Genomic DNA, 72,089 nt, shown 5'->3' on the forward strand with positions numbered 1-72,089 from the left:
TACTGGAGGACATCAGGGCCTATTTTTCTCACTCTACTGATTTCTACTGTTCTCCAGTCTACTGTTCTCCAGATTTGCATTGTCCGCCTGTCCGTCCGTCCGTCTTCTTCCGCTTATCCGGGGTCAGGTCGCGGGGGTAGCAGCTTCAGTAGGGAGGCCCAGATGTTCCTCTCCCCGGCCACTTGGGCCAGCTCCTCCGGAGGAATCCCAAGGCGTTCCCAGGCCAGCCGGGAGACATACTCCCTCCAGCGTGTCCTGGGTCTTTCCCTGGGCCTCCTCCCGGTGGGACGGGCCCAGAACACCTCACCTGGGAGGCGTCCAGGAGGCCTCCTAACCAGATGCCCCAGCCACCTCAACTGGCTCCTCTTGATGTGGAGGAGCAGCGGCTCTACTCTGAGTCCTCCCCGGATGACTGAGCTCCTCACCCTATCTCTAAGGGAGAGCCCAGACACACTACAGAGAAAACTCATTTCAGCCGCTTGTATCTGGGATCTCGTTCTTTCGGTCACGACCCAAAGCTCGTGACCATAGATGAGGGTAGGAACGTAGATCGACCAGTAAATCGAGAGCTTCGCCTTTTGGCTCAGCTCTCTCTTCACCACAACGGATCGGTACAGCGCCCGCTTCATAGCAGACGCTGCACCAATCCGCCTGTCGATCTCCCGCTCCATCTTCCCCTCATTCATGAACAAGACCCAAAGATTCTTGAACTCCTCCACTAGGGGCTGCACATCCTCCCCAACCCGAAGAAGGCACTCTACCCTTTTCCGGTTCAAGACCATGGTGTCGGATTTAGAGGCACTGATTTTCATCCCGGCCGCTTAGCACTCGGCTGCGAACCGCTCCAGTGAGAGCTGTAGATCACGCCCTGATGAAGCCAATAGGACCACGTCATCCGCGAATAGCAGAGACGCAATCCTAAGGCCACCAAAACGGATCCCCTCAACACCTTGGCTGTGCCTAGAAATTCTGTCCATAAAAATTTATGAACAGAATCGGTGACAAAGGCCAACCTTGGCGGAGTCCAACTCTCACTGGAAACGAGTCCGACTTACTGCTGGCAATGCGGACCAGACTCTGACACCGGTCGTACAGAGACCTGACAGCCCTTATTAAAGGGTCCGGTACTCCATACTCCCGGAGTACCCCCCACAGGATCCCTCGGGGACACGGTCGAATGCCTCCTCCAGATCCACAAAGCACATGTAGACTGGTTGGGCAAACTCCCATGCCCCCTCCAGAATCCTGCTGAAGTTTCAGAGCTGGTCCAGTGTTCCACGGCCAGGACAAAAACCACACTGCTCTTCCTGAATCCAAGATTCAACTATCCGACGGACCCTCCTTTCCAAAACCCCTGAATAGACCTTACCAGGAAGGCTTAAGAGTATGATTCCTCTGTAGTTGGAACACACCCTCCGGTCCCCCTTTTTAAATAGGGGACCACCACCCCAGTCTGCCAATCCAGGGGAACTGCCCCCGATGTCCACGCAATGCTGCAGAGCCGCGTAAACCAACACAGCCCCACAACATCCAGAGCCGTAAGGTACTCAGGGCGAATCTCATCCACCCCCGGAGCCTTGCCACCGAGGAGCCTTTTTAACAACCTCGGCAACCTCAGCACCAGAGATGGGAGAACCCGACCCAGAGTCCTGAGGCTCTGCTTCCGCAATGGAAGACGTGTTGGTGGGATTAAGGAGGTCTTCGAAGTATTCCGCCCACCGAAACACGACGTCCAGAATCGAGGTCAGCAGCACACCACCCCCACTGTAAACAATGTTGGTACTGCACTGCTTCCCCCTCCTGAGACGCCGGATAGTGGACCAGAATCGCTTCGAAGCCGTACGGAAGTCTTTCTCCATGGCCTCTCCGAACTCTTCCCACACCCGAGTTTTTGCCTCGGCGACCAGCCGAGCCACTTGCCGCTTCGACTGCCAGTACACATCAGCTGCTTCCAATTTGCTTTGTATTACATTGAAATGATTGTTCTCATTTCAGCTTTTAACCTTTTGTTCTCTCTCTTTTTTCTTCATAGTAGGTACACCTGGTCTGACATTCTGTTAACTGTGACTTCATCTAGAGAAGACGGCTCACCCGCTATTACCATCTAATATAGAACAGATTACTGGATCAATGTGTGCTTCTGTGCTTTTTTGTCTCTCTTGTTGTGTCTCTGCTCTGTCTTCTGTAATCCCCAGTCGGTCGAGGCAGATGACCGTTCATACAGAGCCCGGTTCTGCTGGAGGTTTTTCCTTCCCGCTAATGGGTGGTTTTTCTTTCCACTGTCGCTTTATGCTTGCTCAGTATGAGGGATTGCTGCAAAGCCATGGACAATGCAGACGACTCTCCCTGTAGCTCTAAGCTTCTCCAGGAGTGAATGCTGCTTGTCGGGACTTTGAAGCAATCAGCTGGTTCCCTTATATAGGAAATCATTGACCATTCTGTATAATATCATTGATTTGACTTTGTAAAGTGCCTCGAGATGACATGTTTCATGAATTGGCGCTGTATAAATAAAATTGAATTGAATTGAATTAAAAGTATTTGTGAAAGCCAATCAAATTGCCCCGGAGGTCTCTTTCTAGCTATTCTTGACAGAACCATAACCCCCGACCCTGGTTATTTTCGTCATAGCTTTACCTATGACGTCCAGGGCGATGTTTGTGGCAGCCTTTTTCGGATGCGGTTTTACAATAGCGAAGCCGGATTCAACTAGGGGTGATACGAAACAAAATAATTTTGAAAATATGGATCCTATCCCCCGACTGTGCATAACAGGTGCACCATAGAAACCGGATAAAGCGCCCCCTACCTGACCCTGGTAATAGAACACAAAACGGTGTGGGTCCTCTCAGATTCATCTGAACCATGTTTTGTTGATTCTCGTTACTTTTTTCTTCTCACGTTTTAAAACGGTGCAACGTTGTTGGTGTGACTGGTTGCACAGCTATGAATGATTCCAGCCACAATTGTGTGTTTGCACAATCTGTTTCACCTGAACGCTCTGTGTGAGGCCGCAGGTCTGAAATGCAGTTTCATGATGCACTTTCCATATGTAAATTTCACCGGGCTGTTCTGATCCGTTTTTATTTCAACTTGTATATTTTCATTATGTTTCTTGGCTACCGGGAGATAGTAGGGGTTATGAAAGGTTTCCTTGATAATATCTCCAAACACACCTTCGACCTGAACCATTCGCAATAGTGGTGTGTGAGCATCGCCCATCATCTGTGAGGCAACAACGTTGCTGTAGAAATAGAGGTGTTAGAGACCTGCCTTAAAATCTATAGGATGAGGGGCATGCCAGTGGTCAAATTTAACCCATTTTCCGGGTTTCATACCAAGCATGTAGGCCATTGGAGCATAAAAACATAGATGGTACTGAGCTCTGGCCTGGTAGGTGAGTATGTTTGTGATGGGGTTAACTTTGAAATAAATATCCGAGTATATCTTTCTCAGATGGGCTTCAATCTCTGTTCTAAGATGATTCAAATTACTGTAGTATCCGCTTCCAATCTGTATGTGCTGGACTTTTTCCTCGCCCGCTTTCCGCCATTCAAAATAAGCATTTTCTGAGGGGACATTATGCCGTGTGTGTATAAGAAACCTCTATCAAAGCCACTTGCCACTAACCTTGTAAATTAATAGGCTCGGCTAAATCCACACGGAAACTTAATATGTTGTTATCCTTAAAAACGTTGAGGCTAGCGTTGGACGGTAGCGTCAGATAAAATCCCTGGTCCTCAGTTATGCGGTCCATGTTGCAATGTCAGCTGCTGGTGAGCAACGCTTTCTTTTATACATCTCGCAGGTCGTTGGCTCTCACCTAGCTGTTGAATTTCTCCAGCCAATTTTTTCAATGTTCTAAGACCTGTCTGACTCCCCGTATGATGCTTTGTCTAATATTTCACCCACTTGATACATTTTGTTTTTTGACATTTTCACCTTTTGTAGCTCCTATGCGTAAAAAGAACCTTTAGCTGGCTCTCCGTCTAAATCTTTCAGTTTGAATATGGGAGGAGATCGTTGTATCACTTCTGTAACTGTAAAGATTTCATCCATGAAACTCTGTTCATATTTCTTGTCAAACACTCCACGCACCTTGGAGATTCTGACATGGTCGGTGACTTTGATAGGCGCCATTTTAATACTTGAATGATAGCTGTAGTTGTAGCTTTTGACCAGATCCTAAAGCACATTTAGATATCGGAGAGTGTTGTTTGCGGTAAAATATCTCCACCTTCTTGATTTTAACGTACAGTTAAACCTCTCAACCACTGACACTTTTATTTCACTATCCGTGAAAAAATGTTCAATACCATTTTTATCCATTAATGCATTGAATGTTTTGTTGAAAAATTCTTTACCGTCATCAGTTTGAAGTTTCTGTGGAATCTGACTCTCTTTTAAAATAGACTCGAAAGCTTTTATGACATCAGATGCAGTTTTCCTTTTTAAAACCCTGACGTAGGCTCTTTTTGATAACACATCGATAACGGTTAATAAATAATTGTAACCATTATTTTCTTTGGACAAGCTCTGCATATCACAAAGATCTGCTTGGAACTGTTTCAGAGGCCTGGTGACAAACATTCTATTTCTAGGAAATCTTATTCATGTGGGTTTATGCAAAAAATAAGTATCTTGTTCTGCTAAAAAATCTTGGACCTTTTCAACCGGTACCCTCTTATCGGTTTCACTTTTCAGAACCGGGGTGCGAAGGCGTGTAATATACCCGTTTTATTAATTTTTCTTCAGCCATACCTTCCCGTACACATAGTAATGCTAAATGAAAGAAAAGATGCATGTAATAGGGTTTTTATATTTTTTATTAACATAATCAGGACAAAATAAAACACTCAATTATTATATCACAAGCTAATTCTAAAAACAACCTTTTAATATATAAAAAGAAAGATGTGAAAATAAACAACAACCCCGCCAGAACTGCGTCGCGGCTACACTCTAAAAAGAGTATTTGGGCTGTAGTTCATGTTATGGACTTATTTACATTAACCTCACTTAATTGTTTTGCTTTAGTTATGACAACTTACTTTCATGAGTTCAATTAACTTAACAGTCACGCATTTTATCTCAAACGAACTTTTTACTTTGAGTCTAAGTAAAACAATTAAGTTTAATGCAGCTTTACGTCTGACGTCATTACGTAAGCTTTGCCCAGGACGGATCCTGCATCTCCAGTACCGACCACCATTTCTTCTCGACTGCCAACGAGATTCGGATAAAACAGTAAGTATGCTGCCTCACCTTAACCAAACATTAAATAAACGGTGTAAAAATATTTAAAACTTTTTCTACCTTAAATTTGAAACAGTGAACTGTGTTTAACATTGAAGTGTCATCGGTTATTTGCTCTTAACACATTTGCTAGTTATAATTTGCCGCGCTTTTCGGCGGGGTTAAAATCTCACCATGTTTTAGCATAACTACTTTGAGTTAGACTGAATGTTTATTTTGTGTGTGTACTTTTACGCTAAAAAACTTAACTTGAAATTACAGAGGTTGGGGTGTTCTATGCAAAACTCATTTAATGTGATGCAACTCCATTGTGCTAATGGTGCTAATTACTGTGAGCTGCAGCCGGTGAAGCCATTTTTTTCCAGTTTTCTCATGCTGCTTACTGGCGACCTCATATAAAACGCATAATAAATGTGCAGTTTTTTAGCTAGTGGTTGATCGCCAGGCACTGGGCTGGGCTGAGGATTTCACAGCTTAACTTTCGGAGCTCTGCTACAAGCTAAAAGCTACTGCATTTAGTAGCCTGTCCCACAGACTCCGCCCCGGCTAGATCGCTTCTTGCCCTGTATTATTTCTCTGCAATTTGCAATCTACCACAGCGCACGGACAGTTCACAATGTGCAAGTTTGATCTCCCTATGGTCGTCCGCGCCCTTGATTTCATCGGCTACAGAAATCGAAATGACAACCGGCATGAACGCGGAATGAAAATTTCAGGCATAATTTAACAGGAGTGGATCATCACTGATAAGTTTTTCCACGCCTCCACTGTTCTGTGCTGTGAGTGTGCGACTGCGCGTTTACATTTTGTTCGCTGTGCAGAGAATGTTAGCTGTTATTTTTTTCTTTGCGTCAGCTGTATCCACCAGAACCATCATTATAAACGCAGTTTGCTAGTGGGGGTCTGTCATTAGCATTAGCGGTCGTTCTGCGTCGGGCCCACGTACATTACCGAAAATCCTCGCTAAAGCTACCCTTCACCCCGAAAATGTAACTACATGTTCACAAGGACTGTGATTACTGCCTAGGCTTCAGAGGTGCTTTCTGGTTACTTATGTAGGCACTACTGCCACTCAATTAACAAGTGGGAGCAGCTTTTAGCGGTTAGCATTCGTTTGCTAATTAGCATTAGCATTTCTGTCTAGAACCCTGTTGTGTTAACTTCTCTTACCCACTTCTCTTTCCAGGCCTACAACCAAGTATCATCAAACCACAAAAGGTGAGCCATATTTTCTGATTATAGTCAAATAAGCATTTTTTTCCTCCAATATTTAAAGTAACTGTAATTTTTAACACTGAAGAGTGGACAGACATAAAATAAGAATAGAAATGTCATTTATTGTCCTTCAGTGGGAAATTTCCAGTGCAACAGCAGAAAGCGACAGGCAATTAATAACACACACACATATATATATGCACACAAAAAAAATAAAAATTACAACCTAAAAATACGGTGGAGTAATTAAAAAAAAAGCTTACTCCCTTCCTAAGGAATGTGCAACTGTGGAGGACAATTTAAGAAATGTGTATTTGTGCATTTAAAAAAATTACTTGCAATATTAACAATATGACATTGATTAATATAGAGCGGTTTCAGTAGGGTATTAAACACAGTGAAATAGTTATGGTAAAAAATCCATTCTTAATCTATATTTTACCAAGCAGTAAAACAAACATCTAAAGTATTGCATGGGGCTAGGGTTGTCACAGTATTCAAAATTGACTCATGCCTCCATACTTGCTTCATCTTCCTTGCCTTCAGATTTGGCAACATATAGGTAACAAAGTTCCTCTCTTCTCCTTCTAGTGTTGCACTTAATGTGGAGATGCAAAGACTGCAAGAGGGTGTTTTCCAAAAGATCTGAATTGCTCAAGCACTACAAACTAGACCACAGGCATTATGGACGGGGTTATTCGTATCCATGCTCATATTTAAGTTGTGCATGTAGATTCAAGACCTGGAATGCTTTACTGAGCCATTTATCAAGACATCATCCAGTCAAACAAACAGTTACCAAAGTCTTAACCAGATTCAAATGCCCCATTTGTGATTATAATCAACTTTCCACTGAGAAAGATTTTTTTCAACATATATTTCAACATCTCAAGAACAAGGAAACTGTCACGTGTGTGTTTCAGGACTGTGTTTATCAAACAAATATTTACGAGAACTACAAAAGTCATAAATACAGAAAACATTCTGACATTAGCAATACATTTAAGACAGGGATTACTGAGAAAAAACAATTAGACGGTGGTGAAGAATTGTGTGTTAGTTTTGATACTGATATTTCTGATCAGGACAATACTGCACAAGCTAATCAATATCAAACATTTAATGAGACTGATTCTGAAAACTTACAGAGAGATATTGAACTTAAACTTGCATCAGTTCTTCTAAAGTTAGAAAGCAGTTTTCTTGTGTCAAATGCAGCTATTGATGAACTATTGCAGGAGTTAAACTATTTAATTGGTTCTTTGTCCCTGCCAGTTACATGCAGAACTGTATCCCAAATATTACATGATCATCTTTGCCAGTTTGACCAGTCAGTTGTTGAAAAACTTGCCAGGGCCCTCTGTGAAACAAACCCTGTAAAAAAAGCGATAGGAGATAAAGGCTCCCTTTCTAGTGCTTGGAGACGAAAACAATTCTATAAAAGACATTTTAAAGTGGTAGAACCTGAAGAATATATTCTTGATAAAAAAAATAACAAGTCATTCCAGTATGTATCAATCCTAAAGTCTTTGCAGCAAGTTCTTGACTGTGAGGTTATCTTGGATCAGACTGATAATTTAAATTGTGTGAATAAACTACTACAAAGAAGTAGTGTTCATACATATAAGTCTTTCTATGACGGCTCATTTTTTAGTGAAAATGAGCTTTTGTGTAAGGAGGAGAGCATTTCATTAATATTGTATATTGATGATTTTGAAATATGCAACCCTCTAGGTACATCTAAACGGAAACATAAAATTTGTGGCTTATACTGGATTCTTGGTAATTTGCCACAGGGGTGTAATTCTAACTTGTCTTCCATTTACCTGGCTGCTTTAATCAAAACAAATGATTTGAAGTGCTATGGTTACGAGAAGGTTTTAGAACCTTTACTTAATGAGCTTGTGATTTTGGAACAAGAAGGGGTCTTTGTATCAAAGTTGGGTAGAGCTATAAAAGGCACAGTTCAGTGCGTGGTTGCAGATAATCTTGCTGCCCACAGTATTGGTGGCTTTGTAGAGAACTTCACAGGGTCATACATATGTAGGTTTTGTTTGGCAGTTAAAACAGACATTCAAACTACAGAGGTTAGAAGTGGTGCATTTACCCTGAGAACCAAAAGCATTCATGCAGATCACTTAAAAATTCTTGAGGAACGTGAATTGCCAAGTTATCAGGGTGTGAAATCAGCTTCCATTTTATTACATTTATTGTATTTTGACTAGGGCTGGGCAAGTTAACGCGTTAATTTCGCGTTAACTCATTAGACTATTAACGGCGATATTTTCTTTAACGCGCGTTAACGCATGTTGGTCACATGCTTTTATTTTGTGAAGGTCTGTTGCTGCGGTGTAGGGGTTTGAATCAGAACAGTAAGTGGCGATAATGCGCCAATAACCTCAGCCAAGCCTCGGATTCAAAGAGGAAGAAAGGTGCTGGCCGGAAAAAAACACAGCTGACATGCGGAAGGCGGTGTTTCCCGCAGGTACCGCGAGCGAGCTTAGGCGAGGCGAGGCGGTGAGTTGGCGGCCGGAACAAGTTTTGTGCGGAGCGGAGCGGGGGGGGGGGGGGGGTCTGCATCGACGCCGTCGGTGAAGTCGCTTCTCGTTTCAAAGTATCCATGTATTTTTGCCTGTTTTCCCCCTGCCATTCACTATATGCGCGCGAGAAAGCAACAACAAAAAACCGCGTGTCAACGTCAAATAAACGCAAGCATATCGAGTTAGCAAGCATTTCAGTTTAAAGTTCTTCCAGCATGGAATATGACAGAAACAAGTTAGTTGGAACCACTGCCAAGTTAAACTTTGGTATTGAACATAAAATGGTAATGCTGCTCCCTATTGTTACCTCAGAAATTGCCTGTTTTTGGTAGATTTTTTCCCCATAAAGAGAATTCCCTGTCAGTGGCAATAAGCTTTAATTTATTATTATTGCTATTTTTTGTTTTACATGTTTAAGTTGAGCTTTACACTAAATATGTGTTACTGATAAGTGCTACAAATGTTACAACACTTTTGTTCATATGGCAGCAGAACATTAAAATAAAAGTGCTCTTTACACTACTTTTGAATTCATTCTTGGAGTTTGTAAATACAATGCGATTAATCGCGATTAATCGCGATTAATCAGTGCGATTAATCGCGATTAAATATTTTAATCGTTGCCCAGCCCTAATTTTGACATTACCAGAGGTCTTCCTCCAGACATTGTGCATGACCTTTTTGAAGGAGTTGTTCCGTTTGAACTAGCTTTGTGTCTGGGTGTTTTGATTAAGAAAAAATATTTCACATTGGTATCACTGAATGACTCAATAGCATCTTTCAATTTTAAGGGGACTGATAAAACTAATCGACCTCATCCAATTGCTCTCAATTTTGAAGCCAAAAAAAGTGTTGGGGGTAATGCACATGAGAATTGGAGTTTGATCAGATTTTTACCTTTGTTGATTGGACACAGAGTGCAACATGAGGAGCCAGCTTGGCAGATCTTAACAGACTTAAGGGACATTGTTGATCTTGTGGTCAGTCCCATTCACACAGAGGACTCTATTGCCTACCTTGACTTTAAGATCTCAGAGCACAGAACACAATTCCAGGAGGTTTTTCCTAATTGTGACCTTAAACCAAAACACCATTTCTTGGAACATTACCCGCACTTGATCCGCCAATTTGGTCCTTTAGTAACCCTATGGTCCATGCGCTTTGAAGCTAAGCATAGCTTTTTTAAAAGAGTTGCACGAAATATCAAGTGCTTTAAAAATGTCCTCTGTTCCCTTGCAGAGAGACACCAGTATCAGATGGCACATCATTTGCATTTATCTGGTTTTCCTAAACCTCTTTTGGAAGTTACAAATGTTTCCACAGTAACAACTGATGTTCTTGACAAGGGAATTGTAAATGCTCTAAAACAGAAGTTTTCAAATCTGGCCACAGTGTGCATGACTAAAAGTGCAACATTTAATGGACTGAAGTACAGATGCGGGATGATCTTGATCCATGGCTCATTGGGTGGATTACCAGAGTTCATTGAAATAATCCAAATGGTGGTCCTGGCAAACCAGTTAGTCTTTCTGGTCAGAAAACTTGAGGGGTGGTATGTTGAGCATTACAGATCTTACGATCTGAAAACATCAACAGACAAAGAACTGAAACTGGTTGAGCTACAAGACCTAACAGATGTATACCCACTGGAAGACTACAGAATTAGAGGAATGCGTCTTGTTACTGTGAAAAGATATGTCCACGTTTAAGGGTGAGGTAATACAAGATTGTACAAAAAATTAAATGCGTGGTACAAAAGATTTTTGTGTTTGTATGGCTGAACTTAAAATACAGTAATATTTTAATAACTACCTTAATATATTTTTTTGGCCCTCTACAAGCAAATGTCCAAACATTTGACTAATAATGTATATAATATATTTTGTAATGACTTTAAATAGCGACCAGCATTGCTTAACTCTGTATGTGCCCTTTTCTCAGATTGTCATGGCAAGTTCAAAACCTGCAAGACTGAGGGTGATTCTAAAAGAGAGCAACACTGAAAAACTGACTCTTCCAAATGGCATCCCAGACTCTCTGGATGAGCTTCTCAGAAAGGTGAAAGATACCTTTGGTTTAAAGACCAATGTCAGATTGCAATATATGGACAAAGACTTTGGGAACGACTTCTTCAACCTCACCTCAACTTCTGACCTTGAGGACTTGGGAACAGTCAAGGTGCTTCAAGAAAAACCCATTCAAACTTTTGTTGACGTCGTTGAAACAGCTCCATCTTCTTCTACAGTTCACTCTGACGACAGCAGTTCTTTATCCTCAAATGACACTATAATCCTCTCCTCTCCTGAATCCTTGTCATCGCGAACACAACAATGGCCAGCCAACTTTCCCATTCCCATATTTTCATATGACACTGAACGTCAGCTAGAGAAGGGGAATTCTGAGTATCAAGCAAACAAGAAAATGTTGACAGTCACGTCCCGAATGAAGACTGACATCCTAAATAGATTAATAGAAGAGATCTACCAATACAGAGCCTACCCAGAGGATGCACATTTCTGTGTAGTTGCAGAGGCCTTGGTTAAAAAACATCCGTGTTTAAAAGAGCCTGGTTCATTCAATGGTTGCTACGGTTGGAAGCAAAGGCTGAAGTACAAAATGGGAAACTACAGGACTCTACTCAAATCACAAGGATGTCCAGAGTTGTCTGTGAACTCACTTAAATCCAAAGCTAGTATTTCTGTTTTTCCCGCTGAAAAAATAAAGAAGCCAAGACGAGCTGAAGCCAACTTTTATCCATCCTTTCCATTGGGAGAAACACAAGAAAGCATGGACAAAGAGAGAATTGAACTCTTGACAGCAATCAAAAGGAGGAACAATGACAGGGTCATTGCAGACAAAATGGCTCGTACTTTTGCCTACAGGCGTCAGGAGGTGGTGAATGAAGAACCTGGTATAGAGGATTTCAAGGATAGATGGCCTGCTCTGTTCCAACAGAAAGAGGTAGTAATGCATATTGAAATTAAATGTCCAGGGTTTTGAACTTAAAGTAAATACTCAATGATCCCCACAGTCCAAGTAATTTTTTTGAACATAGTTTTATTTTGTGTTTCACAGATTAATGCGGAGTTCCAGAGGCTCATGGCTCTTCCCCTTGAGCAGACTTTCTTGGCCCAGTTGGACAGGCACTCAAGTCAGCTGATTAAAGTCATCCAGGCCAAAGGAGGAGCAACACGTGCAAAAATGGCTGCCATCATGAGAACCTATGATGAGGTATGGATATCATCAATAGGGACACTGATTGAACTAAGCTATGGCCATTTACTTTTTTCCATTTAAAAGAACAAAGAACTTAAAGTGATTAGTTACTTTTAGCCTTTGTTTTAATTATAACACTTGATACACTTTCTGTGCAAAGCTGTTATCATTTGAAGAAAAGAAAGTTTGCCTGTCATGTATTTCTGCTGCATTTAGTTGTTATAGTACGGAGCCCCTAAGGGGACATGGAGAAAAAAATAAAAGGAAAGAAATCCCGACTTATTATCGCGAGATCCCGAGAAACTAAGTCGAGATCTCGAGATCCCGACTTATTATCGCGAGATCCCGACTTATTATCGCGAGATCCCGACTTATTATCGCGAGATCCCGACTTATTATCGCGAGATCCCGACATCAGTACATAACGACCTAATCACAGTGATGGAGGACACCCACCCATGGGGTAGATATATAGATTTTTATTTCGAGCTTGGGCTTGAGTATAAACACATTAAATCAGTGCTTGACAGCAGACATGGATTTAGTATTAGTGAGAGACATCTGAAGAGAGTTTTCAGAGCGCGGGGACTCATTCGGCGCAAGTCCTTTTCCGACTTGGCAGTTTTGGTAGAATTCATTAATAACCAGCTACAGTCCTCTGGACAGCTTCACGGTTACCGATGGATGTACGCTAAATGCAGAGAGCATGGACTTCGTGTGAGAAAAGAAGATGTGCGCTTTGTGTTGAAGGAATTGGATCCCCAAGGGGTGGCACTGAGGCAGGCAAGACGTCTCAGACGGAGAAATTACTTTTCAAAGGGACCAAACTTCATCTGGCACATGGACTCCTACGACAAACTTAAACCATATGGAATATGCATCAACGCAAGTATTGATGGGTTTTCAAGAAAAATAATCTGGCTTAATGCTTACACAACAAGTAGTAATCCAAAGGTGATCGGGGGGTATTACATCGAAGCGGTGCAGCGTTTAAATGGCTGCCCTAGAGTTGTACGTGGTGATCTTGGAACCGAAAATGGCCATGTGAGAAGTTTCCAGCGTTTCCTTGTACCAACGGAACCAAACGAGACCCTTGACAGTTACCTGGAAGGAGCAAGTACAGCTAATCAAAGAATTGAATATTGGTGGCGTTTCCTTCGTAACCAGTGTGTGGAGTTCTGGTTGTCCCTTTTTGGAGACATCAGAGACAACGGTTACTTTGATGGTGGATTTTTAGACAAAAACCTTCTTCAGTTTTGCTGCATGGGGATCATACAGGTGAGTTAATCTTAATAATTTATTTATGTTTGGATAATAATAGCAAACTGAGATCCTAGAGGGATTACTTGTTTTTAAACACAGCGGATGCTGCGCAACTTAACTGCAGCAAGAGCCGGTGGCCGGTGCTCGCACACGCATCCGCTGTGTTTCCAAACAAATAGTCCCAACGTAGTTCATTTGACATTCAGATCAAATAATAAAGTCATACCAGAACTCTGGAGAACTCAACAGAATAGCGAGATCAGTCTACTTTGGACCGAGGACACATTATGGGTTCCAAAGTGTGGTTATATTCTACAAAAAAAGACTAGGACCCAAACAAAGCTTGAATCACAATAAAGGGAACAAATCCTTCCAACGTCCCAAAAAATTAACACACATCATGCAAATGACTATTGAATGTAAAGTGTTTGACATGTTGCTTAGCCGTGATCCTCAGGGAGGTCTGAGGGTCCCTGGGGGAGGAATGGACTCTGGCTCTTCTGCCAGGCAAGTTTAGATGCTTCCATATCAAGGTTATTGTTTTAATATCAGCTCTGTACTGTATGAATAGTCTCAATCTCAGTTATATGTACAGTCATATTCAATAAATTAGAATTTGGGATGAGTACTGTCAAATTAAAAGCACTTTAAAATAACCTTAAAGCAGGAGTTTAGTGTTTTTATTGGTGTGATGTAATATTCTAATCTAAAATGTTATATTTTCCTTAGCTGTAAGCAAGACATCATTTTCATTAACACATAAATGCTATGTGTTAAGTCCACTAGTTTAAGCAGTGGACTAAATAAATCAGTATGACCATGATTTGATCTTGCATACTTGAATTTGCTTAGCTTTCTCAGATGTTTAAATAACAATACACATATAATAATGTGTTTAACCATAGCTGGAGACACTGTAAGTCTTGAAAGATTTTTCCTGAGATGTGAAACATGCAAAATTGTGTTCGCAAACATTGTTGATGTGCAAAAAGTTGAATTTCATGTTAAAATTGTAGTCTAACTGCAGGATTCTTCTTTTTTAAGCCACTTTCAGTTTTGTTTGAATTGAATACAACATGGTGCAAATTTTAAATTAAGGACTTTATTCTCTAACTCATTGAGAATTGATGAAAATAAAATCAATAATTAATAATCATAATGAAATTGGTATTGCAAAGTTTTTAGGAATTCCTATCCCTATTTATGACTCTTATAATTTACTAATTTTAAAACAGATGAGTGTGTATGATTCTCATATTCATGTGTTCTTTGTGACAGGATGAGCTGGATGATACTGCCCAGGTTTGGAATGCACACTCCATCAGGCCATCAAACAACAGAAATGTCCCCAGTGGTCGACCCAATGTGATGTATGCATTACCTGAGCTCTACAGGACAAGAGACTTTCTTTGCCTTGTTGAAGAGGAACATGTTGAAGTATGCAAAAATGAGTGCATTTCTCGACTGACCAAACCATGTGATCCAGATGTCTTTGACCTCTGCAACATCCTTATGGCAGAGTCCCATCTGACCTTACCCACAGACGCTTACCAGGCTTTGAACTTGTATATGCATCTAAGAGAGGCAATCATTGCATCACTTTAAAATGTGCTGACTGCAAGCAAGAACATTTTTCAGCACCTTTACAAGCCCACTTAGAATGGCATGCAGATGTAAACAAACTGTGTTTCTTTTCTTTCAAAAGTATTTCATTATGTTCTCTAGAAGGGACAATGAAGAAATGTATTGTTCATTTGAGTTTCATGAACTGCCAGTTTATTCAACTGCTTCTAACCATTTTGTAAATATGCAATATCTGTTTCAGATCAAAATAAACTCTGTGAAAGCAAATACTTACTTGTCAAACAAAGATAAACATAAAAGGAAAATAAGGGTATTTAGTATAAATAATATTTATCTGAAAATGTAATTCTGTGATCAAAACAAAATGCTTCTTTTAAGTGATAAACTCTGTCCTGCCATTCTATTTTTAAAATAAATGTTGCATTAATTAACTTTTTAAAATTTGAAATGCTATAAAGAAAGGAAAAGTATTTGAAACAATCAACATGATACAAAGCAAAATGCATATTTCTTGCCTCTGAAGTTAATAAGGGTTGTAAACACAATTATGAACTTTTTAAAAAATCTGTAAAAACATCTAAAAGCTTAAACAGTAAACCTTACTGAAAGAACAAACTCTGCTTAAAGCAACATTGCACAGAGGCTACATCAACAGATCTGTCTTGTAGTACAGCATCTTGAAAGAAAATGAGAACACATTTCTGTTTAATTACAAAAAAAGGGGTTAGAATATGATAAAATCAAAGGAGCACTTCTTCATACATTGAAAAACAAAATCTTAACAAGTAATTCTGGTCTAGTTTCTAGTGAAAATATCCTATTACACTTAAAATAACACAAATTAACTTAAAAGTAACTTTTCAGCAACACATAGCGTTTTAATTAAGTAATTCTTTAATATTGATGAGAAAGTACTTGCTTTATTGGCAGATAAATTAACTTATAGGAAAAATATCTTGTTATAAGTTAAATAATCTTCCAATATAAACAGTACTTTTTGATCAATATTAAGGAATTATTTACTTAAAACAAGATCTTAAAATCTTGCGGAAAAGTAATTTTTACATTAATTTGTATTATTCACAAGGTATCTTTGAAAATAAATACAATTGAAATGTAAAGTAACAAAAACATACAGCCAAACCATGAAAACATAAAATCAATTGCTATATGACTGAATGCATTAAATATTTAAATATGAAATTTAGAAAAAAAAAAAACTGCATTCAAAATTTCCAACCAAAACAAAAAGGTGCTGTAAATACCTCCCATCAACTTCAAATTATGTCCATTTCAAAGTAATTACTGGAGAGGATGTTGTCGAACTCTGTGCGAAAGTCTGGGTAAGAACTATAAGTGCAAGGAAGTTCTAGGGTAGCTCCACAGGTGCGAGCAACAGGCCTTCTATTAAGCCCAGTTTCAGTGTTGAAACAAATGAGAATTTTGTCAACACAGATTACAGAAGAGCCGGTGCAGAAACGCAGTATTTTTTCAGCCTTGTCTTCATCAGCATTTTTTACAAAACGTTGAAGGTGGTTAAAGGTTGTCTGTTCTCTCTGGGACAGCGTCCCATTTGCTGATTCAAACAGCTGTAACAGTCTTTTACCTGAGGCCTTCTTTTTTTCATACAAAGACAACAGACTTTTCTTGTCAGCAAGTTCCACTTGTACACATGCCATGGATGTGGAGAAGCAATCCAATATATACTTTGGCTCTTGAAGAATTGCCTTGTGAGCCATGGTTTCAATGGCCTGCTGAATGTTCTCATTGGGAGGCAGGAAGTGGGACCCCATCCTTGTGAAGAGGTCTAGCAAGTCCTCTTCATCACCTTGATCCATGGTGCCCTGTAGAGCCTTCTCAACAGCTGATCTCTCTACTAGAGGGAGGTAGTTGAGAAATGATGGGATCAATACATCATCATCCACTGATTTAATTCCATGGACACAAGCTAAAATGAAAGCTTTCGATAGCCTCACTGGAATGACTCCATGGTCTAGAAATCCTTTGACCCAAATGTGTCCAATGGCTTGCCATTCAGACTCACAAAAGTCAGGCCTCAACCTGGGAACTCGCTCTGTTTCACCCTCACACTGTTCCAAAAACTGCTCCCAAAATGCAGTGTAAACCTCCCTTGATACCCCAGCATCATCGATTGCTCTTTCATTCACAAACTCCATTTTTAAAGTCTGATTCCAAAGGTTGTTTTCCATAAACACAGCCAAAAGATCTTCCACAACCTTGATCCTGCGAATTGACACATGTAGATGGTTTGCTAGATTTTCTGAGTTACCAGCTGAAACAGATTGGGGCAGTAGACCGCTTGAACTTGGGTGAGAATCTTCGGGTGGAATCAAGCCAGAGTCCTGGGTAAAAGATAAAGCAATAACCATTATTAACAACACAGATACAAATATGAGATTTCTACAAACAGATTGGACATTTGTTTGTTAATATTCTCTTCATTACTATGTTATGATTACCAAGCTAATTTGTAGAACTTTGGAAGATCTGGTGGAACACTAACCCTTCTGCTTAATCCATACTTTAATACTTTCATATGATTTTTTTTTATTAAATAGAAAATACCAATTCAATTAAATGAAAAATATATATTCAATTCAATAAAAAAATATGTATTCAATTCAAAAGATGTAATAATTGCATGACCTTTAAAAAAAAGGTGGTACTGAGTTGTTCATTACAGAGGAGAAAATGAGCTCTGGGTTGTATTGACTGTGTCCATTTCACCTGGCCAGTTTGTCCTGCCTCCATATTACTGGTTTGCATTTGTGATGAGAAGAGACTCCTGGCTGAAGGCAACAGTATCGGGGAACCGTGTCCAAAGGGACTGCTGAGATCGTCCTGAATGACAAAGTTGTACAGTATTGTAATATATAAAGTTATGTTTGATTACAGCACACAACACAAGTGTTAAACTATTCATACCTTTGCCTTAAGATAGATATTTATTTCACAGTTGATTAAAAATACATCACAAAAAAACTATGTAAATTCTACCAATTAATATGTTACTATTTTACCTCAATTCAAATGTCACATATCACTTCTATAAGTATCTAAATCGTATCACGCCAAAGTGTTTCTGATCTTACCTGTACAACTTCTTCAGTGTTGTCATAATTTAGTGTTACAACGACTATGTCACTGTCATCATCCAATCCAATTAGGTCCTCTTCAGGATTCCATACAACCGTGTCTCCCTCATCCATGTGTGGAACAGATCCAGAATTTTCAGAGCTGAAGGGCTGGGGCTGCCGAGGTGTGGATCCAGAATGAGGTGGATCTGTATCAACAACTCCAGAATGGTTGTAGGAAGAGTCTAGGTGATTCAAAGTTTGATCATCACAATCCTCCATTTCACCAAAAGATCCTTTTCTAGCTGTTGGGGTTGAGTCCATGTCATTTGGTTGTTCAGGACTTTGACAATCTTCTTCAGATGAATACTGAACTGTTTCTTCTTTCTTTGTGCACATGTAAAACCGTAGAAGCTTCAGCTTGGTTTTTTCATAAAGACTTCCGACTGTTTCATCTAAAGAAATCCGATTTTTTTGGAAGTCACAAACTTCAAAAAGAAAGTCTTCAATTACCCCTTTGGTGGAGGTCCCATCTGGAAAAAAAAGCTCCTTTCCCATTTCAAGAATTTGAGAAACAGTTGTAGTTTTATCCACTGTTGCATGCCTCGTTCCTCCACCATTTCTTGTTCTCACTTGTTGGTATTCATCAATGTGAAAATGAAGCCACCCAATTTCAATTTTTCTCGAAGTCCTCCCTGCTGCCTTACTTCTTCCTCTTGCCATCTCCACCCCTTGCATTTGGAACAAACCAGATGTGCTACAAACAGCTCTTTTGGTCCTAGATCTCATTTTCCGTGCTCCAATTTTATCTCTTAAGTTCTGGAGAAGAGTATCTTTTTCTGCAATAAGTGTACTTTGCTGACAAAAAGACAGAACTGCTATTCTGTCACCATATGAAGTGATGTAATTGGTCATCTGTTCGTCTGTCATTATAGACAGCACAGCCTTGTCCACCTGGAGACATAAAAAATAAAAAAATAATTAGAATAAAGACATCCACATCTTTATATATATATATATATATATATATATATATATATATATATATATATATATATATATATATATATAGTAATAGTTGTATTTCAGAAAGCCATGCGAAGACTTCTTGTGTAGCACTATCGCTGCTAGTTATGGGTCGCATAATTTGTTGTGCCGTTGCCATAGTAACCCCCTTTTTTGAAGACAAATTGTAGAATGTGTGGTCAAACTTTAAGAGATAAAACAAGTTTTTCTTGATAAAATACAAAGCGGTTCTTACCTAAGGCCAGACCTCTCAACTTTTATCAAAAGTTAGGAGTGAGATTATGCTAGTTTGGGGGCGGGGCTTGTTTGGGGGCGGGGCTAACCGGACCCTGGAAGAGCCGGTGGAGTTAACTCCATCTCATTTTTATCCCACCAGACAATGAAGTAGACATGTATTACTTGTGTTAAAAAGAGAAAGAGACATATTAATACTTAATAATAATAATACTTAATTAATTGTTCAGTTAATGGATTAAAACATAAATAATACACAATTGTTCAAATAATACTGAATAAAGTAGATTTTAATTATTAACCGAATTATCACCCTGTTACACATTCTATGGGTTGTTTATCATTGTAAATCTATAACCTGATTGGTGAATCAGACTGAGTTTCATCAAGCCTTTAGGATCCCCTCAGCAGCAACACTGAAGCACACAGAGGTTCCCGCTGCGTCTTTACGCACGATCCAGCTGCTGATGTCTCCCTCTTTTCAGCTCAATGCACTTCTAGACTGTTACAGTTTATAACATTCTCATCACCTTTCACAGCGACAGGTTTCTCAGTCAGTCGCCGCGCTGACCAGACAAATCTCTATTGCTCTCGTCAGTGCTTTCTGGGCGCACTGACGCCCAGAAAGCACCTGCTCCGAGGGAAAGGAGGGGGGAGAGGAGCAAGCGCGGAGGCACAGAAATACGGTGCATGTAGTTACAAAATGCAGAATTAATTAAAACGAAACTTATAAACTGACCAAGTGGCGTTTTAAACTGCATCTGGTTAGCAGAACTGTTTTTATGATCAGCGTGCAGCCATGACTGGTTCTGAATGAACCGGTCATCTTGCAGCAGCTCCACCCCCGCCTCCTCCCCTCCTGTGTACGCGGTACAGGACCTTACCGGCTCACTTTCACCACTGTTAAGACTAAAATTATTCATAACTCTGATCACTCTTCCTGCTGCTCTGTTAACATGAACTGCAGCAGGAATTACTGATGGCCACAAGCTGTGAAAGAAGCCGAAACAGCTCAGCAGAAGGCGGAGTTTTGTCGTCCGCAGCCCAGATGGTCTTTGTGATTTTTATGCGTGAGAAATGCCATGTTTGCGTGTGAAATGTCATGTGTTGCGTGTGAGCGTGTGAAGTTAGTGAAATGCGTGTGTCACACGGTCAATGCGTGAGAGTTGAGAGCTATGCTAAGGCTATCAAACGTAGTTTTTCACTGAGCGGATATTTATCAAACAATGTTTTATGCGATTATATTTACCTTGTCTCTTTGCATGTGCATGATATCCTCCTCTGGGACATCTCTGGACCGCAGAAAATGATATAAGTCGTCCTCCATAATCAATGTAGACACACTCCCCCACGTTTACCGCATAAAAACATGCCTTTCCCCCAAAAAAAAGTAACTCGCGATTTTTCAGAAATGTCGCGGGATCTCGCGATAATAAGTCGGGATCTCGCGATAATAAGTCGGGATCTCGCGATAATAAGTCGGGATCTCGAGATAATAAGTCGGGATCTCGCGATAATAAGTCGGGATCTCGCGATAATAAGTCGGGATCTCGAGATCTCAACTTAGTTTCTCGGGATCTCGCGATAATAAGTCGGGATTTCTTTCCTTTTTTTTCTCCATGTCCCCTTAGGGGCTCCGTATTATAGTAAGTCTGTATTGTGGTTTATTCATGAATTCAATAAAATACACCTTTCTATCCAACTTGCCAGAAACCGGTGCAATTTAGCCAAATTTTTGATCTTCTGTTGCTTTTAAATTCTAACCTTTTTAAATGTTAGACTTGTATAAATTCTATGCTGTAAGAGATCTCTTTAATGGAAAATAATATTCACTAGCTCTGGTAGATTGTGCTAAGAAAAATCCTTAACCTTAACAATACAGTCTAGTTTCAAAATTGAGAATTTTGAAGTGCAGCATTAAAACGCAGTGGACATGTGGGCTGTACATTATAGCATCTGATAGGCCTTTGCTGTTGTGAACAGCCAAAATATATTAGTTATATTGTGAATATCTTCAGATATGAAATATTGATAATAACTTTTCTCCAGGTTGAAGACATTGGGATTCGAAGGGAATGTGTTCTGAAAGGCCTCATCACCTTTCTTGGAGAGGATGCAAAAGACCTTATTAAGGAATACTGTGTAAGTTTTTAAATCTTTAAAGTTGCATCTTAACCCATTCAAGCAAATGGACAAATTCAATGTCAGTTGTTTTTACCTTCTTAAATGATTTAGGGACTAGGGCTGGACCATATAGGAAAAAAAGGTTATTGATTAAAAAAAATGCATACTGATCGATATTGATAATTATTGAAAATATTTAAAACCATATTTTATGTGCATGCTCTGCCTAGACATTTTATGATATTGCTAAATAATTTAATTTTAACACAGAATTCCAATTAAATCTTTATTTAACCAACTTTTTTAACCATAACAGATTTTTTTTAAAGAAAAATAACTAAAGAGACCTGAGTTATGTTATTAAATACTGACAAAGAATAAACTAAAGTGACCAGTAAAATGACCAAAATAAATATACCAAATAAATAAATAAAATAGCCTATTTAGGTGGGAATACTACACTAGTTACTCCTCAGGTTTCATAATTGAGAGGCTGACGCAGGGCTGAGGTCCGAGGTTGTGGTGTGTTGCAGAATTTAGGGAGCGCTGTTAGAGAAAAACTTGCATCCCAAAATGTTATATCGCGGATCAAGAGTGGTGAGTAGTTGTTTGAAGCCAGGTTTTTCAGCTGCAGACAACAGCAGCATATTCATCACTATGAAGCTTGTTACTGCATGTGTGATGTCCTTACGCCGCTTGGACGCTTTTTTATTTTATCACAAAGAAGGGAGCCCAGTTTAGCTGCTATACCTGCTTTGTTTTGGAAGAACTTTCAGAAGATTCCTACGAAGACGCGCAGCAGCGCGAGCTCTGTCACACCCGCAGCAGCGCGGGGCTGCACAGCTCGTCGCGCTGCTGCGGGTGAGAGCGACTGAGCGGCTTACGTGATAAAACAAGTTGGTTGCGTTACCAGACTTTGTCTTTACCGGTTCCTTGCAAGTTTTACAAATCACTGGTTTATTTCTGTCAGACTGGTGAACTAGTAAAACCCCGTTTTGGGACCGTTTCCTCCGCCGCTCCTTGCTGCGACATATTCACGTGCTCTGTGTTGTGGTTTGAGAGGGCGGAGCTTTGTGACGGCGTGCCTGGGTCCGCCATTACGATTGGTCGAGAGGAAGTAGTGACTGTAGCATCAACTAATATGATAGGCTGAAAGGAAGGAAGGAAGGAAAACTGTTTCTATATCGACGTTTTATTGACCCTATTTTTTTCTATTGCACCACACGTCTATCGAGCGATATATATTATTGAATTATCGTCCAGCCCTATTATGGACTTGCTTTTTTAAATGTGAACATCTGTTTAAAAAAAGTGGGGCAGATTTGTTGTCAGAAATGTAAATTTAACATGGCTGTGTCCTGCTTAAATCCAGAAATGGTGTGCTTTGCTGTTCAGCAGAGCGCATCAACTTCATTTCTTGTTTACCAATATGCCAAACAAGTTAATAAGAATATGTTTTACAGTCGTGGTATTTTGATACCAGCTCCAAAATATCTGACAAGCAACACAAATATGCATTTTGTATTGAGTTCCACCCTAAGATGACCATTGGCTGGACCAGTATTCTGCTTTCATATGAAATCTAAGAAATTGTTTTTTAAGCTAAAGCCTGTAATATGATGGAACATATATAAAGCTATTTACACGCATTATCTTTTCAAAAACATTAAAAATCACCCTTTGAGTTATTCAATTTGTAATGCAAGTTTGAACTTGGAAAATTTATCAAGGATATTTCAAATGCCGTAAACCACTCTTCAGTTCACAAGCTGCACATCTTATACTTGGTGCTTGCATTTACAAGGCTTTTATTTTCCAAATTCTGTAGTGAGAGATTAGTTACAGTGTTCAAGTTTTAACATATTGTTTAACTCACTACAGGGCAGCAGCGGAGATGATGCCCAGATGGAACTCAAACAACTCACCATGGCAGTGTTTGTGATTCGGAAGGAGGGAGAGGGATTGAAAGAACCCCCAGAAGACATTGGCATCGTCATTGAGGGAGTGGAGGTGTTGCATGACCTGACTTCAGTTGCCTCAGCATGTGCCCTGCTTCTGGGTTTGATATATTCCCTTAACCTGGCTTATCCAAAGGCTCTGCGCTTCACATTTGAAGTGTTCCAAAAAATCTTCATGCAGCTTGAGCAGCACAAGATGTCTCCTAAAGTTCAAAATTTGTTTGGAAGACTTCAGACCTCACAGTAAAGACACTGGCATGTTGTGCAACAGGACAGATTATCTTCTGTCTTTGTTTGAATAGAAGAGCGCCATGTTTTGGAAGCTTAACACCTCAAAGAACTGCACCTTGTGAACTTCTTTTGGGACATTGTTCATATTAAAGCCACAAGTAATACAGAGTTTACTGGATAACAATTGTGACTGGTATTTCTGGAGGATGTTTACTGATGAGGTTGTGATGAACATTATAATTTTGGGAGTAGGTCTTTTTTTTTTGTTTTTGACATTTCATAAAGTTACATGGTTCATCTCTTTGGTTTTGTGTAGGAAAAAATACAGGTTAAGGCGGGCAAATTACAGTAGGAAAGTAGTAGGCTACTGCAGATTGTTGACACTTTCACAGAATTTTCTTTTTGCATTTCTTTTTTTTATTATTTAAATCAACAGATTTGTGCAGTGTTTTTTTAAGGAGGTTCAATGGATCTAGATCAGAATGTTTTGGTTCTTTTCTGGTGTCAGTTAAATTAACGGACTTGGTTTAAACTAGGCAGTTATTACACCACATCTTTGAAAACTTTTTGCCTAAATATTTTTTGGGTATTGCTCTTGTTTTCAGTGTAAGAATAGTCACTAGTGTCATATTTTATGTCAAAAAAAATTTCTCAGCAAATGTTATGGTTTAAGAGTGTGGATTTTCTTTTTTAGGAGGACTTGCGTTAAATCCTAAAAAAACACATTGTTTTCCTGAGGAACATTTCTGGATTCTACAACCTCACACAGGGGTGTCCAAGTCTTGTCCAGAAGAGCTACCATTGTGCAACTTTCAGATGGACCCTATTTCAATACCACCTGAAGCTAATTTCTGAATGCACACACTAGCAGACATTCAGCTCAGCAGATGCGTTGTGATGAGCAGATGAGCAAAAGAAATCAGTTGTGATTCAGATGTATTGGAGATGGGATGCATCTGAAAGTTGCAGGATGATGGCTCTCCCGAACTGGACTTGGGCACCTCTGATCTAGCGGGTTGCTGACCAAAAAGGTTTAAGTATTCAAAACATACAACCCAATTAAGAGGAAAAGTAATATCCCTTTTGAAGTTTCAAAAGATCTTTGTAGCATGTTTAATGCATAATCTTTTGTGAAAAAGCAAAGTTTGTGATGCTTTCACAATAAAATTTTAAAAAAATTCCATTTGTGCAGATTTATTATTTTAACCAAGTTGAATTTATGAGTAGCATAAAGGTATTTTACTCCTATTTGAAAAACTAAAATAACATGCTAAAAAACACTTTTAAGATGATTTGAATGCAAGTTATATTTTAAGTAAAATGTGAGTGATAATTTAATTTGAGGTAGTTTAGTTTTTTAAGTTGGAACAACTTGAAATTTTGAGTTGACTTTCTATAAAATTGAGATTGAGATGAATTACATTTTTTTATTTGGAATAAAGTAAATGAATTAAGTAACACTGACTTAAATTTGTCAAGTTAACCAAAATCAATAAATTAGGTTGGATAAAATTAATTGAATTACTTGTTACCAATTGAAGCAATTCAATTAAGTTGGTTCAAAGATTTTCTTTTTTCAGTGTAGAAGCTGATCTCTTATTTCCGGGGTTTGTTGAACCAGCTGAAGATACACCTCCTACTTGACCAGCGTCAATCCATACAAGTAAGCTTGTGCTACCGCACTTACTATGCTACTGTCTTGATGGATGTTGCGAGTGACTAAAAACTGCTGAATGGCGTATAAAGTACTTGCATTACACGATAATAGTTGCTTTCAAAGAACCCGTCCTCAAGCTGCTCAAAACATTAATGGTCTCTCAAACTAGGGCGGTCCATGTTGCATCTGTAGCACTTATCATGAATGTACTTGTTGATAGTGACGCTCAGAAGATGATGCACTGCCCTGATGAACCCGAAGTGGATCCAGCCATCGTATTCATAGGAGCCCGTGTCAGCCTCTCCTTGGCTGGGGTGAAATTGTGAGTGCTCCGGCTGGGAAAGCCCCGGGGAAGCTTTTTAATAAATGAAAATCAAATTCTTTAAATCGGTATTGAATCGAATTGCATTGAATCGCAACTCCAATAATCAAGATTGTATCGAATTGTGAGGTTCCTAACAATACCCAGCCCTAGTGTTCCATGGTCCCACTCTGTGTGCACCAGGTGCTGATCAGAGTGCATAACTGATGGATGGGGTGGGAAGACACCTTTTTAGTTGCGCAGGTTGCTGAGTGCCTCTTTGTTACTCCAGTTGAAAGTCAGCTGTTTGTATGGCTGTGTTTTTTTCAGTGTGCACGTGTAATGTTGCTCACAGAGGTCCAGACACATAAACAATTAGGAGGAACATTGCACAGGACCCAAGCCCCCAAGGACGGCACACTCCAAGAACCCTGAGCCCCAGACTCACCCAGGTGCAGCACAGCTACCAGGCCAGTAACCCACGTCCGCAGGCACAGACCTCACCAAGATCATCTCAAGTAGCCTCCGGATGCTGCCCCAAAGTCCCTAAAGCCCCACCCCAGTGGGACCCACAGACCCTGACACCAGACTTCTCTGGGGACCCACCAGACCCCCAAGACCGAGGCACCCCCTGAATCCGCCACCACCCCCTACAGGGCACACCCCACAGCTCCCCACCTTCCACTAAGTGATCAAAGGAGCCCAGAGAGATCGATCCGATGTGGAGGCTGATGCTGTCTCAAGACTAATATGATCCAACAAAATATCTCTATACTGTTTGATACAAAGAATTTGTTTGCTTTTCCAATTTATGAGGATAGTTTTCTTGGCATTACATAGGGCAGTGAAAACCATGCAAACTGATTTTTCCCCAAAGTGCTATCAACCAAGTTACCCAGCAAGCAAACGGGGGGAATTTAAAATTTAACATCTTAGACACTTAGACAAGTCTTCACACATTCGGTCCCAAAACCTCTGAACAGGTGTACATAACCACAATGCATGAATATATTTGTCAGGATTATTGCCTGTGCACTGTGAGCAGATATTAAATTGTGCAAAACCATCCTTAATAATCTTTGACCAGTATAGTGCACTCTATAAAGGATATAGTATTGTAGTAGTTGTAAATTCAGGTTTCTAGTCAATTTGAAAGTTCTTAAACATATCCGAGACCAGCAGTTTTGTTCAAAGCTGACTGAGAAATCTACTTTAGACAGTGTCCTGTGTAATTTAGACAATAATTGGGGGGTGTTAAATCAAGGAACTCTAATACATTTAATGGAATTTGTAAACCATCTTTAATAAACTTGAATTATTTTTTATTATAGATTTATTTTGATAGTATTCTAAGAATTTATCTTTGTCAATACCATATTGTATATTTAATCTATCAAATGTGATAAACTTAAAATATATGTTTCAGGTTTTCAATTCTTAACTCTTCCAGTAAGCAAGGTTTATCATCTAATTTTTTGTAGGATGTCAGGATTATTCCAGATGGTATTAAATTTACTCGCATTTGGCGAGTGTTTATTTCGGACCCTGCGTACAGCGTTCTAATTCTTCCAGTCTATTAGCAGCTTCCCTTAAGAGGTTGGACACTGAATGTCTGCCTGCTGAATTTGACATTACTAAACAATGCTTTGGTGCGGGGAAAAGCCATGTAGATTCGATCTAAAATGCTAACCAACCACTGGGCAGAAGTTGAGCCCTTAAGACACCGCCCTCCTCATTTGCATAACGAGGCAGAATTGCATACAGAAATGTAAAAAGGACAGCCAGAAATGTAAAAGGACAGGCAGAAATAAATAGCATCACAGAAATCTATAGGGTAAAAAAATACAAAGGAAGAATAAAACAGACAAAAATATTATAACATGCACATAAATAAATACTTAATAAAGTTAAAGATTATAATGTCATGATGCAGCCTGTCTGCTGCACCATGCACAGACTCAGACACTTTCCACCTTCCATACAGCTCCAGTCTCCGGTTCAGTAATCATCCACACCTGTCAGCTACTAATCAGCCAGCATTCAGCACACCTGTTAGCCTCACTACTTAAGCTCACTGCAGTCTGTCATTCCTCGTCGGTTCGTTCTGTTTCCCTGCTTACCTCTGTTTCTGCTGCTCACCTCATCCAGTCTCGTCCAGTCCGATGTTCCTCCATTCTCCGCCAGCCTGTTGTAGTTCTGGTTTCAAGTCTTCATTCTGTCGTGCTGTGAGTCCAAGCCTGATTCCAAGTCTCCATTCTGTCGTGCTGCTGGTCAAGCCTGGTTCCAAGTCTCCATTCTGCTGTGCTTCTGGTTCTGCTGCCTCGGTGCCCTGGCTCCGTCCCGCTTGCCAGTTCCTGCCTTCACCATCCTCCTGCTTCACCTCAGCACAGACTCTTGGTTCCTTCCTCCACTATCCACAAACTTCAATAAACTGTTAAACCATACTTTGCTGTGGTTGTGTTTGGGTTCAGTCTACAAAACATGACATTTAACGGACAATAAATAAATACTTTAAATATTACAAAGGCGAATAAATAAAGAAACTAATTAAAAGAGATATATTTTTGTCTCACTGCATAATTTAATTTCTACCGACATTTATTTGTTTATTGTATTTTTGGTGGCAATTAATTGTATGCTTATTTATTTATTGAGCATTTATTTATTTCTGTATTTATTTTTAAGTATGGAAGACTTGGTTCTCCATATGTTTGGCTTTCCTTTTATAAAAACCAATCTGATCAGAGTGTATTATGAGAGGCCTTACTTTATCTAATCATTTTGCAAGAGCTTTACAGATTATTTTATTATCAATGTTACTAAGGGATATGGGACGATAACTGGTAGGAAACACAGGATCTTTGCCTGGCTTAGGCAGGTGACTAATGGTAGCAGAATTCATATTAGCCTGGAATGTTTACAGCAACATTCTGTGGAATGTTGGAGCCAGAATATTCCAAAATTCTTCATAAAACTCTGCTGGAAATCCACCTGGACCTGGAGCCTTTTTAATGCTTTTGAAAGCTTCCTGAATTTCAACTGTTATCAGGGGTGACTCCACAGCCATTGTTTAACTATCTGATAATTTAGGAATTGTTATTCTATCCAGAATTTGATGTCATTATTTTTTGGGTTTATTTGTGGTGTGTATGAAGCTTCAGGTTCAGGTTCTTTCTTAGCCACTGTGCTGTTCAACCCCTCAACTAAACCAAAGTTAACAAAAGAAAAAACAGAGTGCTTAATTTATATGATGTATTGTTACACAAGTTAAATAACATGACACATTACACTGGCCAGAAAAAAATCAGTTAAAAACAGCTAAAACAATGTTTACTGGCTAAAATTCAGCATAATGAACAATATAATTGCTTTTTAGAATTTAATTATAACTTTCTTCAAATTCAAAAGCTTACATTCACTATGATCATTATCATTTTACACAATTAAAGAAATCCTACATGATGATGTTTTAACTGTAGAGGCTTCTGATAGTTGACTTTAAAACATTTGCGTTACAAGGAGCCACACATGCATATATTCTAAGAGAGTGAACACTGCTTCCGTGTGTGACATCATAATAAAACCAAAGGGCATCAGGCATGAACTCAGGCGCAATTGATCATTTAGTTTTTTTTAATGGAATAATGGATTAGATTTACTGTCGAGCATTTCCACCTTTAAATTCTGTATGTTCCAAGCCTGTTTCTTAAAACTCTTCATAGATCTATATTTGCTGTATTGTCTAATGTTTGATGAGTTATGAGCTCATGCATGGCAAAATATTTGGTAACAAGAAAACATCAGAAACACCAAAGCAAAGCGGGCATTTGTCATTGCCCTTTTCTGGTTCAGCTAATGTTTATTACTGTTGTATTTTTCATCCATTTGTGAAATTGACAGTCCATATTTCAAATCAAATAACCTTGACAAACAAACAATGTTTGTATATTTTATAAGGAGATGATTGCAAATGACACATGTTTAACATTCATATTTTGGCAATAACAAACTATTTTGCAATACCATTACTAACAGTCCATAATTTAATGTGTCTATCAATCTAATATGACATATGCAATTGTTTGCTTGTCAGTGTATCAACTTCACTACTATAGTACTTTAGTCTGATGAAACAACCTTCTCAGATGTTTAGATATCTCCTTCATTTTTAAACCATATATGATTGGATTAAATAGAGGATGATACAAAATTGCCTGTAAGGTCATTATTAAACGCACTAATTTTGTAAGGTTGGATCCCAATCGGACTATGATGACATCAAATGCACACAAACCGGTGAAACTGATCAAAACTAGTAAGTGGGGCGAACATGTCTGAGCAGCTTTCTTTCTGACTTCCTTGCAACTCTGAAAGGATATTATCAGTATTCTGGTGTAAGTAAAAATTATGAAGAGCAGAGAGAAAATTGCAATCATAGCCACAGAGACAGCACCAAATATTATATGCACTTTTGAACTTACACAGAACATATTGTAAATCGAATTGTTACACAAGATTCCATTCAAATTCAATTCACAGAGTTTCATTTTAGAGCTCAATATTACTTACCTGACTCCGCCAGATAGATTTGCTCCGCATATCCATCTGGAAACCTTCCGTTGAAGTAATTTTGGGAAGGGGCGAAAATACTGGTCAGCTGATTGGCCGATGTTGGTGATAGACGGGCCAAATAAACCAATCAGATTCGTCGTCGCTCGTAACAGAGCGACGACGAAAACACAACCACAAGCCAAGCTACTCTTGCTGCTGCAGGTAAAGGCTCGTTAGCTCAGCAAAGAAATACTCTGTAATTCCGATAAAACTTGCTCGATAGCCGCGCTAACGCTAGTTTCATCGGCTGAAGCCGCCATGTTGTTTAGACTGAACTGACGCGCTTCCCGTTGCGTCACACCTCAACCCGCCTCAAAGCCAACGCTGATTGGACGTTCGTTTGGTGAACGGCTCCAAATTTTCTTCAACGGAGGGTATCCAGACTGATCTGCGAGTGAAACCTTGAAACCTCGCGAGATCAGGATGGTCTCACGAGGCTACAATATTACCTGCACACCAGTCACACTAGCGGGCACAAGCCAAGCTAAACTCAGGAAAATACTAACTGTGGTTCTTCCCATTATTGTTGCATACTGTAAAGGTGCACATATAGACACATAGCGATCATAGGCCATTGCTGCTAGCAATAAAAACTCTGAACCACTTAAAAAATAGAAAAGAAAAAACTGCAAATAGCAAGCTGAATATGATACAATCTGTTTTTCAGATAAAAAATCTGACAGCAATTTTGGATATATATTAGTGCTGAAAACAATAGAGTTCAGAAGCAAAGCTGCAATGAAAATGTACATGGGCTCATGGAGGTTTCTGTGCATCCATATAAGATACACAATGGTTAGGTTACAGGTGATAATACAAATATATGCTGTAAGCATGACTGCAAAATAAAGATATCTGTATTTATGTAATTCTACATGTCCTTCAAGAGTTATATAAGATTGATTAACTTCACCATTCATAATCATGTTCACTCAAACATAATAATATCAGCAACGGTACAATGAAGAAATTATTGCTATAGTTTCACCATCAGAATAATAAAGAACCTGACCTGGAGATTAAAATATATTTATTGCTGTCTGTTTCCTCTCAAAATTTGGAAAACATTGGCTCTTATAGTGCAATGAAAGTTTGCATTATATTTCTATTTTTTCCCAGTAGAACTCATTAAACTGCTACACCAACTAAATGAGACCTTGGAGCCCAACAGTGACACCTCTACTCAGCATTTGTTGGACGTCACACTGAATATCAAAACTGCTGTACTCTTGAGAGCTTGTGTTACTTTCAATATGTTGTATGGAAATCCAACTGTGCCACTCTACAAATAGTAACTAGGGTCACTATAAGACACAAAGTACTTTGTGTGTGTGTGTGTGTGTGCGTGCGTGTGTGCGTGTGTGTGTGTGTGTGTGTGCGTGCGGGCGTGCATGCGGGTGGGTGTTGTTATGCCAGAAGCTGTGTGAATATGCTTATTATTATTATTAATTATAATTTGGTATTGTAATTTAAATAATAAATCGTTCAACTCAAAATTCCGCTATAACAAAATATAGGTTAAATGGTGGTGATGTTAGCTATAAGCTTGTAAGTATTTATACCACTAATGCATTAGTTAATTTGCTGTTATGAACTCATTTATACTGGAATAAATGATCTGGTCGGACTTTTAACCGACGAGGTTTATCCGGCAGGCTGTGAGAACCCCAATGTAACTGCAATTAGAGTTTAAATCCTTATTCCTTATCACCAACCAATGATATTGTCTCTGTATTAATATCAGATGTTAACTCCAAAGGAGGTTAGCTCTGAATTCTGAATACCCAGGCAACTGTGAATTAGATTGAACACAAAACAATGTCTATTCCGCAGTGGTTGTTTACTAAACCAAAAGCAATTCCCTGTTACAGTAATTCTCTGATTCAACAACTTTGGAAATCTTACTCATTACTAAAACTACACATGCAAAATATAGGTGGAAATAAAAGAACAAAAAAAATAAACAAAGGATTAACATGAGCGATTAGCGAATCTAAGTTCAACTCACGGTTGTTTAAACCACACTCAGAGATGTCGGCATTTGACGACGCAACATTGGGGAGCAGACACCCGCTCTGACACTCGCAAGATGGCGACTATGATGACGTAGGCTCTACAACCTTGCGTGATGCGTGAGGGGAGGTCCTAGCTCGCTCTGAGAGGGAGTGGCTAACTGGGAGTTTAAACGGAGACCGCGAACCAAGCTCGGACAAAAAGATTGCACTGATAAGGACAGGAAAAATAGAACAAAGGGAGAGGAAAAGGATGAAAAAGTTGAAGAATCGACTCACGCCGGAGTCTCCACGGACCACAAGATCAATCAACAGCCAAGTCACTTTCACAAATGCATGCACATACAAGAAAATATTCAGCAAAATAAATCCAACTTGGTCGTGGAGTGAAAAGCATTAACCTACACCTACAAAATTCCTAACATCTGCCCAGGCACTTCTAGACACCCTGTGGTGTGGGTGAAAAATAAATAAAAAGGGAGAACCCCGTTACTTTGAGGTGAATCCAAGTGAAGTCCCGGTGGGGTCCGTGAGCGCTCGGAATAACGCGGCATCCTGGATGCACCGGAGCGGGCAGCAGCAGGGAAGGCGAGGATGGAAAAGCTCCTTCGTCTCTTCCTCCGGGCTCACGGTCGCTTTGTTCGGCCCAGCAAAAGCGTAGTCCTCATTCGATCACTGGGAGATAAGGCGGCTTCCAGTATTTGATCAGAGGAAATTAAAAGTACCTTTTAGAGTCGACCTCCTGCTATAATTAATACAGGGATAAGTTTGCTTCAGAAAATCTCGGTCCAGCGAGAAACTCGAGCACGTGGCGTGTGGGTAATTAACCCACGGAGTACAGCTGTGTGTCTTCTCAGGTTGGCGGTGTGCCAGAGAAAGAAGGCAGATTTTCGTGCGTGAACGAGTTTTATCAACTTTGCCTAGCAACATTATCTTTCCGCTCCGTTGTTAGGGTGGCGGCCATTTTGGGCCGCGTTGCATGATGGGAGTTGGTGGCCATTTTGACCACACTGCATCATGGGAAACACAGTCCGTCATGTCCCGAATTAATGCAGTCTCATCTCTCCAGGCTCAGTTAATTTCTCCCTTCATGAGCTTTATTCCATCATCATTGCACCTATCCATTGGGGGCATTAATGGTTCAAAAAGTCAATCCTCTTCTATTCAGAGAACACAGCTGTTGTAGAAATCACTAACAAAGGCCGATCTTAATCTCCGGAAATCATGCAGTTTATTCTGCGACTTGTCCTGATATCTGCCTTGCACCATTTCCTGTTTAGAGCAGCTCATGCTCCAGAGAAACAGAACAGCATCACTGACGTTCTCTAATCATTCTCCTTTAAGAAATTCTAACACTTGGCGCCGGAATCAGACATCAACCTAACTTTTCTTCAGCAACATTTAACCAGTCTTACTAATAGTTCCCAGGAAGCCATTCTTAACAGCCTCGCTTCTCACACCCTGTGTCAGGATCTGGGCTTTGTTTTGGCTGTTTGTTAATTTTGATCAGTTAGTTCACTCCCCTGCCTTAGGTTTTATTTCTGTTTTAGGTTCTGTCGTAGTTTTGGTTTATGTCATAGTTTGGATTTTGATTTTGTTTATGTTATTAGTTCACTTGGCCTGCTCAGATCACTTCTGTGTAACCAATCTTTAATCAGTCAACTCAGTTCACCTGCCAGCTATCTGCCAGCTCACCTCTTAGTTACCACCCTGTCACTCCCCTTCTCCAGTCACCATCCAATCAGCTTTAGTTTACTTCCAGTCACTTCCCTTCCCCTGATTAGCTCCACCCATTGCGGTAATTAGTTTCACTTCATTCATCTGTTCATTCCCCTAGTTATACCTGCCTCTACCGCTTGCAATCTGCCAGATCAATTCAAGCCTTTTCGTGAGTCTTATCAAGCGTTCTTTTCTGATTACCTGTTGATGCCGACCCGATTGCCTTTTTTTTTTTTACTTCTGAGCCAGCCTGATCCTTGAACCTGTTTTTCCTGCCGTGTCTGACTGCTTACTCGTGTTGCCGACCTTATTCTGCCTTTTGATTATCTGAACTTGTCTGATCCCTGTCTGTATTCCTGCCTTTTTTGGACTGCCATTTTGTGTATCGACCCTGGACCATTATTTAACCACCAAGCCTGCTTATCCTTCTCTGACTTATTTTTGAGCTTTATTAAAGCCTTTTCATTTGCACTTTCGTGTCTGGCTGAATACTGGGTTCTCAATCTCTCATTCATGACACCCTATCTGCCTACTTATGTGGATGGAAAAGCTTCAAATCCCTCCATGCAGCTCATCAACTGCTCTTACCCTCTCTCAGTACCATGTCCATCTGTCAATTCATAACTTAGTCTCATTCAGTTCTGAACATATGAACCTCTACTATTCAAATATGCTTGTATGGCATCAACTTCTTCTTCAAACTGACTACAGGTTTTTCCTGTTCGTTCATCACTCAATGCTATGTGCCCATGCTTCTCAAAGGGTTTAAAAAGCAAGAACTGCTAGTCATTACTCCTAGCTTACCTCTAACATCAGACCTCCTTAGCTGCTGCATCTCCACTTTACGCCCTGGCTACTCATCACCCGGCATCAACCAAACCTTGGAATCCATGTTTTTGCTTCAACTTCCTCAGGTGTTTTATAGTTGGCTCCATCCTCATCCAGACACCACCCATTTATATATCCATGTCTTTCATACATCTCCATCCATAGTCAAAACACTCTCATCTTCACTCTCTGCAAAAAGCAGACCCGAGCAACTAGCAGTTTATTTTCCAATTCATCTTTTCCGTCTCAGTTCCTTTTTCAGTTCCTGCTACGTACTGTCCAAATTCTCTGCAAACGCATCACCTCAGGATCTACTGTTCATCTCTGAGTCAGCCACAAGATTCTGGTTCACTCAACATTTTCGTCTAGTCCTGCTGAACTCCAGCATCTCACTAGAGCATTATTCAGTCCTCTCCTTTCGTATTGGCTTCTACAGCTAAACGCTAGTGATGGGTCCGGCAACACCGATGCGTCGGCGCATGTGTCGAGCTCATAGAGTTCAACCCGTGTCGATGCGCGTAACGACACGGGAAAGTCATGTGACCGATACAGGAACTGTTTCGAACTGACTGTCGCGCATTCGCGCACAGCAGTGCGCACAGCAAAGCTATGCTGTGCAGTAAATAAAATCCAAGCTGAACTGTAAACAAAATAACGGTTGATAATGGTTCATTTTTAACCATTTTGCAACTCTGGTGTGATGGTGTACCACAGTCTCGCTCTGTGAGCGCCAGGTGCTGATCGGAGCGCATCACTGATGGATGGGTTGGGCAGACGCCTTTATGGTTGGGCGGGTTGCGCTGTGCGTCTTTGTTCTGAGCGTCGTTTCATAAAAAACGGCTGATCTACCCTTAGTAGAAAGCTGCTACTCTGAGTAGTTCTTCCTCCCTTTGTCATACTCAGCATTTCCGATTTCAGAACAGATGATATCAGTCAGGTAACTAAACACAGCGCCCGATCAACCATTGAACGTGAGCATGAAAAAAATCCCAATCACTGAGGGGGGGCGGCATTGAAAGGACATGGCAGCAAAAAATTTGTAAAAAAAATTTAAAAAAAGCCCGTCCACAAGCATCCTCGTTCACATTATTTATTGACTGTATCTAAAAAAATAATCAAATATATGTTTAATTTAAATGAAAATATAAAATAATACAATGCAACATACAATGATTTAAATTGTATTGTATATACTTGGTCATCAAATCAGTGTCAGTTAACTCTGTCAACCAGGTTGCCTGTAGGGATTTTTAAGGTCCAGCAGGTGTCAGTATTCAGTGACACAGTATCGGCACAGTATCAATACAGTTTGGCAATGTGTCGAAATGCTTCATGACGCCTCATCGAGACCCATCACTACTAAAAGCCAAGGCATCTCCAATCTCACTATTCAAATTCTTGATCATTGGTCCTCCCATAGGTACTAATCCTATATCCATAATAAGCTCAGTGATACACACAAGTGGTCTCCAACATTTTAAAGCCCAAGACCCCCGATCTCCACCTTGGTGATAGGCAAGATTTACCTATTGAAGCATTGAAATAAAAAGTCAGCCTAGATTGTACTTCCAACTTGATGCCTTTTATTCATGAATGAATTCATGAATCATCAATTGTTTTTGAATTACATAAAATGTTTTGGTCCAATGTTCAAATTTATGCAACAAAAAAGACATTGTAACTAGCATATCAAACTGGCCATAGCTTCACATCAACTTCAAATCTCCCTTCTAACACATCAACTTCAATTCTAGGTTATTCAATTTCATTTCAACACAAAATGTAAATGAATGTCATGTCAAGTGTTATGCTTATCTACTGAAGCTTCATTCAAGTCGCATTAATATGAATATTTTACAAAATTGAACTGTAATGCTAACAAAATCTTCAATGCAATTAGGAGAAGTGCAGCTTTATGTCCAACACAAAAAATTAAAGGTGTGGCCTGTTTCCTTCTGTAAGACGTCATTATTTTGTTCATAGAACACACACACACACACACACACACACACACACACACACACACACACACACTAGCAGTGATGCAGTGTTATGCTTATTCACTCAAGCTTCATGCAAGTTACATAACATCTGCATTTTAGAATTAAAATGTATCATCAAAATAGGACTGTAATTGTTTAACAAAATTCTCAGTCAGTGTAAATGAGCTTAGTGCAGTTATGTACCATCTTATCATTACTGTTCTCATTGCCATCACATGTCAAACCTGCCATTTTACTCACCCAGGTTAGTGAGATGGCTGTGACTGAATACTGTCTGTGAGTGCCTTGTAATTTGGCTCATAATTACTGACATCTTGTCTGAGACAGTCTGTAAGGTGTTTGTCAGTAAGATGGCTCCTGTACTTTTATTTGATTATTTTGATCTGTGAAAACGTCATTTCACAGAGGTAAGTGGATCCAAAGTAGGCACTCACTCTTAATGCACAGGAGGTGAGGAGGGGAAACTTCTCCCTGCTGACATTTCCCCAAAAGTTAGTCCCGTGATCTTACTTTCAGCTCAGTGTCATTTAGCAAATCAACCATCTCTGTCAACCCCACTAGACAAAGCTAATACCTGCTAATATTTGGTTGCAAACTGTTCCACATCAGTGGTCAGGAATGGCTTTAAGACGAATGCAGCAACATCTTCCATGATGTCTAATTCACCAAAACGCCGACTGAACTATGCTTCTACTTTGTCCATGTGAACACAGTACAGCTCAGGGTGAAAAGCATCCTTTTCACCGATGGTCTGTGACATTTCCTCCAAGTAGGGAAAGTGTGTCAGCCTCCTGTTTTACAGCTGCGTGTTCCAAACACCCAGCTTGGCCTTGCAGCCCGGGGCGACAGTGGTGCAGAGGTTAGGGAGTTCATCCTGCAATTGGTGGGTTGCTGGTTCAATCCCCCGCTCTGACTGTCTCCGTTGTTGTGTCCTTGGTCATGACACTTCACCCGCATTGCCTGTTGGTGGTGGTCAGAGGGCCAGATGGTGCCGGTGTATGGTAGCCTTGCCTCTGTCAGTCTGCCCCAGGTAAGCTGTAGCTACTAACATAGCTCACCAATGTCAGGGTGTGAATGGGTATATGACTAAACTGTAGTGTGAAGCACTTTGGAGGTTGTCAGACTAGTTAAAGCGCTATACAAGCCATTTAACATTTGAATGCAATCACTGTGCTGATCATGTGGGGAAGGTTTTGGTCTTTATCCTGAAGCTTGTTGTTCAGTTTTGCAGTCAGGTCTGTCAGAAACCCCAGGTCCAGCAGCAACTGATCATCTGACAGCTCCTCACACTCATTGTTCCTTGTCCTTAAAAAAGTCTTTATCTCAGGCAGCAAATCAACAAATCGCTGCAGCACTTTGCCACGACTCAACCACCGGACGTTACATGGAGGAGTAGCATGGAGCTCATCCAATAACACCTTAAAAAACCAGTGCTGAAGCACTTTTGCTCTAAACATGATCATACTACCCCCATTCTTTGTTCCCTTTACTGGCTTCCCATCTCTGGCCGGATCATCTACAAATCTCTATGTTTACCTTCCAGTGCCTGCATGGTAATGTGGCATCTTATTTAACAGACCTTCTCTCCCTTGAAACCTTCCTTTAGTCTCCTTTAATTGTTTTGTTTTGCTTTTAGTTTTATTGGATGTATTTGCCTTAAAACCTTTACTTGTGTATTTTAATTACATGAAAAATGTAATTAATGTCCCTCTTATCTGCTTTCTATTAAGTGTAGCACTTTGTCATTTCTTGGAAATATAAAGCACATTACAAATAAATTATTATTATTATTATTATTGTTATTATTATTATTATCCATCCATTTTATTACACGCTTATCCCTCATGAGGTCACGAGGGGTGCTGGTGCCTATCTCCGGGCAGGTCGCCAGTCAATCACAGGACAAACAAGCATTCACACACACACACACACACACACACACACACACACACACACACACACACAATGTGTTTGGACTGTGGGAGGAAGCTGGAGTACCCGAAGAGAACCCACACATGCACAGGGAGAACATGCAAACTCCATGCAGAAAGGTCGAACCCAGGACCTTCTTGTTGCTAGGCCACAGCGCTACACACTGAGTCACTGTGCAGTGCTTTATAATAATAATAATAATAATAATAATAATAATAATAATAATAATAATTAAAGGAGACAACAGTTTCTGCGTATCCCAGCTTATCAGGGAGTTGGTTCCAGATCTGAGGAACAAACAATCCATTTGCCTGGTGTTGCTCAGGACACTGGGAGCAGTATTTTGGTTTAGCTGTAGATGCATCATTATTTTTTTTATTGTGACTTGTATAGACTAGTGTAACTAAAAGTCTTCTTTCGCCTGGACATGACTACTTCTCACGTTCTGTTTAGGGCATCCGGGGGAGATTCATAGATTTAGGAAAATGTTTTTTCATGGGACTAATGAGTGTGTACTTAAGTTGACTGGTGCAATGTGTGAAATCCAGCCTTTTTTGCACGTGATGTCATCCCAGAGCTTCTGTCTTGTGGGTGGTTCTTCTCTGCGTTATATTTATTCCAATAACTTGAGAGTGCCATGGGAGTGATGTACTGTATTTTTAAGGACCATAAGGTGCACCGGCTTATAAGGCCCACCGTAAATTAACATGTCTATGTGTGTCTTTGTCCACATATAATGCGCACTGGATTATAAGGCACACTAAATATTCTCTCCAAGTGTGTAATATCACTCTGCTTCTTCACATATACAGCTCTCTCCTGAGAGGGAGAGCTATCCGTCTCTGTCGGGAGGACAGAGTAGTTGGACTACACTGCCCTGGTTCTAACATAAGACCAAAATAAATGTAACTCTTATACTGAATTAACTTACTAGGTTTATTGTTGCTAGTGCATACTCCAGGCGTGGGCTGCCTAATGGCTCCCACATACTCGGCACACACCCCTCAGCCACATTTTGTAATCAGATGAGGTGAAACACAGACACACACCCAATCCTGCACATATCCTTGAAGACACAACAATATAATTCAAAACCTTTAAGTAATAAAGCTACCAAAAACTAACAAGCAGGAAAAAAATCCATTTCAGGTAACGTCTCTCTTTGAACTGGCAAAAAAAATCTAAATGCTAAAGACTGCGGCAGATATGAAACAACTTAAAGCTGTGTTCAAACACAAAAACAAATTTGACATGAACGGTAAACCTTATAAATAATATAGTGCTGTGAAACTGTGTGCGCCATAACAGACCTTTTCTGTTTTTTTTTTTTTTTGTCACATTTAAATGTTTCAGATTGCTAAACTAGTTTTTCTAACAGTAAAGATAACCTGAGTAAAAACAAAAAGCAGATTTAAAATTATGATTCCATTCACTAAGATTAAAAAGCTATCCAAACCAACTTGGATCTATGCAGTTGCACAATAAACCTAATAGATATTTGTGCCACCCTTAGCAGTAATAATTGACAGGAAGAGTTGATAACTGGCAATATGTCATCACAACTGAGTAAATTTGGCTCACTCTCCTCAACAACAAGATGTTTTGGCAAAATATGTTATTTTTGGTCAGCATTGGTTTTGGCCTAGAAACACTTGTTATAAAGTATATTGAAAACTGACCTTTAAAAAGGCAAACGAGGCAAGCTGCAGTGCTTTAGATGTTCAGATGTGTTTTATGATGTTCTATGAAACTGAGCTAAGTTTTCTAAAAAAAAATGTTTGATCACAGTTAATACATTATTTAACAACATTTAAGTGGGACAAAAAAGGATAAACAAAAGAAATCTGTAAGTAGGGAAAAAGTTACAGATCTCTTACTCCTACTAAACTGGCTACTGTATTTTTAACTAGCCAGTTAGGTAGTAGTTAGGTAAACTCTCCCTATTGCAGGGTTCAATTAGTGAGATCCATGCTGAAGCAGCAAAACATCACAAACATGAAAACAAATAGGTCAGTGGATTTAAATAAGAAAAATGGCTTTAATTTAAAGATCAAAAGAGTCTGACAATTCTAATTATATTAAGAGACTGTAAAGTCCTGCCCTTGTGCCAATCTCTATAAGTTTAAACATGACAAAGACTGTAACTGACTTACTCTCTGTTTTATTCATACTTTTTGTTTAGTTTAACCACCATATTTCAAATACAACCTTAAGAAACAAACTATGCAAAATTGGAACAAATATTTATCAGGACATGGTTGCACTTCATACAGATTTTTTGTTTAAAATTTTTGCATGACTGTAATAAAATACATTTTTTATGATAAAAAACGATGATCATAATTATAATAATGCATATGAAGTGTTGAATAATCTCAAAACATTGATGCAATAAATTTCAGTAGTTTATTACTTTTGCTTGAGGGAATAACCTTCTCAGTTGTTTAGATATTTCCTTCATTTTTAAACCATATATGATTGGATTAAACAGAGGATGATACAAAACTGCCTGTAAAGTCATTATTAAACGGACAACCTTTGTGAAATTTGATCCCAATCGGACTATGATGACATCAAATGCACACAAACAGGAGAAACTAATCAAAACTAGCAAGTGGGGCATGCATGTATGAGCAGCTTTCTTTCTGACTTCTTTGGAACTGCCATAAGATATTATAAATATTCTAGTGTAAGTAAAAACTATGAAAAGCAAAGGAAACAATAGAGTCAAAACCAGTACAACAGCACCAAATACAGTTTGCGCCTTTGAATCTACACAGTGGAGACTGTAAATTGAATTATTACATAGAATTCCATTTATATTAAATTTACAGAGTTTTATATTAGCACTCAGTATCACCATCACTGCAATCAGACAAGCCGGAACAATCCATGCTAAACTCAGGTAAATACTTACAGTGGATCTTCTCATTATCGTTGCATATTGCAGAGGTTTACAGATAGACACATAACGATCATAGGCCATAGCTGCCAACAATGAAAACTCTGAAGCACCCAAAAAATAATATAGGAAAAACTGTAAATAACAAGCTGGATATGATATAACCTGTTTTTCAGATAAAAAATCTGAAAGCAATTTTGGATATATATTTGTGCTAAAAACAACAGAGTTCAGAAGCAAAGCTGCAATAAAAATGTACATGGGCTCATGGAGGTTTTTATGCACCCATATAAGATACACAATAGTCAGATTGCTGGTAACTATAAAAATATACACAGTCAGTGTGACTACAAAGTAAAGATATTTGTATTTATGTAACTTTACATGTCCATCAAGAGTTAAATATGTTTCATTAACTTGACCATCCATAAATAAGTTGTAGACAAACATAATATCAGAAACAGAATAATTAACAAATAATAGCAATTTTTGTTTTGCTTTCAAATTGCAAGAAAACAAGAACGTATGTAACTACTTATCTCAAAATTTAGAAAGCAATTTGTCTTAGTGTGTTGAATGTTTTTATTACATTCATGTACTCTCCATGGAACTCAATAACTCCTCCTCCAAATTATTAACAGGTTGCACAGTTCATGAAACCTCGGAGGCCAAACATTTTCTCAAAGTTGTCCCTTCTCCGTTTTACTCAACAAATAATAACCAGGATCAGCTAATGTTGTAATATAAATCTAAATACAATAAACACTCTAATAAGCCACACTGATTTTCATAAATTCTGTTAATCACTTTAAACCAATGTTATTCAGTACCAGGGCTTTCTTTAAGAACTCCAGTTTCCTCTAACCATCCCTGAATGTTAGGTAAATTGGATGCTCTGAAAAGTCTATGTGAGATTGTGTGTCTGGTGTGTGTGTCCTGGTATGTTTCTGTGTTAATCTGTGATGACCTGGCCACCTACTAGTGTAAGGGAAGGAATGAGTACTGATCCAGACTGACAACAAACATTCAGATGTAAAAGAAAAGAACAATGTACTTCTGTTAGGTGAAAAGAGTATAACGAATATTTACCAATCCTAATATTCAATGTATTTAGCATTTTACTAAGGGTGCTATGAAGGATCATTTGTTCCTATTTTTCTACTTTTTGAACACACACAGATGTGAGAACAAGCAGAGGTGCACTCAGAACTTTGACATCTGCATCAGTCAAAAAAGTAGAAAGTGAAAATGTGCTTTTCTGCTATTCAATTTAAGCATATACAAACATGACATGAGATGTAAATATTATTGTGTAGTGTGTAAATTTTAACAATGAAGCTTACTGTATTCTTTTTCCCTAGATTTATCTGTATATGGGAAAAAAACTCTAAACAGTCAAGACAGATATCCTTGCAGAAGTAGTCGTCTTGGTCCATCTTGACTTCTACTTAGATTCTCTAGCTGTCCAGTGCTAAAAGAGTTATCATTCTTAGCAGTTGAACAGAGCTTATCTCTGTGTGAAGTTGCCCCTCTTTCAAATACCCATGTATCAGCAAGGTGGAGGCAGCAGAGGATCTCAGATCAGGTTGAGGTTTTCCTCAAGATTTGGATGGCGGTGCCTTTTTTCTTCATGTGAAGCTATGAGGAGTTTCTCTCCACTCTCCACTTCAATAAAAAATTTACTTGGCACGCCAACTTCTTCTTTTGCTTATTATTCCTCCTCTTCCTCGTCTTAAATGAGTCAGAGTCAGACTTTAGTCTGACTCATTTAAGACGAGTCAGACTAAAGCATACTAGCGCCACCATCTGGATGAAGTTATCACGTTTATACAATATAATTATCACGTTTATACAATATGCTATCACGTTTATACAATAATTATCACATTTATACAATATACTATCATGTTTATACAATATAATTAGCATGTTTATACAATAGACTGGCGACCTGTCCAGGGTGTACCCCGCCTCTCGCCCAGTGAACGCCGGAGATAGGCACCAGCAACCCCCGCGACCCCATGAGGGATTAAGCGGGTCAGAAAATGGATGGATGGATGGACGTTTATACAATATACCATCACATTTATACAATATATTATATGTCAGGGTTCTGTGTATCAGTGCTCTCTAACTCTGCTCCACAGGTGGCTGCAGTTGATGGGTGGGCTTGGCTCGCACCTGCGGCTCATTGGGAACCTTTGTCTCTAGCTTAAAAGGAGTGCACAGACAGCTGGAAGACGCCAGAGTGTTACCCCGCCGTGGTATGCCTAGGCCACAGATCTGTCACCCGAGCTTCGTACCTGTGAGTTTTTGTAAACCCCGGTTTTTGGACTATTCCTGTCTTCTCCAGTTTCTCGTGTTGGATTTACTCACCTGTGTTGGCTCCGTGCTCTGAGGACCAGTCATCCGAATCCCCGCCGCTCAGATTTAGCTCTGGCTTCTCCACTCATACCCCCTTGGTGGTACCAAGCTGGGCGTGAGAACCCCCTTCCTGGATTCACCTGGTTCGCCTGACACGTTCCCATCAGAGAGTTATGGTCACAGAGTCCCTTTTTAACTCCCCCCCGGACAGGTCTTTCCATCCAAACGGTAAGCGGCGCAGCTTCTGGAGATTTCCCCCTGGTCTGATCCTCATTAATATATCCCCTTTTCTCCCGCAGTCGTTCCGGCTCTGACGTTCTGACCTCGCCTGTTGCACACAACGTGTGCTTATGTTTTGTTGAGCCTAAAATAAACATCTTAAAAACTGTTCCTGTTTCCGTCTGTGTCTGCATGTGGGCCAAACACCTAAAAACCATGACACTATCACATTTATACAATATAATTATCTCATTTATACAATATAATTATAACGTTTGTACAATATAAGTATCAAAAATTAATTTTTTTAAGTGACAACAATATGCTTCCATATCAGGGGGTTCGCATGAAAAGAATCTTCTAAATCCACTCTGGTCTTATTTCTTTCTACTGAGGCCTTCCTCATCTTCTCATAAACATTAACGCAGTTCACTTCTTGCAACTCTCAGCCATGTGTTAAGTATACAGTGAGAGCAGCGGAGCTAAAATGAATGGCCTAACCACTAAGCTGACTGCTAGCCTGGCGCCTAAGCCAGCAAGCAGAAACTGTCAGGGTTCTCTGTGTTGTACTGCTCTAACTCTACTCCTCAGGTGTGCCTAGTTGGCTGAGGGGGCGTGGCCCACACCTGCAGCTCGTTGCAGGCGGCTTCCTCTGGCTTCTTAAGCAGAGCGCTGACAGATGGAAGACGCCAGAGCCTTAACCAGTCGTGGTACGACGTGGCCTCTGACCCAACTCCTGAAAACCTGCTTGTGAGTTTTTTCGTCTTTGAACTTTGACTAATTTTGGATCTCCCTGTTTTTGTCACAGTTTTGGTGCTTGGATGCACTCACCTGTCTTGACATCTTGTCAGAAGAACCAGACTTATAGAATCCTCTTGCTCAGATTTTGCTCTGGCTCACCCCTCATACTCCCTGGATGTTACCCAGCGGGGCCTGAGATTCCCCCTCCCGGATTCTGCTGGTTCTTCCCTCACTCTGGTCAATCCCTCTGTCACCCACTTCCGAGGAGGCTCGCTCTGGATCCCTCACCAGTAACATCAGCCACCCTCAGCCACTAGCCGCCGAACACCAACAGGGGTAGGATCACAGAGTTCCCTCGGTGCTACTTCTCCCCGTTTAGGTCCGCCCAGCTTTATGGTAAGCAGCGCAGCTTCTAGTAGTTCTCCTGGTTCACCTTTCAGAGTCACTTACTCTTCTTCTCTTTGCAGTCTCTCCAGCCGTGACGTTCTGACCCTGCCGAGTTGTCCGTAGTCCCGTCCGTTATATCTGCCTGTTTCCTAAATTTTAAAGTTTTTTTGCTCTCCGCCTCTCTGCCTACTCGGACGCTCTTTTCTCTGCTCCCTGCTTGCTTGCATTTTCCTCCCCTTTTTATCTCCTTTTTATCTCTTAACCAAAATTACAGAAAGTTGGATTTAGTTATTTTATTTTATTTAATTTCTGTGATTTATTTTTGAGTTTGATTTTTTCCCCGTGTGGACTCTTTTAGTTTTCAGCTAATCCACACAAGATGCCTCTTTACAACAGCCCAGAGGAGGCAGTTCTCAGGAAAAATGCTCTTATGGAAAGACTTCAACATGAAGCGGATATGAAGGAGAACCACCCGATTCAAAGGATGCCTACCTTCACCACAATGGACTTTGACAAGCTTTTACAGAAGATAGCTGTTATGGAACTGAAAATCTGTCGACTCGAAGTGAATTATGATGTAAACGTCACGCATGGAAATGAAACAACCCTGCCTGTGATTCTGAATGGTGACCACCAGCCCAGCGACTCGGCGAACAAACAGTCCACGGAGGAAAATGAGAATCCCTGGATCACTCTGGGTGCAAGACCAAAGGATAAACGAACCCCGCACCCAGACAAAGAAAACTGGCCGAGACTACAGAGAGATGTCCCAGGACAAGTGAAACAACAACGGGCTGTTCTCAAAACAAATGATAGGAGTAAACCTGCTGGAAATGCAGGAATTCCACAACGAAACAGATTTGCTCCGCTCCAAAATGTGACCAGGGAGGATCACGACAACAATCAGAGGTATGTCAACGATTTTCGTTCTAAGACATCACAGAAAAGACATGCCACAGGGCCAAGGACCCTGATATTATGCAATGGATCTGTAAGGGGGATTAAACATTTCTGTAACAAGAAAAACACAGAGGTGTTGATTTATAACCCTTCGAACTTTGGCCTGGTGTCTGAAATATCAGACAACCTTCAGAGGATCTTGAAAGAACGCCCGACCTTGGAAAAACTCATAATACAAGCTGAAGCCCTGGGCGACATCACCCGGATAAGAAAATCAGAAGTATTGAAAGAGGATTACATTCGTTTGTTGAACCTAGTTCATGGCCTTAATGTCAAGGTGTTTCTTAGCGGCCCTCACTCACCCGTTTACTGTGGAGATGAGATTTTTTCCAGAATTCTGATGTTAAACAAATGGCTGGAAAAAACATGCAAACAAACAACTGTAACCTTCATAGACAACTTTAACATCTTCTGGGAAAGAAGACATCTGTTCAACAGAGATGGCTTCTCTCTAAATAGGTCAGGTGCAAAACGGCTGATTTCAAACATCTTCTATTCTGTGAACCATACGCCATCAGCTTTGTTCCAAAACAAAGTACATCCAGTGCCTAAACAAAAGATAAGCCCAGTGCTTATCTTTTGCCAAGATAGAACAAGCCAAGATAAACATGGCCAGAAAGATGACACAGAAAGAGGCTTTCTCAGAGCTACAGGAGGATTCATCCCAGATCTCAGCAGGACAACGAGAGGACCAAGAAAATCCATCGTCACGAACACCGGTCCGGACTACACCCGCCTCGCCTTCCTCTCCACAAAGCCCAGAGGTTCCTTTCCTGGATTTTTCTCCCAACATGAACAAAGTATTTAAGATTGGCCTACAGATGACATCCTCTCCATATAGCCACAGCTCTATGACTAAACCAGCATCTTCCAAAGGCCGCAGAGCCCCAGATCCTCCTCTACGTATCACGGAACATGCCTGTCCTCAAGACCTTCAGATTACTTCGCTGTGATACACAGCGGGCCCTCGCTGCACGTTTATCAGACAAGACAGTTTCGAGAATCAGCTTGGGTCTTTTCCCGGGAATTACGGAATATCTGTGATGATTCGTGGCAGAAAAAAGAAAAACAAAAGGATAAACAGGAACAAATACTTGAAAGTCATTAACTGTCAGATGCAACCTGCCACAGAGACATCATCAACCACCAAATCATATAAACTAGGTTTATTAAACATTAGATCTCTGTCAGGAAAATCCTTTTTAATTAATGACTTTATTATTGACAACAATCTTGATGTTATGTTTTTAACAGAAACATGGTTACATGAATCTAATGAAGAAGTAATACTGCTGGAGTCAACACCTCCAAACTACAATTTCCTTTGTGAGAGCAGACAGCAAAGGAAAGGTGGAGGAGTAGCAACATTGTTTAATCATTCACTAAAGTGTAAAAAGGTGTTTTGGGGAAAATTTGACTCTTTTGAACATTTGGCTCTCAAGGTAAAGAGCCCGGTACGAACTATGTTTCTGAATGTTTACAGGCCTCCTAAGTCCACATCAAACTTTTTTAAGGATTTTAGTGACCTCTTGTCTGTGATATGTGTTGATTATGACTGTTTAATTATTGTGGGAGACTTCAACTTTCACGTTGACAACCCTGAAGACAGAAGTGCAAAAGAACTGTGTGACACACTTAGAAACTTTGGTTTAACTCAGAATGTTAAACAGCCAACACACAAGCAGGGGCATATTTTAGACTTAATCATCACTAAAGGTCTAAACATTTCACAGGTCAATGTAACTGATGTTGCCTTATCCGATCACTTCTCCGTTACCTTTGAATGTATCATTACCAGTGACTCATTTAGCCAAAGGGACATCGTAAGAAAACGCACCTTTAAGGACAATGCCACTGAAACTTTTATTCAAGCTTACTCTGCTACTTCAACCTTGGGCTGCAACTCAGTAGATGAGCTAGTAGATAACTTTCAGTCTAAAGTCTCAGACATCATTGACTGCATTGCTCCAGTTAAAGTGAAAGTTGTTTCCGGGAAGAAAAAATCTCCTTGGAGAAATGCTCCAGCAGTTAGAAGTGAAAAAAGGGAATGTCGAAAAGCTGAACGCAGGTGGAGAAAGAATAGACTCCTGGTTCACTATGACATCTATAAAGAGAGACTTAACAGATATAACTTACAATTGAAAAATGCAAGAGAATCTTTCTTCTCTGAGATCATTAAGAAAAACATTAATAATGCTCGTGTCTTATTTTCCACAGTCGACAGGTTAACAAATCCTCCTGTGTCCGTGGCTTCAGAACTCCACTCCACCAGGGCCTGCAATGAATTTGCAAACTTCTTTACTGAAAAAATCCAAAAGATTAGAGGATCTGTTTGTACATCCATACTAAGTTCAGTACCAACGTTGTCTCCTACCAGAATTGATTTTGACCAAATGTCCCAATTCAGCCAAATAAACTACAAAAGCTTAGAGCAGATCATTCAGCAGTTAAGTTCCTCCTCAAGCTGCCTTGATGTTCTCCCCGCAGCTTTCTTTAAAAAAGTTTTACCTGTCACAGCGTCTGATTTGACTCAGATAATAAACGCGTCCCTTCTGTCAGGTGTTTTCCCCCAGTCCCTAAAAACAGCAATTATCAAACCACTGCTGAAAAAGAACAATTTAGACAAACTTCTACTCCAGAACTACAGGCCCATCTCAAACCTCCCCTTTATCAGTAAGATCATTGAAAAAGTTGTATTTCAACAATTAAACACCTTCTTAACTACGACCAGCTGCTTTGATGTTTTCCAGTCAGGTTTCCGTGCTCACCACAGTACAGAGACCGCCCTTATCAAGGTGTTTAATGACATCCATATAAATACAGACTGTGGAAGAACCACCGTGCTGGTTCTATTGGACCTCAGTGCAGCATTTGATACTGCTGATCACTCCATCCTGTTAGAACGCCTGGAGAACTGGGTCGGCCTTTCTGGTACAGCTCTCCACTGGTTTAAATCCTACTTAAAGGACAGGGACTTTTTTGTATCAGTAGGTAACTTTACATCAGAGATGACAAAAATCACATGTGGGGTTCCCCAAGGGTCCATCCTGGGTCCCCTCCTCTTCAATATCTACATGCTCCCTCTAGCCCAGATAATAAAAAATAACAACATCAGTTACCATAACTATGCAGACGACACACAGCTCTACATCACCATGTCACCAGGTGACTATGAACCAATTCAGGCACTTAGTAAATGCCTAGAAGAAATCAATGCATGGATGTGCCAAAATTTTCTCCAATTGAATAAAAACAAAACTGAAGTAATAATATTTGGACCAATAGAGGAAAGATCAAAAGTTAGCACACAGCTTCAGTCGCTTCAGCTAAAAACCACCAATCAGGCCCGAAATCTGGGAGTAGTGATGGACTCAGACCTGAACCTTCAAAAGCATCTAAAGACAATTACAAGGTCAGCTTTCTATCACCTGAAGAACATTTCTAGGATTAAAGGACTGATGTCTCAGCAGGATCTGGAAAAACTAATCCATGGGTTTATATTTAGTAGAATTGATTACTGCAACGGTGTTTTCACAGGTCTGCCTAAAAAGTGGGTCAGACAGCTGCAGCTGATCCAGAACGCTGCTGCCCGCGTCCTCACTAAGACTAAGAAAGTAGAGCACATAACCCCAGTTCTAAAGTCCTTACACTGGCTCCCTGTATCTCAGAGAATAGACTAAAATACTTCTGTTAGTCTATAAATCCTTAAATGGCTTAGCACCTAAATACATCACAGACTTGTTATCAGTGTATCAACCCTCCAGACCACTAAGGTCTTCTGGCTCCAGCCTACTCCACATACCTAGAACCAGAACTAAACATGGAGAAGCAGCATTTAGTTCCTATGCTCCGTTTATCTGGAACAAACTTCCAGAAAACTGTAAAAGTGCGGAAAGCCTGAGTTCTTTTAAATCAAGATTAAAAACACATCTGTTTAAAATTGCCTTTGACTGTTCTAGTTAAACAGTTTTACTGTTTTTAATGTTCTTTTTTGTTACTACATTCTATCCCTACTTGCTTTTATTCTATTTTCTATCTACATTTTATTATTTTGGTATATCTTAATCATGTAAAGCACTTTGTATTGTCTTGTACTGAATTGTGCTATATAAATAAATTTGCCTTGCCTTGCCTTGCCTAAATAAACATCTTAAAACTGTGCTTTGCTTCCCGATCGTATCTGCATGTGGGCTCGTCATCTGAAAACCATGACAGAAACTAGGAATGAAAGAGCATGGACACCGGCGTTACGTGAGCGTGTCAGAATGATTGGCATGTGGAACAACCGATGGATAAGGCGATTTCCCCGGAACTTGAAGGACAGAGGGGGGTGAGTATACAACTCGCTCCGCTCCACCCTCCCCACGCTAACCCAGTATGTCACGTGTACAACAAGGGACAATAAAACTCTGGATCTTTTCTACGCTAATGTTAAGGACGCCTACACCTCGGCCCCCACTCGGATGCTCGGATCACAATCTTGTCTACCTGTTCCCCCATTATATACCAATGGTGAGAAGGAAGCCAGCACAGAAGAGGTCAGTGAAAGTTTGGTCAGATGAGGCCACTGAGAGACTAATGGATTGTTTCAGAACCAGAGACTGAAGCATGTTCCAAAGCTCTCATGGTGATGATATCAATGGCCTGACTGAATTGACTACGTCCTTCTGTGTGGAGAGCATTGTGCCTACACGATGGCTACGGTGCTTTCCAAACAACCCCCCTGGGTGACCCCTGAGCTGAAAGTCCTCCTGAACCAGAAGAGGAGGGCTTTCAACTCTGGTGACAGAGAGGAGCAGCGTAGAGTTCAACGGGAGATAGAATGGAGGATCAGGATGGCAAAGAAGGACTATGGAAGGAATATGGAGGAGCAGCAGGCGCAAAACAAGGTCAGGAATGTGTGGAGAGGTCTCAAGGACATCTCCGGCTTTGGGCAGAGGACCAGCAGGGCTGCAGACGGTGACACCAAGTCTGCGGACGAGTTAAACAGGTTCTTCCCCTGGTTTGACACCCCCCAAACTGGCCCCCTCCCAGCCCTAAATTCCCCACACGGCCCCAACCTCCAGCCCCCCAAAGACAGAGACGCTACCCAACTCCATCCCTCCTCCATCCCCCTCTCCTCAGAGCCTGCCCTCGTCTTCCTCCCCCCTCACGGTCACTTCAATGCAGGTGAGAGGACAGCTGATGAGGCCTCAGGACCAGAGGGCATCCCCCCAAGGCTGCTGAGGACCTGTGCAGACGAGCTCTGTGAGGTCCTCAGCTACATCTACAACCTGAGCCTCAGCCTGGGGGTGGTCCCCACCCTGTGGAAGACTTCCTGTGTGGTACTGGTTCCCAAAACACCGCACGGCAGGAAACTGGCCTACTTTAGACCAGTAAACATGACCTCACACCTGATGAAGCTCATGGAGCGCCTCATCCTAGCCCACCTACGCACCATGGTGAACCCCACCCTGGACCCACTGCAGTTTGCCTACCGGCCCAACATCGGAGTAGAGGACGGAATCATCTACCTGTTGCAGGGGCGGATCCCCCACCTGGAGACCACCAGGAGCGCTGTGAGAGTAATGTTCTTTGACTTCTCCAGCACCTTCAATACCATCAGACTGCCGCTGCTGAAGGGGAAGCTGGAGGACGCTGGAGTGGACTAACATCTTGCTGCCTGTACCATCAACTACCTCACTGACCACACTCAGTACATGCGGCTGCAAGGCTGTCAGTCAGGGGTGGCACTCTGCAGCACCGGGGCCCCACGGGCACCGTTCTGTCTCCGTTTCTTTTCACCCTCTAAACCTCGGACTTTACTTGCAACATGGACAGCTGCCACCTCCAGCAGTTCTCTGATGACTCGGCCATTGTGGGCTGTGTGTCTGAGTGGAACAAGCTGGAGTACCGGTCAGTCATCATGAACTTTGTGGACTTTTGTGAAAAAAAACACCTGTGTTTAAACACCAGTAAGACCAAGGAGATGGTGATCCACTTCAGGAGAAGACCCCCACCTCACTCTCCCGTGAACATCCCGGGGCAGGACATAGAGTTTCAAATACCTGGGTGTTCACGTTAATAATAAACTGGACTGGACTCATAACACCGATGCCCTGTACAAGAAGGGCCAGAGCTGCCTCCACCTCCCAAGGAGGCTGAGGTACTTCGGAGTGAGCGGGCCCCTGCTTAAAACTTTCCATAACTCTGCAGTGGCCTCAGCCCTCTTCTACGGTGTCGTCTGCTGGGCCCCAGGCAGCGCAGAGTGGGACAGAAGGCCACCTCTGTCCTGTGCTGCACTCTGGACTCGGTGGAGGAAGTGGCCGAGAGGAGGGTGTTGTCCAAGCTTAAATCCATCATGCATAACTCCTTTCACCCCCTGCACCAGACTGTAGAGGAGCTGAGCAGCTCCTTTAGTGACAGACTTATACATCCTGCGTGTAAATAGGAGCGCCACCGCAGGTCATTTATCCCTGCTGCCATCAGACTTTACAATGCCACTGCACTATATCTCCAAACACAAAATCCCAGTACATTTCAAAGCAAACAGGACCCTCAGACTGGTGCATCCCAAGGACAAACCCCCAAACCTAAGATGAGCGGAGTGGTGTATGCAGTTCAGTGCAGTGAGGAATGTTCTGATCTTTATATTGGAGAAACCAAACAACCTCTCCCAGAGGCATTGGTTCAACACAGGAGAGCTACCTCCTCGGGACAAGACTCTGCTGTCCACTTACACCTAAAGGACAAAGGACACTTTTTAAGGACCAAAATGTTCACATTTTGGACAAAGAAGACAGATGGTTTGAAAGGGGTGTGAAGGAAGCTATCTACGTTAAGAGAGAAAGACCAACCTTAAACAGAGGAGGAGGCCTTAGGTTTCAACTCTCAAAAACTTACAACACAGCTATAGGGTTAATTCCGGCCAGTCATCACCTTAACTCTCATCCTTATTTGGGTGATCAAAACATTGCTCCTTTAAGCCAAGCCAACAACAACCCTAACAACTCCTCGTTACAGAGGAGTGGACCAGTTTCGGTCCAATCTGCTGGCTTAATGGCTTTAACGACAGCCCATTACTAAGGGGTGGACCTGTTTCGATTGAATTTGCATGTTATCTAAGCCATTGCAAGGCCTTTGTTGGGCAATGGTATAAAGCTTGTTACTCTGCATTACTACAGACTTTTTGAATTGAGAAAGCTTCCGGGAGAGGAAGCGAAACGTCTTCAACTACGGAAAACAATTCCAGATGCTTTGTTTTTTACTTTTTTACTTTTTTTTGGAATGACTTCTGCAGCTTATAAGAGCCGATGTCACAAGCAAACCCCCAGGGGTCAGTCCTTGGCCCCATCCTCTTCATACTTTACCTCACCCTCCTTGGTCAAATCATCAGCTGCCAAAATATTTCATTCCACTGCTATGCTGATGACATACAGCTCTGTGTAAATTTCACAGCTGACGCCCCACCCTCACAGTCATCCCCATCAAAACTCACCACCTGTCTGGAGAAGATAAAGGTATGGATGGAGCAAAACTTTCTTCAACTATATAGCTCCAAAACCGAAGCCATCCTGGTTGAAACTCCTCATCAAACCAAATCATTATCTATAACCAACATCACCTTTTCAGGCACTAACATCCCGCTTTCATCAACAGTTAGAAATCTTGGTGTAAAAATGGACTCCCAACTCACTTTTGAAGCCCATATAAATCACACTTGCAAGACCTCTTTCGATCACCTCCAAAATAACTCCGTCCCATTCTCTCCCTCCCAGATGCAGAAAAGCTGATTCATGCCTTTGTCTCCTCCAGACTGGACAATTGCAACGCACTTCTCATTGGGATCCCTAGAAAGAGTCTGCAGAGGCTTCAGTACATTCAAACCTCTGCAGCTAGGATCCTGATGAAATAGCAATAACATGAGCACATTACGCCCATTTTCCATTCACTACACTGGCTTCCCATCCCCACCAGGATTGAGTATAAGGTTTCCCTCCACGCACATCAATGCATCCATGGACATGCCCCCGCCTACCTCAAAGAACTTATCAACCCACAGAAGACAACCTGTTCCCTTCGCTCCACTCACTCAAACCTCCTCCACATTCCCAGAACCAGACTCAGGACAATGGAATATAGGGCATTTTGTGCTGCTGCCCCGCATCTGTGGAATGCCCTCCCAGACACCTTGAGGGCACCTCAATCCACTGAGTGTTTTAAAAAAGGCCTTAAAACATTTCTTTTGACCAAAGCTTTTGGTCCCCTTTAGATGATTTTTTTCTCTGTTCTAAAATAGCTTTTTTCTTTTTTTATGCCTTTTTCTTTTTTACCTGTAGCACTTGGAGATCTTTGATTGAAAGTGCAGTATTAAATTAAATGTATTATTATTATTATTATTATTATTATTATTATTGTAAATCTCTCCACTGTGAGATCAATAAAGTTCTATCTCATCTTATCTTGTGCAAATGGAATAGTCAACAGGTGTAAACTATAGACAATTAGCAAGACACTCCTAATAATGGAGTGGTTCTGCAGGAGGTGACCAGAGACCACTTCGCAGTTCCTGTTCTTTCTGGCTGATGGTTTTGGTCACTTTTGAATGCTGGCAGTGCTTTCACTCTAGTGGTAGCAAGAGACGGAGTCTACAACCAACACAAGTGACTCAGGTAGTACCGCTCATCCACAATGGCACATCAATACGAGCTGTGGCAAGAAGGTTTGTTGTGTCTGTCAGCTTAGTATCCAGAGCATGGAGGTACATGAAGGTGCTACCAGGACACAGGCCAGTACATCAGGAGACGTGGAGGAGGCTGTAGGAGGGCAACAACTCTGCAGCAGGACCACTGCCTCTGCCGTTGTCCCAGGAGGATCAGGAGTACTGCCAGAGCCCTGAAAAATGACCTCCAGCAGGCCACAAATGTGCATGTGTCTGCTGAAAGGATCAGAAACAGACCTACTCATTTGACTCGTGTGTGTTGATGTGGCAAGGTGTCTAAAGTCAGATTCCTCCTGACTATGTTCAGTGTACGATCCATAATCCATTGCAAAACATGACATGCGGCAATCCAAACTGGATAAGCCTAGGACGCATTCATGAATCCTGATAGCTCTGCCCCCTCCCCCTTTTATTTTGAAATATACTGGGTGCGCTTTATTTATTGACTAGAATAGCTTTTATTTGTGATGGAAGGGCATATGCATGCATGATGGAGTAAATGGGAGGTAAGAGGTTCAGGATGCTGGCCTTCAAGGCCTGGAGTTTGAGAACCATGCTTCAGAAGAGCTGCATTACTTCCCTTTAATTATAATATTATTTGTTCCTTTTATTCTTATTGCTATAATGAGTATCTGATTTTATATAATATTTCTTTATTTTTTATTTGTATTATCACTAGAAGTGGTACTCGTATTGTTGTCACTCCTTGTAACTATACATTTTTTAATTTATGGGCAACACTAGATAATAATCCTACAGACTATTCATTTAATTATTTATTCATTGTAGAGTTTAAAGATTACAGACAGAAGAGCAAATAATGAGTGTTAGAGTAGATGGAAATAATAAGATAAAAATGGTTGGGAAATTACATTCTGTAAAGCATGACAGAAAGTAAATTTACAAAATAATAAGTGGACTGTATACAATGCCTAATTTGGTAAATGTTGACCCAGTTGTAGACTTATATAAAGATTCAAATGCATTATATAAATAAAGCACAATATAACAACAATACCACTTCTGAAGATTATTCATAATCTTATAAAGAATATATGTTACATACAATGTGCCAGAAGTATTCACTGCATTTACAATTTACAATTACTGCTGATTTTTACTGGACAACTCTTACTTGCCTGAACAATTGCTTTAGATGTTTGTAAATTTCCTTCATTTTGAACCCATATATAAATGGATTAAATAAAGGATGATACAAAACAATTTGTAACGTCATGAATAAACGAGCTGTTTTTGAAAATTGTGAGTCTACTCGAACAATGCATATGTCATATACGCTCAACAAAGTCAGACTGAATAACACCAACAAATGGGGTAAACACGTCTCAGCTGCTTTTCTCCTGACCTCTTTACAGCTTCTGTAAGAAATTATCAGGATCTTTGTATATGAGAACAGAATGAAAAGTATAGGAAGTATAACAATATCTAGTATTGCAAATACACCATATATAGCAAGAGACCTAGGCATCGTACACAGAAGTGTGTAAATTGCATTATTACAAAACATCCCTTTAATATTAAAGTTACAGAGTTTAACTTTAGTGCTACTAAGCATTATTAGTGGAATTGATGCATGAAAAGCAGGCATGAACCAAGAGAAAACAAGGAAAACAGTGATAGTGGTGTTTGTCATCAGTGTTGGATACAGCAGAGGCTTGCATATCGACACATATCTATCATAGGACATGACTGCTAATAGAAAGAATTCTGCTGGCCCCACAAAGTAAAATAAATAAAACTGAAGGAGACAGGCTGGATAAGTTATCCTCTGTTCTTCAGATAAAAAGTCAATCAAAAGCTTTGGGTAAGTGGTGGTACTGTAAAGAACACAATTCACTAGCAACGCAGCAATAAAAACATACATTGGTTCATGGAGGTTTTTGTTAACCCATATAAGGTAAACAATAGACAAATTACTACATATGATTAGAATAAAGGCAGAGAGCATAATTAAAAAATAAGCATATTTGTATTTGTTAACTTCCACATACCCATCCAAAAAGATATAGGTAACGTTCATTTCATTATTCATTATCTTCTTTCAAAGTGTGCACAGTCAAAGCCCAAAAGAGTACAGGCATCAATTTAAAAAAATTAAAAGTTAGACAGCCAATTCCAACTATTTTTTATTCATTTATCTAAACTTGCCATGCACTTGGTGTGCCTGCTACTTGAAATGAAACACTATGAGTCTGTGATAAAGATTTATAAGATTCTTCAATGTGTAATAAACCTCTAGACAGCTCATCTCTAGAGGTCCGTTGCATCAGTCATCAACATCTTCATTTGTACATATTATGTAATCGGAGTGATTCCACTGCAGAAACAAAAGAAACAAGTTAAAGTTACTCAGATGATGTTGTGAAATATTATTTACAAACGATTCAGCAAAACAAAAACAAAAACAGATTGCAGTTGCGAAAAGTAAAAGACAGACACACTCCCATCCTGTCAATCTCTGAGGAGGCTGACGCTCTTTGTCACAGCAGCACTGTTGTCAGCAACTTTTCAGACCTCCGCTCCACCGATTTATTACATTTCTGTTTTATTGCTGACTACACTGTGAAAGCACTATTTGTTCTTCAGTTACGTGATGCAGCAGTGCCTTTCCACTTCTGCAGTCAGTGTCACGGTAGCGTTATGACTGCAGGCAGGTATAAGTTCATAGCGGAGTTTGCAGCCAGAACGAGGTAGCAGCAACTGTCTGTGAGACTAAAGTGGAAAGGGAAGCACGGCTTCCTCAAGTCGGCAATAACGCAAAGAAAAGACAAGCGAGCCAGCAAATAAACACCATGGATTGTTATTAAGAATTATCAAGTAGTTGGTTGGAAATGAGCCTAAGTTGACTGAATTCGCTATTTCTGCTGAATGTTTTATTTACTCTGGTTTTGTTACTTCGCCGATCAGACTCAGATTTTGCCCTTTTAGTTGCACATGTGATGTTTTTTTTACTCTTGTGTGGAGTCTGTGATGGGGTCTGAGATGAGCTTGTTGCTGGTATTTTGTAGTCCATCTTTTAAAACAGTTGGTGTTCTCGAATGCCTCAGTGGCATCGGAGACTCTCAACAAAGCAACATTCTCCTGTACCAGTCTATCTTATAGTTGATCAGTAGAAGCTTCTGACTGAAGATGCTCTGTTGTTGTACAACAGTCTGGTTAAGAGAATGCTTAGGATTGTCCATAATGTTCTTAATTTTATGAATAATCCTTTTTTGCAATGTCATCTCCAGAGGTTCTAGAAGAGTCCCCAGAACAGGGCCGGCCTTCTTTATAATCTTATTGAGCTTCTTTAAGTCAATTGCTCTGATGCTGGTGGAGGAGATCATACTGTCCACAACAGATTTATAGAAGATCTGCAGCATCTTGCTGCAAACGCTGAAGGACCTAAGCTTAATTAGGAAGTACAGTCTGCTTGGTCCCTTCTTGTAGACAGTTTGACAGTTAATTCCCCAGTCCAGTTTGTTGTCCAGGTGATCTACCACCACTTTAGGCCCAGTTTGAGGTGTACAGAGTAAAAAGAAAAGGTGAGAGTATAGTCCCCTGTGGTGCTCCTCAATGCCAGGTTAGACACACAACCCTTCAATCTCACAAACTGCGGTTTGTTTGTGAGGCAGTCTCTGATCCAGGTGATTGTTGAGGCCTCCATCTGAGAATTCTTGAGTTTCTGACAAAGCAAATCCGGTTGAATTGGGTTAAATGGACTGGAGAAATCAAAGAACATGATCCTCATAGTGCCTTGTCTAAATGACAATGAGTTTGTTGAAGCAAGTATATGATAGGCATCTTCAACTCCAACTCCATGCAAACTGCAGAGGGTCCTGATAACTGCTTGTTTGCCTACTCAGGTGGGTCAACAGGAGTTTCTCTAGAACCTTCATGATGTGGGATGTCAAGGCAACCGGTCTAGAGTCATTGAGGACTGATAGGTGAGTTATCTTTGGTACCGGAACATTGCAGGAGGTCTTCCACAACCCTGGAACCTTCTTGTGGGTATGACCAAGGTTGAAGAGGCCCAGCTCTCTGGGATTCTGCTCTGCAGATGCCTTCAGGGCCCTGGGGTAGACACCATCTGGACCTGTAGCCTTATTCCAGTTGAATCTCTCCAGCTGCTTCTTCACTTGACTTCTAGAGACAGAAAAGTCGAAGGGGGAGGCAAAGGGAGAAGCACCAACAACCAGTAACAGAACCTTTTGAAGAATGTGTTTAGCTCATCAGCTCTGTCCAGACTTTCATCTGTCCGATCCTAATTCTGCCTGAAGCATGTGATCTTTTTCATCCCTGTCCACACGTCTCTTATACAGTTTGTTAGAAAAATGTAAATGTAATCATTTTATTTTCATTAAGTTACAGGCATTTGGTCTGTTTCAATAGCTGACTTGCAGGAATGTTCTGTTGTTTTAACTTTAGACAGGGGGAACAAATGGTTCTCCCAGATAAGGAATGTCTTGCCTTATCCAGCTGTGTATCTTGCAGGTGACTGATTGCTAACCCCAATAAACCTGCACCCCTCTTTCTATACCAACCCACATGTAACCTCCTGACCCCTTTTTGAAGGCTGATAATAAAGGCAGAGGAGAGGAATGTCCCAGCAGGAGTAGTGCACAGACACTGAAGGGAGTATGATTCTCCGTTGGGCGCTATTTCCTCCTTCTCTTCAGAAAAGTCTAAACTTGTGTTTGTGTGGTTTTCTTTGTAGGATACTAAGGGGTTATTTATCATAACCCTATCAGCCCTGGTGCCGTGACCCGGATCACAAAATATCGACTCGCTGACGAGAGGAGCAACGCGCTTAAAACCACCGGTGGTCAGAGACTAGGACCTGACGGAAAGTCCCAGGGGGTAATTTCCTCGCTGGGCCAGCGTCATAGGTTAACTCCTTTCGCCAACGAGGGATTTGACGGGATCCGATCGGGAGAAAACCAACCAAAGCAAGTAAGTGTTAAAATGACTGGTTAAAGTCAGTCGTTAAGGTAAACAAGTGGCTAAAGTCCCTTGTAAAGGTTTACGGGCGATTAAAAGTTCCCACGAAAAGGTAAATGGGCGGTTTGAGTTCCTCGTGAAAGGTACATAAAAAGAAACAGGTTAAAGTCCTGAAAGGTAGTTAAAAGGAAAAGTCCTGAAAGGTAGTTAAAAGGAAAAAATAGGTTAAAGTCCTGAAAGGTAGTTAAAAAAGAAACTGTCATGGTGCAGCTTTGTCTGCTGCACCATGTACATATTCAGGGCACTTTTCACCCTCCATACACCCCAGTCTCCTCTCCACCTCAGTAATCATCTACACCTGCCAGCCACTAATCAAGCCAGGACTCAATCCACTTGTCAGCTTTACTATTTAAACCTCCCTCAGTTTGCTCTTCCCTGTCGGCTCGTCTGTTTACTTCTGCTCATGACTGCTCACCTACCTTTTCCTTGCCAGCCTGAATTCCCTTCATCTCCGGTCCTGCAAGTGTTCTGTCTGATGTCCTGCTGTTACTCCAGTCCTGCAAGTATTCACTTTGATGTCCTGCTGTTACTCCGGCTCAAGATATGTCAAGTAGCGGAATTAATAGGCCTGTTTTTGTACTTTTTGAAATAAACACTTCCAAGAAGTCTAGTCCAGCCTGCCAAGAGGCTGGACGTCAGTAGATTGCAATACACACCAATAGAGACACACAGACTCTTGTATAAATGCACACACATTTTTGGGCCATAAAATAGGCCTGTTCAAGATAATGTCTTTAGAATTCTCTGCTTGTACCCGTTAGTACGTCCAAGGTGTAATAAAGGGAATTCTCGCTGACAATGGCAAAGGAACGGTTTCTCTCCGAGTCTTCTTTCTTAAGGTTCAATAGTTAAATAATCTCCCACAGTATTCACCTGCCGAACTGTCAGTTCCTGCCATCACCATCCCCCTGCTCCTGCCCGGTACCGACTGTTGGTTTATCCATCCTTCACTATCCACCACCTTCAATAAACTCTCTTAACTAAGCTCTGCTTGTGTGTGGTTGTGTTCGGGTTCATATAAAATATGACAGAAACAGGATTAAGGTCCTGGAAGGTAAATAAACACAACGCAAAAGTAAAGAGAATGGGTTCAGGACAAAATATAAAGGGAAATCCCAGAGAAGAAGAAAAGTTTATGTATCAGATTGATCCAAGTAATTTAAAATACTTGCAGAAGTGGAAGGAAAAGTATAAAATAGATGGTGTGTTGAAGGTGAATCAATATAAAAATGTTATGTGCCGGCTAGAAACACAACAGGAAATAAAAAAAATGTGGATGTGTGTATATATCTATGTGGATGTATGTGTGTATATATATATATATATATATATATATATATATATATATATATATATATATATATATAAAAGAGCTCGAAAGTGCGCCCTGATGGTTAACTCAAGCAAAAAATAGGCAGGATATGCGAGCTAAAAATAAAACAGACCGTCAGAGAAACATAATGTTCGTGGCAGCAATGGACAGCTGTCGCAGAAGCAGCACGTACAGTTTTCCACAGGAGGGCGGATTAGGGACATTTGGGGTCCATAAAACAAAACATTTTCATGGGAGGTTTCCAGCCACATATATCCGTGTGGGTTAAAAAACAATAAGTTACACTGACAACGTCTAATGTAACTACAGTTATGGAATATGCGCGTCACGCGGAAAAACACGCTAGAAAGGGAGGTGGTGTGTCTGGAAGGAGGGGGGCGCAAATTTTCTGGCCCGATCCTATGTGTGATCCAGAAGAAATATTTTGTTTTGAGGACTCCCTCGATGGTGTCGAGGAGGTTTCCGAGGTGGCAGGGGCAGTCCTAGGGGCCGAAGGGGCCTTCAGCCCAGACCAGTAAAAGCAGATGAGTGATGCCGGAATTGCGGGTCACCCGATCTTTGGTTAAGGGAGTGTCCCAATCAGATACAAGCACCTCATCCGCGGAGACAGGGTAGAGGCCGCAGGGGTGGTTCTACATATGAGGCGTGACTAGGTGCTAGAGCAAATGGGGATCCATAGCCATTAAAAACAGTTGATGTGTATGGAGCATGAGAGCTATTAAATGCATTAAAATAAAAAACATACATAGTGCTTACAGTTAATGGACAGCCAGTTACTCTTTTATGCTATTCAGGAGCCTGTAAAACATGTATAAAAGATAATCTAGGACTAAAAGCATCTAAAATGCCCATTTTTGTAAAATCAGCAAACGGTCAAACATCCCAAGAATGGATGTCAAAAGCAATAAAATTAAAAGACCATCAAACAGGAAAAAGGTTGCATGCTCCTGTAGTAATGTCACCAACTTGTTCCATTAATCTGTAAGGACGGGATTTAATGGAAAAATTAGGCATTGCAATTTTCCCCATGCAGGGGGTAATAAGGCTGTACGTGTAGAACTTGTAATGTCGCTGCAACAAAATCCTCCTGTCTTTTATGCACTATGCTTACCGTCTCTGCTCCAAATAAAAGAGAAAAGCAAACTCATGCAAAATGCTAGAAGCGCATTGTCAGATCGAGAGGATGAAACTCTGTTAGCAGATCTACACACCACTATGAATGTGCGCTTAACTCCAGATGAAAAGTTTGCAAAACAGTTTCTAAAACAGGAAACTACAATTGTGGCTACACAAAATATGTGCACAGATAGGAGATCGTTTGCAGCAGATACTGTTATGCTTTATCACAGAGCTAAAAGCAGAGCTTATCTCAGCAACTGTCTTAGTCGACTGTAAAGCTAGTTTTATGACCTCTGTGCTGTTACAGCCTTGTGGTGATAAGCTCAAACCTGCAGCACTACCACCGTGCTGAAAGCAATTTAATTGCCAAACAAAATAGTTCCTAAATCGCAATACAGGCCGCGGATAAAATAGTACCTGCTAAAACAGGCAGTAGCAGGACAATTTGGCCCTCTGATATTTAATTAGAGCAAAAACAGAACAAATCGTTAATCTAGAAGTGTTGTTAAACAGACAACAAACAGCGCCAACTGCAGAAAAACAAATGTGGGTAAAAAATGGAGCAACAGTGTATCTAGAAGGATTCTATACAGTTTGTAACAAACCAGTTCTCCCTAAAAGCTTATTCCAAGCAGCAGCTATTTTGAGCCATGGGCCTTGCCATGTCTCAAACAGAAGGGAAGGTAACTTTAATACAGCAACATTTTACAACATACGGATTTAATTCTTACACCAAAACGTTTTGTAAAGCCTGTAAAATCTGTGTTAGACATAACTCCGAAAAACAAAAAGTGGCCCTTAATACTGTCTAGTAATGACTGATGCATTTTCAAAATGGGTTGAAATAGTCCCAGCAAACCACGTATATGCACTGACAGTAGCTCAAGCAATATGCAAAGGTGAACCAAGTGATTCAGCAAATGGCAAGCAGGTTACAAATAACCTTAAAGAATCACTGTGCTTATCATCCACAAAGTGCAGGACTTGTGCAAAGAACAAATGGGACAGTTAAGTCCAGGCTTAAAAAGTGCATGGAAGAAACAAAGAGGCCATGGCCAGAGTGCCTGGACCTAGTAAAACTGTACATGAGAATAACTCCAACGAGCAGTGGTTTGACTCCGTTTGAAATAATACATGGCAGACCATACAAATTACCGTTGTTCACAACACAAACGCCACCTAAGGAGGAAGAAAAGACACTAGCAGACTACATGAGAGAAATGTTGCAGTCTAAAAAAGTGTCCAATGCAAATTCACTGCCAGAAGAACCTATGTCTCCACAGGATCCACAAGCAGTGAGACCAGGGGACTGGGTGTTCATCAAAGTCATCAGAAGGAAGAACTGGGTGAGCCCAACGTGGGAAGGACCATTGAAAGTGCTCCTGACCACACCAACAGCTGTGAAGATTGCTGAAAGACCTTCCTGGATTCAGCTCAGCCACTGTAAGTTACAGAGAATGTTAAACGCCTAAGGTTGGAGCAGTGGGGAAGTCCGACTACAAAGGGGTTTGGTTTTTTAGGGCCACTCGTCTCAACGTCGGTGAAGAAATCAACTGATCCCTGTTCTTTAGAGTCCTGGGTAAAATTAACATCTCTGCTAACCTAGCAAAATGGAGATGGGGCTTCTTTTGCGTTGTGGCTGTTGTGTGCATTATCTGTTTTAGTCCAGACCCGCTGAGAGGAAAGAGGTTCATCCACTCCACTGCCATGAAGATTTAGCTGGGTAATATCCCAAACCACCATGTTGACAACCAATGGGAAACGTATGCAAGGGCTGTAGCCCAGCAGCATAACAAGACTGATTGCTACGTGTGTTCTGTCATGCCTAAACCACCAAGATGAAGGCTGTTATGCCTAGAGGAATGAAACATCCAGTGTGTATTCACTCACCTAGAGGGAATGATACGGTGAAGGTAGGACATGTAACAGGATTCCAGAGTACCATCACTGACCTTTACTCTCACTTTGTCTGCGACATCCTCCCTAATGGAACGTACACCAGATGTTCTACTTGGAAACCACAAGTTAAAGGGGAAGTCTGGTCAACAAAGAAAAATCAGTGGATCATTAGCTATAACTAAAACGAATACTTTCATGGTTATTTAATGAATTTAGCATTAATCAATAAGAAAATGAAAGCATAAATTGTCGTCTGGATCACTGGGTAGGGGCGCAGCCATTATTGCCAAAATATAGGCCATAATGGCCGCCTGACATCACATCCTGTGACGTAGAATCGCGGAGAGACGGCAATTCTTTGCGCTTTACAAGCAAACTCAATAGGGGCTGTTGTACACAGCTGCAATCAACAATTGTTTAGGAGAGAGCTATTGCTGAAGCAACAATGCTCACATGTATGGCAGTTGGATGTTCCAATACATTGGGTTAAAGTGGAAAAAACACTAGTTTTTTTTAACCTTTCCGATTCATGATCCACCGGGTTCTTTTGTTGGATTACCTACTTGAAGAGAGAGGATTTGTCATTGTGCTTCTGGTCAGAGAGAAAACACGTTGTCTGTAGCCAACATTTAGAAGAAAAATGTCTTCAAGATGACATGAGAGCGAGGATTTTCGGTAGGTTTTTCTTTTTCATAATGTAGAATTTGCCGGAACATTTGTGTACCGACCAGAGCGGCGGAGGGATACGACACACTTAGAAAGCATGCTCACTGTTGCGAAGCCCACTTATTTTACGCAACTTTGGTCTTGTTTTTGCTAAAGTCGCTTGTAAATTTCATGAGTTACGGGGTTGCAGTTTTTTGGGCTTGTTTCTGAAAGTGAAGTGGCTTGTTTTAGCTCTAAACTAGGCGGTGCAGATCACCATTTTGAGCAGAGATTGGTTCTAAAGATGAGTTTTATACTCAGCTTATAACATTGCGGAACCCAATCCATAAACCGTACTTTAATGCTTATTTGTTGTCTTTTTATGTCTCTAAAATATAAAATTAGTATTAATTTAAATTTAAAGGCTTAATACCATGTCTTTCTTTGTTTAAGAGGTTTTAAAAAAGTATTTTGGCATGAAAACGGATATTTATTTGCAAGGGGACAGATAGGGCATTGGGACTTGCTCTACAGCCGGTCCTGCGACCTTGAAGTCACAATCTGGGAGGTGGCAGTACTGTTCTTCACCAAGATGGCTGCCCCCATAAAAGGACCTTCAAATTAAAATTACTCTTAATTAAAAAAGCTTATCAATAATTGAACAGTATATAATAATTTTATATTTAAAGTACTTTCAGCAGTTGAATTCTGATTTTGACCGGACTTCTCCTTTAACTTTCTTACAGAGGGGGGATGGTTCCTGTGTAGAGGAGACAGCATCTATCCATCGTTGCCTGTGAACTGGTCAGGCTCCTGTGCACCTGTGTTTGTTTCTGACCACACCGTCATCATCTCTCAGAAACAAAATAGATTCCATTAAAAATAAAATAATTGGCATCTTCCCAAACATGATTACCTCGTCCTCAGTAAGTGAGGCAGCATTGGAGGAATCTTTAGAACATGCGCAGTGTCTGAACTGTTCAGAAGCAGTAGAGCTTTCTGAGCTATCTAAAATTTTAGCTTCATCTAAACCTTCTACCTGCATGTTAGAACCAATCCCAACCAAGTTGTTTAAGGAGGTATTCCCTTTGATCAGTGGTCCTATTTTAGACATGATTAATCTATCCTTAGTAAATGGATATGTACCACAGGCTTGTAAAGTAGCTGTTATTAAACATTTACTTACAAAACCATCTCTTGATCAAGATGAGTTAGTAAATTACAGACCTATATCTAATCTTCTTTACTTATCTAAAATTCTTGAGAAAGTAGTTGCTAATCAACTATGTGAACATTTACAAAGTAATGACCTACTTGAGGAGTTTCAGTCAGGCTTCAGAGCTCATCATAGTACTGAAACAGCTCTGGTGAAGGTCACCAATGATATTCTCATGGCCTCAGATAATGGACTTGTGTCTATACTTGTCCTGGTAGATCTCAGTGCTGCATTTGACACAGTTGATCACAATATTCTCCTACAAAGACTTGAGCATACTGTAGGGATTAAGGGGAAAGCATTAGGCTGGTTTAAATCTCATCTGTCGGACAGATTCCAGTTTGTTCATGTTAATAATAAATCTTCCTCAAACTGTAGGGTCACCTGTGGAGTACCACAGGGTTCAGTCCTTGGACCAATTCTCTTTACTATATATATGCTTCTGATTGGCAAAATTATCAGACAGCATGGGATTAATTTCCACAGTAATGCTGATGACACTCAGCTATATTTATCCATAAATCCTGATGAATCCAATCAGTTACTTTGACTGCAGTCATATCTTGATGACATCAAAAGCTGGATGACTAAATTTCCTGCACTTAAATTCTGACAAGACAGAAGTTGTAATCTTTGGACCAGAGTCCTCAAAAAATAAACTTATTAATCAATCACCTAATCTGGATAGCATTAACTTGGCCTCTGGTAATAAAGTAAAAAAAATCTTAGTGTTATTTTTGACCATGTTATTTTTGTCATTTAAATCCCATATTAAACAGGTTTCCAGAGTTTCCTTTTTCACCTCAGGAATATTGCCAAAATTAGAAACATTCTGTCCAGGGGTAATGCTAAAAAACTAGTCCATGCATTTGTTACTTCAAGGCTGGACTATTGTAATTCTTTGTTATCAGGAAGTCCACAAAATGCAGTTCAAAGTCTTCAGCTCATCCAAAATGCTGCAGCAAGAGGAGAGTGATCATATTTCTCCTATTTTAGCTTACCTTCATTGGCTTCCTGTTAAATCAAGAATACAATTTAAAATTCTTCTTCTAACGTATAAAGCCCTTAATAATCAAGCTACATCATATATCAGAGCTCTGATTACCCCGTATGTTCCTAACAGAGCACTTCGCTCTCAGACTGCAGGACTGCTGGTGGTTCCTAGAGTCCCTAAAAGTAGAATGGGAGGCAGATCCTTTAGCTATGAGGCTCCTCTCCTGTGGAACCAACTCCCAGTTTTGGTCCGTGAGGCCAGACACCCTGTCTACTTTTAAGATTAATCTTTAAAACTTTCCTTTTTGACAAAGCTTATAGTTAGAGTGGCTCATGTTGCCCTGAGCTACATCTATACTTATGCTGCTATAGGCTTAGGCTACTGGAGGACATCAGGGCCTATTTTTCTCACTCTACTGATTTCTACTGTTCTCCAGTCTACTGTTCTCCAGTTTTGCATTGCATTACATTGAAATGACTGTTGTCATTTCATCTTTTAACTTTTTGCTCTCTCTCTTTTTTCTTCATTGTAAGTACACCGGGTCTGACATTCTGTTAACTGTGACATGATCCAGGGAAGACAGATCACCCGCTATTACCATCTAATGTGGAACAAATTACTGGATCAATGTGTGCTTCTGTGCTTTTTTGTCTGTCTTGTTGTGTCTCTGCTCTGTCTTCTGTAACCCCCAGTCGGTCGAGACAGATGACCGTTCATACTGAGCCCGGTTCTGCTGGAGATCTTTCCTTCCCGCTAATGGGTGGTTTTTCTTTCCACTGTCGCTTCATGCTTGCTCAGTATGAGGGATTGCTGCAAAGCCATGAACAATGCAGACAACTCTCCCTGTAGCTTTACGCTTCTCCAGGAGTGAATGCTGCTTGTCGGGACATTGAAGCAATCAACTGGTTCCCTTATATAGGAAACTTTTGACCAATCTGTATAATATGATTGATTTTGACTTTGTAAAGTGCCTCGAGATGACATGTTTCATGAATCGGCGTTATATAAATAAAATTGAATTGAATCTCTCTTGAAGAGTGGCGGAACTGGTTAGAGGGGTCCGAGCAGCCCGTTATTATATGGACTGATCATAAGAACTTGGCCTACTTACAGTCAGCTAGACGCCTCAACCCACGTTGAGCCTGCTGGTCCCTTTTCTTTTCCCGGTTCAACCTGTCAATCTCCTATCGTCCCGGTTCTAAGAATCAGAAGCCTGATGCCCTGTCCTGCCTGTATGCTCCATTGTACTCTGACAGGGAACCAGCCCCTATCCTTCCACCCACCTTCACCTTTGGTACCCTGCACTAGGAGCTAGAAGGACCTCATCTCCCGAACACAACAAGAGGAGCCAGATCCAGGTGACGGACCACCCAATCGGACCTACATCCCACAAACTGTTCAGTCTCATGTTCATCATTGGAGTCACACCTCCAAGCTCTCCACCCACTCAAGGACTCCGTCCCACGTCTCCCGCCGCTCCTGGTGGCCTTCCATTGCCAGAGATGTCTGGGAGTATGTACGCGCCTGTCCTGTGTGTGCCTAGAACGAGGCTTCCAACCAACCTCCAGCAGGTCTCCTACGGCCACTCCCGATCCCTAAACGCCCCTGGTCCCACATCGCGCTGGACTACATCACCGGTCTCCCTTCTTCCCAGGGTATGACAACCATCCTCACCATAGCTGACCATTTTTCCAAATCCTGCCACCTCATCACCCTCCGAAAATTGCCCACCGCTTTTCAGACCGCTCAACTTCTCATAAAGCATGTTTTCAGGCTCCACGGAATTTCCCAAGACATCCTCTCTGACCGGGGTCCCCAGTTCATCTCCCAAGTCTGGAGGCACTTCTGTTCTGCTCTCGTGCCGTTACACCCTCACCTCAGGTTATCACCCCCAGACCAATGGACAGACTAAATGAATGAATCAAGAACTCAAAACCACCCTCAGAGCCCTAACCTCCTCCTCTCCCGCTGACTGGTCCAAGTTCCTACCCTGGATTGAGTATGCCCACAACTCCCACGTTTCCACCGCCACTGGTCTCTCCCTAGGATACCAACCACCACTCCTTCCCTTCAATGAGCTTCAGATTCCCGTCCCCTCTGTCCACCAGTACATCCATTGTTGTCGTCAAACCTTGGAATAACACCCTCAGAGCTCTCCACCAAACCGCAGAGCAGAACAGAAGGTTTGCCGACTGACGAAGGACCCCAGCTCCTCAATACCACCTCAGTCAGAAGGTCTGGCTCTCATCTAAAGACGTCTTAACTAACCCCTCTGCCAAGAAACTTGCCCCCCGCTTCACTCGTCCCTATGAGATTGAAAGAATTATCAGTCCCTTCGCTGTACATCTCTGCCTGCCTTCTTACTCTCGAGTCCATCCAATCTTCCACGTCTCACAGATCAAGCCTGTTTTCTCGAGTGACCTATGCCTTCCAGCCGAGCCCCCTCCACCCACCCAGGACCATCAAGAGCACCGGATCCGAGGGATCGTGGACTCCTGTCGATGGGGTAGAGGTTATCAATACTTCGTCGACTGGGAGGGCCGCGGTCCCAAGGACCGGTCATGGGTGCCTGGCTCCTCCATCCCTGATCCTGCCTTGATAGACTGTTTTTGGGCCTCTCTTCCGTGTCCACATCCGCCTCGGGCCTCCAGGGGGTGACCGTTGAGGGGAGGGGGGGGGGGTTCAGAACCAGCTCCTGGACTGTATGCTGGCTGTTCTGAGAGAACGGATCATGGATGAAGTAAAGTCAGCTCAATTTTTAGCCATCCAAGCAAATGAAACTACTGACATTTCCACTCACTGTCAGTTGGTGTTGGTATTAAGATACATCGATGAACGCAACAATATACAAGAGCGTTTTTTTTAGTTTATCAAGCTACCCAGCGCCTGTGCTGAAGCAATAGCCAGTGCTTTATTGGAGAGGCTGCAGACCATACTTCCGGAGGGACAAGAAAAAAAGTCGATAGCCCAGGCTTATGATGGAGCTGCGGTAATGAGGGGTGCCACGGGAGGAGTGCAGCTGAAGGTGCATGACATCTATGCACACGCTCACTACGTTAACTGTTATGCCCATCAATTAAATTTGGTCATGCAACAAGCAACCTCCCATATCCCTAAAATCAGTGATTTATTTTCCGACTTGGGGGGGATTTGCTTCTTTTTTTACAAAATCGAGCAAGAGGACTGTTGTGCTTGATGAAGTGGTGGCCCACTGACTTCCAAGTCAGAACTTCAACAGTTGTGCTGTTAACACAGTGTTGGAGAACAAGGATGAGCTGGTGAAGTGTTTTCAGACTATCCGGAACTGAGAAGCATTTGATGGCCCATCGAAAAGAGAAGCCGGCGGCTTTTTGAGAATGCTAGAGGACGACGCGTTCTGTTTTTTCCTTTCGTTGTTCCACAAGATCATGCCTCACGTAGACGTGTTGTACAACCAGCTGCAGAAAAAGAACATTGATTCTGTATACATCGCAGGAGTCACCCAGGCGTTCATCAATCGCATTCAGGCTATCAGGTAAGATAAATCATGAATATGTAGCCTAGCCTATCCTAAATATTTATTCTCTCTGCATAAATTATTGCCTTAAATGTTTATATGTCATCTTATTCAAACAATGCAAAGTTTAGATTAAATGTATGATTACCAGTACAGTAAGCCTTGGGGTAGGTAAATATATCCATAGTCAGCCAGTTTTCAGAACCTAACATATGGAAACATCTGTATTGGATCAGGGAGGCTGTTCCCAATCTGGCTGATGATGAGGAGTACAGGGGACCTGTACTGTAGGAGAACATTGGGAGAAGACACACAACACCGTTTGGCACTGGAGGTAGGCACTTGCTTTGTGGTCTGATTTGAAAGACATCATTAGGCCTAACTGAAATGTCATGAGGATGCTGGTCATTTTATGCAGTGGTCCAGATTAAATATGTCATGGGTTAAAGTTCTCCGTTGCTGCGACGAATTTCCGTCATTTGGAAAAATGAGTGAAAATTGTTACGTCTAGACTTTTTTTTCAAGGTTTTAAACTGAAGCTGCTCTCAACCAATAAAACCTGGCAGAGCTGGGACATTAGTGGATCAGAGAGTAGGGCGGGTCTTTGCAAAGTGGACACCTGCCAATCTGAGCTTCATCGGCGTTCAATCATAACTTTTGGATGAGCATCTCAAACTGGCTACAGATGACTTAGATGAAAGTAGCGGTGGTCAAAGTTTTCATTTGGAGTTATGAACTAGCAGGTCAGAAATTTCAGCGGATTGATCACCTGACAACAACCTCCCTCTGTAAGCGTGTCTGTCGCTGCTCCTGCAGTTTATTAATGAATTATTTTCACCTGTGGCCATGTCACCTGTCAGCGTTTATTCCCTGGCTTCCAGTGGCTGATAAACCAACCAGGGATCTCCGTATGATTCACTATTAGGTTTTATGTAAAAATCAAAGAGTGACATGATAGCTCAGGCTAAATAAGTGTGATGCACTTTTTTTTTTAAGAAGAAGAAGGGTTGGAATGTGAAACAATGTTCCACATTTGACTGGGTCAGATTTGGAAAAAGTAAAAAATAAATAAAAATAAATTCCACCTGCACTTTTCTGAACCAAAGAAGGCAGAGCTGCAGTGACAGCAGCTGTCAGTCAATATTCACCTGATCAGCCACTGCGCACAAGGAAACCCCTTCGCCACGGGCGACTGTGGCTTGATGGGTTGAGTAGTCGTCTGGCAATCAGAGGGTTCGATTCCAGCTTCCCCTTGCCACATGTTGATGTGCCCCTGGGCAAGGCACTTAACCCCAAGTTACCTACCG

The 72,089-nt window shown here is 41.0% G+C and overlaps 5 protein-coding genes across 5 annotated transcripts; 2 read left to right on the forward strand and 3 right to left on the reverse strand.

Annotated features, from left to right (window-relative positions):
• Nucleotides 1–1,668: 1,668 nt before the first annotated feature.
• LOC118563814 lies at nucleotides 1,669–24,912 on the forward strand. Its single transcript, XM_036139740.1, has 8 exons — nucleotides 1,669–1,683; nucleotides 3,725–3,776; nucleotides 5,982–6,035; nucleotides 6,443–6,474; nucleotides 10,953–11,972; nucleotides 12,087–12,242; nucleotides 21,479–21,571; nucleotides 23,435–24,912. Exons 1-8 carry the CDS (start codon nucleotides 1,669–1,671, stop codon nucleotides 23,756–23,758), a joined length of 1,746 nt encoding a protein of 581 aa, XP_035995633.1. The 3' UTR covers nucleotides 23,759–24,912.
• Nucleotides 12,479–15,341, forward strand: LOC118563694. Its single transcript, XM_036138921.1, has 2 exons — nucleotides 12,479–13,505; nucleotides 14,769–15,341. Exons 1-2 carry the CDS (start codon nucleotides 12,669–12,671, stop codon nucleotides 15,093–15,095), a joined length of 1,164 nt encoding a protein of 387 aa, XP_035994814.1. The 5' UTR covers nucleotides 12,479–12,668; the 3' UTR covers nucleotides 15,096–15,341.
• Nucleotides 24,913–28,984: 4,072 nt separating the features above from the next.
• Nucleotides 28,985–31,087, reverse strand: LOC118563815 (olfactory receptor 6N2-like). Its single transcript, XM_036139741.1, is given in 3 exon segments — nucleotides 28,985–28,989; nucleotides 29,995–30,291; nucleotides 30,778–31,087. Coding segments are annotated over 3 exon segments (612 nt in total).
• A 10,116-nt stretch (nucleotides 31,088–41,203) lies between these two features.
• On the reverse strand, nucleotides 41,204–42,157 carry LOC105940268 (olfactory receptor 51E1-like). The gene has a single exon (XM_012882754.2). It carries the CDS (start codon nucleotides 42,155–42,157, stop codon nucleotides 41,204–41,206), a length of 954 nt encoding a protein of 317 aa, XP_012738208.2.
• Nucleotides 42,158–55,842: 13,685 nt separating this feature from the next.
• Nucleotides 55,843–57,252, reverse strand: LOC105940259 (olfactory receptor 5AC1). The gene has a single exon (XM_012882745.2). The coding sequence runs from the start codon at nucleotides 57,130–57,132 to the stop codon at nucleotides 56,197–56,199; it is 936 nt and encodes a 311-aa protein (XP_012738199.2). The 5' UTR covers nucleotides 57,133–57,252; the 3' UTR covers nucleotides 55,843–56,196.
• Nucleotides 57,253–72,089: the final 14,837 nt, after the last annotated feature.

The sequence above is a fragment of the Fundulus heteroclitus genome, chromosome 7, assembly GCF_011125445.2.
Source record: "Fundulus heteroclitus isolate FHET01 chromosome 7, MU-UCD_Fhet_4.1, whole genome shotgun sequence".
Classification (NCBI taxonomy): domain Eukaryota; kingdom Metazoa; phylum Chordata; class Actinopteri; order Cyprinodontiformes; family Fundulidae; genus Fundulus; species Fundulus heteroclitus.

What these genes read in the sequence shown, in the direction of transcription:
- LOC118563814 (XM_036139740.1), top strand. An exon ending in CTCTGTTCCAACAGAAAGAG is followed by an intron (nt 11,973 to 12,086) that starts GTAGTAATGCAT and finishes TGTGTTTCACAG; the next exon opens with ATTAATGCGGAGTTCCAGAG. An exon ending in TCATGAGAACCTATGATGAG is followed by an intron (nt 12,243 to 21,478) that starts GTATGGATATCA and finishes ACTTTTCTCCAG; the next exon opens with GTTGAAGACATTGGGATTCG.
- LOC118563694 (XM_036138921.1), top strand. Translation starts at nt 12,669, where the DNA reads ATGGAGGACACCCACCCATGGGGTAGATATATAGATTTTTATTTCGAG. An exon ending in GCTGCATGGGGATCATACAG is followed by an intron (nt 13,506 to 14,768) that starts GTGAGTTAATCT and finishes TCTTTGTGACAG; the next exon opens with GATGAGCTGGATGATACTGC.
- LOC105940268 (XM_012882754.2), bottom strand. Translation starts at nt 42,157, where the DNA reads ATGTTTGTCTACAACTTATTTATGGATGGTCAAGTTAATGAAACATAT.
- LOC105940259 (XM_012882745.2), bottom strand. Translation starts at nt 57,132, where the DNA reads ATGAATAATGAAATGAACGTTACCTATATCTTTTTGGATGGGTATGTG.